The 70,416-nt window shown below is 38.3% G+C and overlaps 7 protein-coding genes, 1 non-coding gene and 2 pseudogenes across 10 annotated transcripts in view; 6 read left to right on the top strand and 4 right to left on the bottom strand.

Annotated features, from left to right (window-relative positions):
• LOC137713249 (beta-amylase 1, chloroplastic) overlaps nt 1-1,158 on the bottom strand; it is a 3,486-nt gene extending 2,328 nt beyond the window's left edge. The window contains exon 1 of the mRNA XM_068452541.2: nt 277-1,158. Within this exon, the coding sequence (XP_068308642.2) occupies nt 277-821 (545 nt within the window). The 5' untranslated portion in view covers nt 822-1,158. The remainder of the gene's footprint in view (nt 1-276) is intronic.
• A 463-nt stretch (nt 1,159-1,621) lies between these two features.
• LOC137712701 (importin subunit beta-1) lies at nt 1,622-6,727 on the bottom strand. The gene is made up of 3 exons (XM_068451835.2): nt 6,497-6,727; nt 2,641-5,066; nt 1,622-2,526 (listed from the first exon to the last, which is right to left on the bottom strand). Exons 2-3 carry the CDS (start codon nt 5,058-5,060, stop codon nt 2,328-2,330), a joined length of 2,619 nt encoding a protein of 872 aa, XP_068307936.2. The 5' UTR covers nt 5,061-5,066; nt 6,497-6,727; the 3' UTR covers nt 1,622-2,327.
• A 5,958-nt stretch (nt 6,728-12,685) lies between these two features.
• LOC137711907 (luminal-binding protein 5) lies at nt 12,686-16,662 on the top strand. Its single transcript, XM_068451062.2, has 8 exons — nt 12,686-12,937; nt 13,919-14,186; nt 14,272-14,486; nt 14,580-14,822; nt 14,908-15,387; nt 15,496-15,650; nt 15,753-15,835; nt 15,930-16,662. Exons 1-8 carry the CDS (start codon nt 12,880-12,882, stop codon nt 16,429-16,431), a joined length of 2,004 nt encoding a protein of 667 aa, XP_068307163.2. The 5' UTR covers nt 12,686-12,879; the 3' UTR covers nt 16,432-16,662.
• Nucleotides 16,663-17,386: 724 nt separating this feature from the next.
• On the bottom strand, nt 17,387-24,010 carry LOC137713241 (glutamine-dependent NAD(+) synthetase). Of its 2 annotated transcripts, none has more exons than XR_015955759.1 (13): nt 23,526-23,969; nt 22,930-23,235; nt 22,179-22,402; nt 21,922-22,025; nt 21,584-21,718; nt 20,488-20,656; nt 19,902-20,037; nt 19,121-19,259; nt 18,803-18,979; nt 18,508-18,675; nt 18,223-18,416; nt 17,898-18,026; nt 17,387-17,797 (listed from the first exon to the last, which is right to left on the bottom strand). XR_015955759.1 is itself a non-coding variant. In XM_068452525.2 (13 exons), exons 1-13 carry the CDS (start codon nt 23,717-23,719, stop codon nt 17,540-17,542), a joined length of 2,235 nt encoding a protein of 744 aa, XP_068308626.2. In that variant the 5' UTR covers nt 23,720-24,010; the 3' UTR covers nt 17,387-17,539. The 2 variants fall into 2 exon arrangements, 1 of the variants encoding a protein (XP_068308626.2); XM_068452525.2 differs by having other exon boundaries at nt 18,223-18,318; nt 23,526-24,010.
• A 3,234-nt stretch (nt 24,011-27,244) lies between these two features.
• LOC148691178 (uncharacterized) lies at nt 27,245-28,174 on the top strand (annotated as a pseudogene).
• A 9,245-nt stretch (nt 28,175-37,419) lies between these two features.
• On the top strand, nt 37,420-44,823 carry LOC137712625 (ABC transporter F family member 3). The gene is made up of 18 exons (XM_068451733.2): nt 37,420-37,895; nt 38,558-38,773; nt 39,005-39,194; nt 39,367-39,575; nt 39,700-39,846; nt 40,189-40,317; nt 40,419-40,520; nt 40,619-40,765; nt 41,166-41,228; nt 41,380-41,426; nt 41,535-41,594; nt 41,746-41,828; nt 42,722-42,816; nt 43,030-43,116; nt 43,691-43,778; nt 44,014-44,099; nt 44,246-44,308; nt 44,416-44,823. The coding sequence occupies exons 1-18, from the start codon at nt 37,695-37,697 to the stop codon at nt 44,536-44,538; spliced, it is 2,136 nt and encodes a 711-aa protein (XP_068307834.2). The 5' UTR covers nt 37,420-37,694; the 3' UTR covers nt 44,539-44,823.
• A 444-nt stretch (nt 44,824-45,267) lies between these two features.
• TRNAG-CCC (transfer RNA glycine (anticodon CCC)) lies at nt 45,268-45,338 on the bottom strand. The gene has a single exon. It is a non-coding gene; the product is annotated as a tRNA-Gly (tRNA).
• Nucleotides 45,339-48,010: 2,672 nt separating this feature from the next.
• Nucleotides 48,011-49,143, top strand: LOC148691177 (uncharacterized). Its single transcript, XM_088683930.1, has 2 exons — nt 48,011-48,947; nt 49,010-49,143. Exons 1-2 carry the CDS (start codon nt 48,011-48,013, stop codon nt 49,141-49,143), a joined length of 1,071 nt encoding a protein of 356 aa, XP_088540056.1.
• A 5,836-nt stretch (nt 49,144-54,979) lies between these two features.
• Nucleotides 54,980-55,483, top strand: LOC148691176 (uncharacterized). Its single transcript, XM_088684848.1, has one exon. The coding sequence runs from the start codon at nt 55,031-55,033 to the stop codon at nt 55,268-55,270; it is 240 nt and encodes a 79-aa protein (XP_088540974.1). The 5' UTR covers nt 54,980-55,030; the 3' UTR covers nt 55,271-55,483.
• Nucleotides 55,484-55,614: 131 nt separating this feature from the next.
• On the top strand, nt 55,615-65,955 carry LOC137712282 (trehalase-like; annotated as a pseudogene). The gene is made up of 10 exons (XR_015955645.1): nt 55,615-56,959; nt 58,679-59,264; nt 63,846-63,965; nt 64,354-64,469; nt 64,549-64,649; nt 64,782-64,889; nt 64,986-65,058; nt 65,146-65,313; nt 65,395-65,571; nt 65,803-65,955. The product of XR_015955645.1 is annotated as a trehalase-like (transcript).
• Nucleotides 65,956-70,416: the final 4,461 nt, after the last annotated feature.

Genomic DNA, 70,416 nt, shown 5'->3' with positions numbered 1-70,416 from the left:
ATATTTCAATTTCAGAATTTGCAGTATACTTCCAATCCTCAAAAACACAATTGGTCAAAAGAAACAATACAATACAAAATTAATACTGTTTAATTACTGGAATTAATAAAATGGAAAATTCAAGCTTTCGATTGCAGGTCCTTATTTAAGATTCCAAACCTCATGCAGATAAAGAAAACGCAGAACCTAAAACTAATTCAACAAAGACCAATTAGTCATATAATTAAAGAATAAATTAAATTAATTGAAACCAGAGAAAACAAATACAAAACTGACCAATGAGTGTCCTCCGGCCCAGCGCCGCACTGATGAAACGCCAAGACGGCCCGAACCTTCAATCCGCAGCGTCGAGCCAGAAAGACGATCTCCAAGTAGCCTTCCCAATTGTAAAGCATGGGTCGATCCCTCTCCACCAGACCCCACCACACCTCCATGACCACGCCTTCCACTCCGGCCACGGCCAGCGCCTTAAACGACTGGACCATGGCCTTGGGCCTCCGGACAGCGCCCAGTGGCCCAACGGAGTCCACAGGCAGCGTGACGAACACTGGATATCCTCTCCGGCAGCGCTGCGGCGAGAATCCGTGGAAGAGCTCGTACTGGAGGTCGCCGTTGTCCGGCGAGACCGAGCCGCCGGCATCGGAAGACTTGGACGAGTTGAGACGAGCGGAGAGGGCGAGCCGGCGAGTTAGGGGGTGAGGTTTGGCTCGGTGAGCGCGGGAGAAAATGGAAGGGATGCGATTAAAGGGGGAGGGAAACTCGGTGCGGGTGCGGCAGAAGGAGGCGGAGAAGGTCGGAACTGGTGGAGATGCGATCGCCATTGATGGAGGCTCGCAATTGTGGTTAGGGTTTCGGGAACCGGAAAAAGGTGGTGGGTGTGGTGGTTTTGTTGGGGGAAATGAATGAGCGAGCGAGAAAGTGTGACGGAAATTGCGTTTGCGGGGGTGAACGCGGGCGTATGCGCACACACACTCCCACAGTCCACTGTCCACAGCCACAGGGCGCGACAAGGTGTGGGGAGAGGGAGAGAGAGAGAGAGACTACCAAATTATCGCATTTCCGGGGAATATGGGCTTTTGTTATTAGGCCCCTTTTGGTCTTTGCCCCCACTCAACAGTTTGGCTACGACTGGGGGACTTGCATAGAACAGATTCATCTTTACAGCGGCATCCGGTCTTCGAACAGTGTCTCGTGTAGTGTATAATCTTTCACAGTATATTATTTTAAAACAGAACGTCACAATAACAATCAATCCTTTTCATTTAAGTTGATCTTTGAAAGCTTAGCAAGCAAGTAGGAAGAATTTTGAGAGAGGACTTTGTAAATTCACTTGCTCACTCTTGAATACATTCACACCGTACAAAATAGCAGTTTCTCCCTTGTCGATAACCGACCGTAATTTTATCCGACTATGTATATTTTCGCATGTTATACCAAATCCATAATTTCTAAACTGCTAATTTAACATAAAATTACTCACTCATCTTGTCCAGCAGTTGAAATTCTATAAACTTTCATCGAATTATGTACAGGCAGCTGCTCAATGTTCAATCACTATGGACACGATATTACCGAATACAAGATCATAAGAAGGCAACAATAAGGCAGCAGAAGACGAAAATTTGAATAAAATGCATGAGATTTAACATTTGACTTGACAAATATTCCTGTGAGTACAACAATACGATTGCCATTTGACTAAAATGTATGCATGAATTTTGCCCAAAATATTCTGCGGACGTCGCCGATCCTACGTAACAAGCAAGTATACAGGACAGGACTACAAAACTCTTATCACGATTTGGCATGCGATGTAACAATGCAAATACTTTAGAACACCAAATTCAGCTGAGGAAAGAAAAAGATATGGGGAGAGAAAATGCAGACACTTGTACAGAACTGCTCAAGGGCCCTGATTTCGGCGACTTCTGAACCAAAAACTATTACCACCATCAACTTCAGACACATGAAACAGCCATTCTCTCGTCCCACAAAAGACAGCAGCGGCGCGGGCATGATGGGGTACTTTTTTTCCTCGGACACCAGTGTACCAGTTTCTCTTTTCTATTTATCTCTTTCTGCTAAGATAGCAGAGACACAGAAGTCATCACCGCCGACTTCGTCCAATGCAATGCAAGCGAAAAATATTTAAAAAATAAGACGAAAAAACCAACTCCCCAATGCTGACTTGGTATACTGACTGACGTTGGCGCAAACGTCTCAGCCCAAATACGGTGATGACGTGACTCTCATGATATGCAATCCCAGACCCAACTCAAGACACCCAAATGCATGTACGAATGAGAATATGCTATGCAGCAGTCGCCTCAAAAGTTAGTTGCCCGACTGATAGCAATCTTGACCCATTCTGCTGATTCCTTAATCGAAGGATCATCTGACATGAGACATTCATTTAGGAACTCTTTGGCTGACATAGATTGCATAATTAGCGGACCAACAGCACTACCCAGCGTATCAGCGAGATCCCCAAGTAGCCCAATGGCAGTCTTTATCACCAGATCATCCCTGAAAAAGCAAACAAAAAAAACATAAATAAATACCATAAACTAATACAAAAAAAAAACAAACAAACAAACAATTGTAAACGAAAGTTATAGTATATGTTCCAGATGATCTTACATGTCTTTCTCTATGTATAAACTATCCAAGAACTGAAGAACATGCGGTGCATACGGCATCAATAATTGGGTCTTTGGGGAGCCCTTAAATCCTTGCAAGATACCAGAGTACGCCTCCATAATTCCATTTCTCAATGTATTTGTGTACTCTACCATATCATCATCCACACCTGATGTATGGGCAGATAGCTCTGCGGCACTCTGAAGCATGGGCATAGCATACATCAAATACTTCTCGAAATTCTCCCCAATTGCCAAAGCTAGGTCACCAAAGCATGAAAAAATTGGGGGCTTCACAGATCGGTGCAATTGGTTGCTGGACAAATCCTTGAGGAGCTGGGTCATAATCCCATCACAATAAGGCAATACCTTATCCTCCAAAGCCCTGCATACATCCCCCACCACACCAACGGTGATGGCGCAAACCTGATAGTCCTCAAAATTCTGGAGACCCATTTCCAAATATTTATAAAACTCAGTCATGTACTTAGCAAAATCTGAGCCTGTTGAATAGACAAGAGCTCCAATGGCAAGCATGGCCTCCTCATGAGCTGTGGCACTTTTACTCGCAAACACTCTCAAGAACAAACCCATCATCTGGTCAGCATACTGCATGAAGACATATTTTGTCGGTTCAGATGACCCAAGCTTCTGTATGATGACCTGCAAGCAACCACAAAGAAGGCCTTGTAATTCATTCTGCTTCTCCCTCTCATCAGCTGAAAGCTTTTCCGCCTCAAGTGTCTGGTGGAGTTCCATCATGATGACAGGAATTAACTGCATCACCAATGGAGCAGTCTCATCAGTGGAACATCTTACTACTTCATTCAGAGCCTCATAAGCTGCAGTTCGCAAGCGGGATTCTCCAGCATCTTCTCGGTGAGTGACATCTAGAAGGGCTCGGGCAATATCCTGGAAAAAGGGAGTCAGAGGAGAGGAAGAAGGTCCTGCATCCTCAAAACCCTGGGCAAGAAAATAGAGTGCACCACAAGCTTTCTCAGCTACATTTGGAACATCTTTCATGCTCTGAAGAAGAACTGTGATAATCTGTTGGCAATTCGCTTGGGTTATTATGGGTGTCTCCAAAGTTGACCCATGAAGAAATTCAAATATTCTTCCAAGAGTCCAACCAGTAGTGTCCTTCACATGGTTATTTGGATCATTCGTCAAAGCATTTAGCATGAAAGTCAGAGCAACATTAACTAGAGGCATGAGCTTTTCAGGGGATGGACCTTCCAAAATAGAACCAAATGCGTATGTGGCTGCCTCCCTCTGCCTCCAATTTGGCTTTGTAATATTCTCCTCAATAAATGGCATTACCAGTGGAACAATATCGTCTCCAACTGTTCGTGCTACCAAGCCCAAGCAAGTTCCACCAGCCATTGCAACATTCCAGGCCACTTCATCCTGATCTTGATCCTCTTCTTGCTTAAGAAGAGTCTCCAATAGTAAAGGAATTAGAGCAGGAAGTGCTTGCTTGATAAAGTAAAAGCATGGAATAGAAGAATCCCCCGTAAAATCACCCCCATATTCTTCTAATATGTCAATCTCCTCATCACAGATTGAACTCCAGAACTCAATGGCTTGAAGTGCAACAGGTTCCTCATCTTCCTTCACAGCCTTAGCAGTGATGCTAAATATATCTTGTATATACGGAGCCAACTTCTCGTAATATGTTGAAGAAATAGAAACCAAACACTCAAAGGCTGCCTGTCGAATCTTCACTTCAGGGGAAAGAGTAGCCTCACATACAACTCTCACTATATAGTCACGCTCCATATCATTTGAGAAATTTGCCTGAGCAAAACCTAAAGCATTATGCAAAGCTCTTGTGGCTGCAAGCCTGACATCATTGTTAGTCTCAGTAGAGTTCATGCCCTGAACTACAGCAGTAAGCATTTTATTCACTTGATCTTGCTCTACAACATCTGGGGATACTTCCTCGCATATGTACCCAAGAGTTTCAAGAGTTGCCTGTCTGGTATGAGCTGGAAGTTGATTATTATTCGATAATAGAGCTTCTATCAGTTCAGGCCACTGTTTAAGTGGCAACTCAATCCCGGCAAGCTTTGCAACAACTTGAGATGCAGTTGACCGAGCATCATGGGCAGGAGAAGAAAGGGTCTTCAACAAACAGGCTTTGATCTGGGCCTTCACAGATGGGTCTAAGGACAACCATCTTTGTCCGAGCTCAAACTTCCTATGTTGTTCTTTGGCATCCAAAGCATTCTTGAGGATCAAGCCCGCTAGTTTACGACTCTCAACAGGCTTCTCATCATTGGCCAATTCTCCAGCAAGAGAGAGCAAGAAACTTGGAAGATTTTGTTCTTGAAACTGTCTGAGGCTATCTTCGGCATGCTTGCGTACATTCCCATCAACTGCTTGTGCATTTATAAGAATTTGGGTAACCTCCATCGCCATTTGAATCTGAAACCAATAATCCAATTAAATTATTAATGATACCAAAACAAATTGTAATCACACATGCATTAACATTCGCACTGAGTCAAACTGAACTTCGTAAAGTTCTATAAATACATCTTATAAATCACAATTTAGGGAGGAGGCAGATGCACTAACCAAGTAGCACTACGCATAATGGAACTCTTTACATAAACCATTTTTGTTATATAAAGGCAAAAAGGCATTTAAGGCCTAATGAAATAAATCTTGAATCAACCAACAAATCATCTCATCTACGATTCAACTAGCAGTTCAAATCATGCAAATACAAATATCAAACACATAGAGGTATCAGGACAACTCATAGGAACAGAGGTTGAAGAGGGAGGGTATCAGGACATTGGGAACACAGAAACTCTGTGATAGAAAAAATCCTAATAATCCAAAATAGATCACAAAGTGTCCCACAGCTTATTTATCAGAACTATTACTACGCGACAGATAATATATGGGACGATAATCATCGATACCCAATTAACTTATGCATCCATTAATCACCTCTACTCACAACAATTAGAAAGAACAACCCCCTTCATTAATTCCTCATAAAACCCTAGTTTTGCCAAGAGAAAAAATAAACACAACTAACAACTTATCAAGCATAACATTTCTCCTTGTTACCTATTCCGAAAATGTTTCCAACTTAGCAGAAATGAAACTAGAAATAACAGTATAAAGTGCAAACTGAGTCGGGAGAACTATCAAAACACTAGAAGCAATTAGATATCCAAAATTATGGACGCATTCACTTTCCCAAACATAATTTAAATTGATCAGTCATAAAACAGTTAAAAAAAATACTAATTCCAAGATCAAAATTAACAGAATAAGCAGAAAACAGTTTCAAATCTTGATTAAAGATATCATATCCGAGCGAGAAAACTGGAATCAGAAAACACAAAAGTGCCAGTAAACATACACAAAAGTGCCAGTAAACATACACAAAAGAAAGGATCGAAATTCGAACACACTAACCCCCTCCACTAATCCTCATAAACCCCTAGTTTCGCTAACCGAAACGAAAACACAACGAACAATTTATCAAGCATATCATTTCTCCTTGCTAACGTTCTGAAATCGCTTTCCAACTAAGCGGAATCGAAACTACTAATAGCAGCATACGGTGGACACTGAGTACGAATACTACCAAAACCCTACAAACAATCGGAAATTCAAAATTATCGGCTCCTCCACTTTCCCAAACAAAATTTGAATTTCAAACACAAAACAGTTACAAAATTACTGGTCCTAACACAAAAAATTAACATAATAAGCAGTAAACTAATCCAAATCTCGGATCAAAGATTTCAGATCAGAGCGAGAAAACTGGAATCGGAAAACGAAGAACTGCCAGTAAATGTTACACAAAATGGAGGATCGAAATTCGAACTTACTCCGAGTTGGTGGGTGGACCCGGTGACAGAGGGAGCGAGTGATCAATCCCAGTCGAAGACCGAGTTGACGGAAGAAGAAGAAGAGCAGAAGCGGCGACTCTGAAAACCCTAGCAGAGTGTGGGAACGAAAGCTAATATGCCGATACTGTAAAAGCTGGGATTTGCAAAAACACCCAGCGATATCTTAATTTTTATATATTTTCTCCAAGGTGTCCACGCGGAGTCTTCGGCGAGTGGGAGCGTGTGGTTAAAGGTGGAAGGGGAATTGGAGATGGTTTGGTGGGCCCACTGGGTTCTGGCGAGGATGGGCTTGGGCTGGCGGTGGTTTGATTGGGCGTGGTTCGTACGGTATTGTAGTCCGTGTGGGATTGGGTGTCGCTGTATTATTTAGCACCGTTATTATTACAGTTGTTTATTTAATTTTGTACGGGATTGATCCGCTGTAAGGCGCTGGTGAGTGTTTGCTTTTTTTTATTTATCTATACTTTTGTGCTTCGTTTTATATTTTATGAAAATTTCTACAAATATCATCTGAACTACTAGGTGTGTGCGCATTTTGCCACTTAAATTAAAAGTTTCCTACAATTACCACTGGACTTCATTTTGGTGCCAATATACCAGCTTTAAATCCAGTTTAAAATTAAATTATCCAGATGTAGTTAAAGAACAAAAGTTAGAATTTCAGTCAAATAAAAGTGTCGATTTTGGTGACTAGAATATCCCCAATGTCTGGTAAAGGAGTTTATGAGGAAAAATGGTCAATTTCTGCATTAAAAGTGAACATCATGTTAAGATAGTGGAGCAAGCTTGTGCTCTTAGCAAAGACCAAGAAACCATAACGGGAAAGTGATGCGTAGAAAGTACGAGTAAATTAAAGTAAGAGTATAAACAAAAGAATAAAAGAGTAGAGTGGGCAATGAGTATGATGAACCATAAATAAATGTATGTAAAGGAAACTAAAATATCTAAATATCCACAATGTAAGTGTACAATGTAACACATCCAAATATGTTAATACAAATATACTAAGAATAATCCCTACACTGATGGGGAAAGATATGCCACCTAGCCTCGATGTTAAGAGGGCGCAAAACAAAATGTGTGAGTTGGCAATAATAAAGATTTCTAAAAATCATTTCTCTTTCGAACATACTAACCGCTCGCTATAAACCCACATAATAAACAAAACCAAATTACATATAAGTATGAAAAACCTAACATTAATGTAGAAGCAGTATTACGATAAATAGGGCAAGTCACTTAAATCCTCAGTATAAAATCAACAAGAGAGATCCAACATGTAGAAATCACAATACCATGACACCGATGAAAATCTATTGTTACAGGAAAGCAGATAAATCACAAATCATCAGTAAAACAAATATGGTATGCTCATTAGAGAATGCAAACACACTAGATCATACAGAAATCAGTAAAACAAATATGTGAAACTGACGCTAAACGTATACATACGAATCCTAATTGTCTAATGTAAACGAGTATAGGTAGGCACCTATAAAGATTCAATATGAACATACATGTGAAGCTGATCTTAACCTCGTACAATACTATAAACACTGTGTAAGTATACATAATGAGTGGATAAATTATATGAAAACATGTCATAGATAACTCTCAAATCACAACTGTCACAAATCATAATATTGCATAAAGTATTAACCAATAGAAAAACATTCCAAAGTAGGGCTCACAAGGTTATAAATCACATCATCGTCAACACATAAATCATTTGCATTATCTAAGTAAAAGCAAAGTATGATTGTTGACCCTCAAAATTACAAAACCTACGTGGCGCGCAGGCCGAGTAACTAGTAAGCTAACTACGTCCTTCGGTTGAATGCGGGGCGTGCCAACTCGTCGGCCGAGCTCGGCCGAGGAGTAAAATTTGTTGATGTCGCTTTGAGCGCGTCGTTGACTTCTCTATCTTGCGATTGCGACCGAGGAAGGAACACTCTCGGTCTCTGGGTTCTACAGCCTGAAGACAAGGCTACTAATTCTGCGGAGTTCACAAATCGTCGGAGCCCGATTCGGTCACTGTGATTATATTCGTAAGAGTATAAGCACGTCGAATCGAGACCAAACTATATGGGCACAGGTACTCGAACGTGATGTATGTCTTGATGGTAAACGTAGTTCGGCCGTCGGAATGCCGAACCCTGAAACCTACTTGCGAGTATCCAATCATAAAATAACTCGGCGTCCTGTACGCCGAACAATGCAATTCGTAACACCTGACTATGCCGAAAAGGCTAGCACGGTGACCTCTGCCAACAAAGGTTCGAGAACCCTTCTCGGCCGAGACTTAGATAGATAACCGGTCAACCTCGACGCAGTGTTGTTTATCCAAACTGAAGGTGCTTCTCGGTCGGCTGATTCTGTGGCAGCAGTGCTGTTTATCCAAACTGAAGATGCTCGCCGGGTGCTTCCACAGTGCTGTTTATCCAAACTGAAGGTGTGTTGGCAGGAAAAGAAAAGGAAAAATCTCAAGGTGTTTGAGAGGTTTTGCGCAGGGCAATTGTATGCTGATTTTGTGTAGGGCTTTTCTGTTGCATGACTTCTTGTATTTATAGTACCCCATTCCTTGAAACCAATTCCGATTTGGATTGGGAGTCCTTGTCCCATCTCGATTCTAACTCGAACAACCTACTCCCACTGGGATTCTGAATTTTCCTTCTTTTCGGGACCCCATTCCTCGCCGGTCGAGAATCCTGGTCGTACTAGGATTTCTTCGACCTTTTCTATTCATCCGGACTACTTGGGATAAGATTTGGCCGATCCTGTCAGCTTACCCAGGAGTTATTATTCGGCCCATAGTATTTATCATCACCTTGGGCCGAGCACATCCTGCCGCTCGGCCCAACAATAATATTTTGGGCCCAAACAATGATATAAAGGAAAGCGATTATTTCTGGATCCCTTCATCCTAATCCATCAAAATAGGGAATTCGTATCATTGAAATTTGATCTAACAGCTGAAGTTATTATAACTTTTAAAGTGAGCCCATGTTTGAAGCGTTGGATCAAATTTCAATGCAAGGATTCCTTGATTTGGTAGATTAGGAGGAAAGGATTCGGGGATAATGCTTTTCTTGATATAAATGCATCACATAAAACCGATTCCGATAACATATATTAATAATATAGTAAGAAGCAAAAGGCCACTCAAGATACACCGTGTAGTCATATTTGCCTTACCTTGCATGCTCTTATAATCCTTAGGATACCACTCTTCAGATTTTCCAACCCAATTCAAAAAAAGGTTGGGTTGACTGATCGAGTTGCCTGGTCCGTACCAGGTTTGGGTCGAATTGACTCAAATCTGGGTTAGGTCGTCGCTGTGCACGCCGGAATCCTCATCGGATTTTATTCTTGGCCATAAAACTTTATAGTGCTGCTACGCTACCGTCCATCGTCCAACTTCCTATCAAAGAACGGGGTTGCTCTTCATTCCACAAGAAAACATTGGTGGTGCTCTCGAAGGTCGATTCCTTGCCGTTTGGTTAGAATCCCCTTGCACGTCCTCAGTGCTCTCGTCGGATTCTAGGTTTTCTCGCCGAAAAAGCTAAAGACTTTTCTAGGTCGAATATGTGGCATTTCTCAATAAATCAACCATGCAATATATGAAAATTCATCTATTCAATGATATTTATTGAATGGTAGTAACCACGAGGCTTACTTTTGCCGTTTCCGGTGAGAGACTTGCTAGGAAAGCTTCTTTGCGTTAGAGCTTTTCGAATCGGCATCTCGAGTTAAGTTTCTAGACAATGAAAACTCAAGAAAGATTCGTGGTGACGAGAAGAATAAAGTGATGGTAGTTTGGTTGTCTGAAATTGCCTGAATAAAGGCAATGGCGCCATTGTTGTTGTCCCCATGGTTGTCGAGGAAGAATGGAAAAGTGAGAGAGAGATAGAGAGAAAGAAAGAAAGAAACAAAGAAGTATGGGAAAGCAGTAATGTTATTCTTACCATGTTTTTATACCACATTTATATACCACTTTATGTGACATCTGATGTGGACAACTACATCATTTAAATTAATCATAATTTAAATTAAATTAAAAACCATTTAATAAACCAATAATTAAAAAAAACTGGAATTAAATGGTGATTGTGGCATACGAGGAGTCTTCTCCTTCCTTCCCCGTTTCTTCTTCCAAGCTAGTTTTTTCACACTATTTTTTTTCACCCTTCATGTTAGTGTGGACTACCACAATCTCCAAAAGAACGCGAAACTTGGCAAGAAGAGCAACAAAAACAACGCAATTGTGCGCAATTGCTGCCACCTAGGTCAAGGATAATCTTCAACAAATTGTGGTCGATGGGGAAGGGGCATGTAGAGAACAAGAGCTAGGAGACATCCATAAGTTCTCATAGTCCAACTTCGAACGTTCCTGGCAATTCAAAGTCAGTTTCAAGACACCAAAGGCATTCCATCTCCTAAATCGAGGTTGCAGGGCTAATCGGAATTGAACGAGTTTGGAAAATTCCACTACAAGTATACGACAAGGTTCATTGAAAAAAATGATACATGTGTACCAATAATCCAAATAGGGGAGCGCATGAACCTTGCTGTATGAGATTTAATTTAGATTGTGGTGGATTTGACTGACCTAAAAAAATGGCGTGGAAGAAAAAAGAAGCAGGATTGAACGGGGAAGGAAGGAGAAGACTCCTCGTATGACACAATCACCATTTTATTCCAGCATTTTTTTAATTATTGGTTTATTAAATGGTTTTTAATTTATATTAAATTATGATTAATTTAAATGATGTGGCTGTCCACATCAGATACTATATAAGATAATATATAAATATGGTATAAATAGCATTACTGGTGGGAAAGTGAGGGAATGCTAAGAAAAGAGAGAGTGGGTAGGTCCAGTGGACCCAAAACCCAAATATAAATAAAATAAGGTAACAAAATTGTCCATAATTCTCATGAACGAATGCCTTGAATACTAAAGTTTCATAGAATCTTTGTTTGTACTTCAAATTTTGTTTTGCTTGCACACACGTGTTCGCATCATTGGGTATTACAAGAATATACTAAGATGGTAGGTCATACGTGTCACGAGCACGAAGGTTAACCACTTCGGAATTAAAATACAGTACGAGTTGTAACATGAGCAATCTGTCCAGAGGGTTTTCAGTGTTATCATAACATGAGTCAGTACACCACCTATCATAATACAAGCGGAGAAGATTTTTTTTTTTTTTTTTTTTGGTCAAGTGTCCCTCCACTTTTATCATGACACGTGATATACTTGCCTATGTTTCAAGTACATTGGAAATTTCTCCAATCTGTCATGCAATTCACGTAAAATTTAACACACAAGTCGTTTATGCACATGCAACATTCAAAATTTTTTAAAGAAAAATAAAACTTTTTCACACTTTTTTTCCTCAATTGTAATTAACCAACCTACGTGGTACGTGATATGAATAAATTTTTTTTTTCTCTCAATTAAGAGAGACTATATTCAAGCATTGTGCAATAAATTCAATTATATTCATATGGCATAAACTAGCTATATAATTTATTTTTGAACATCAAATTGTTACAATGATTTTAAGAATCTAATCTAGTCTTTCTTTTTCACACATGGTTACTGTTTATATGTTGGTTCCAATTTTGATCTATAAATGAAAAAGAAAAATTCACATGCAAAGCATGTGTGAAAGTTCCGAGTATCTTTAATAATAACAGTCTCTTCAACTTTTAAACAAAATGATTCATCAAACCAAACGTAAACCCTGCTTTTACCGAGTAAATGAATCGATCTTAAAAGTTGATTAATCCCGTTACCGCAAAATGACATTTAAATTTAATGCACAAGGTCTACTATAGTATAAGAAAACATATTCCAAACATGAGATTAAATATAACTAAGTTCTCTAAAGAAAACGTAAAACTTTTCAATGAATTTGTCAGAAGAGCAATCAACACCCTTTATACGGCGCGTTTCATATAGCCTAAAGCGATACTTGCTTCTTAAGCTACAGGCACTTCTCACTCTTCACCATACACGTAAACCCTTTCACGAGATCCAACGGACCAGACGATCACACATGAGAGTCGAATATGATTGGCCAAGCTCCGAGGCCTCGCAATCTGATTGGCCCACGTCATTAGAAATGACATGTTTCCACGAATTGCCATCATCAGGTTACAGACGGAGTCGCAGATGCGGACAGCATACGTTTATCTCCCTCTATAAAAGCTCGAGTCCCACGGGCTGTACTCAGAAACACCGAGGACTCCTCCAAAATCGCTGGAGAGGCCACCAGAAGCCATCACTCTTTGCACTTCGATCTCCGACGCAGAGAGAAAACGCACAGAGCTTTCGTAGTTGCGCAGACGCCATGGCTGGCTCTTGGAGAGCTCGCGGATCTCTGATCGTGCTCGCGATCGTCACATTCGGTGAGTGTTTCGGTTTCTGAGTGCTGGATCTGGTTTTTTCATATTTTGTTTGAGGTTATGTAGATTTTTGTTTTTGATCGGGATAATGCGGCGGATCTGACTGTGATTTGATGTTTTTGAGCTCGGAAACGATGAGATTTGTGGATTGAGCTTAAATTTTTTGTGGATTTTTGTTAGTGGATGTTGAATTTTGGTGTGTGTAAGAAATGGTGGATGATAGGTTTATTCATGATTACGTTGAGGTGTCGGAGTAGATCTAGATGGTTTGAGAAAGTTATAAAATTGTTTGTTATTGATTTAATTGTGTAATGATTGAGATCTGTAAGTGGTTAGATTGATATGTGTGGTTGTGTAAATATATCGTTTGTATGTGTGTGTATGAAATTTATTTGCTTGATTTCGTATACGTCAGGTGAAATTGAAACATAAGATAGGAAGAATTAGAATGTTTAGTATTGCTAACAGATATTAGGGTTTAGTAGCTGGTAATTTGATGAATTTTTATTTTTGTTAAGAAATGGAAGTTTCCGAACGTCGAGGAGATTTCGATCTTGCAACCGTTGTGGTACCATTTCTTATGGGCAATGTCATAAAAAGTGTTGGTTGCGTTGCTAAGAAAGTATGCTTAATAAATGATATGATAATAATCTGTGCACAGCTTGTTGCTAGTTTCTGTTAATTGTTGTCATTTGCTAATTGCGTGATGCGTGACATGCCAATGGCCAAAGCCTTGTTTGAAAGGAAATATATTGATATGGTAGTGGAACATTGTCACGTGATATAACTAATCCACGTGTTATAATTTTTGAGGAGCGGGTTTATACATGAGGTTTTGTGATTAATAACCATATCACGTGCGTGGATTGATTATACCACGTGATGAGTTACTACACAATAATTTATTGTTTGAAAGCGATACGTTATTATCATTTACCGTATGTGCTTCATATGTGTACTAACATGGAAAAATTTGCATTACAGGGTGCCTTTTTGCATTTACCATCGCTAAAGAAGAAGCGACCAAGTTGGGAACTGTCATTGGAATTGATCTTGGGACCACTTATTCCTGTGTTGGTGTTTACAAAAATGGTCATGTGGAAATTATAGCCAATGACCAGGGTAACCGTATCACCCCATCATGGGTGGCTTTCAGCGACAGTGAGAGACTGATCGGTGAGGCTGCTAAGAACCAGGCAGCTGTGAACCCTGAAAGGACCGTCTTTGATGTCAAGAGACTTATCGGAAGAAAGTATGTGTTTTCTTTGTATGTTGATGATTTAAAATCATTTAAGCTGGCTGGAAGTTAATACTGACTGGTGCTTATTCTTTGGCAGGTTTGAAGACAAAGAGGTTCAGAAGGACATGAAGCTTGTTCCTTACAAGATTGTTAATAGAGATGGAAAGCCTTATATCCAAGTGAGGATCAAGGATGGTGAAACCAAGGTTTTCAGCCCCGAAGAGGTCAGCGCCATGATTTTGACTAAGATGAAGGAAACGGCTGAAGCATTCCTTGGGAAGAAAATCAAGGATGCCGTCGTTACTGTTCCTGGTGAGTAAAGCTTATATTTAACCTGTTATCTTTCCAAGTATATACGATTGTATTGGTCATAAACCTGACATTTTTTTCCTTTTCAAAACGCAGCATACTTCAATGATGCCCAAAGACAGGCAACCAAGGATGCCGGTGTGATTGCTGGGCTCAATGTTGCTAGGATTATCAATGAACCAACCGCAGCCGCCATCGCATATGGTTTGGACAAGAAGGGTGGCGAAAAGAACATCCTTGTGTTTGACCTTGGTGGTGGAACTTTCGATGTCAGTATTTTGACAATTGATAATGGCGTTTTTGAGGTTCTTTCCACAAATGGAGACACCCATTTGGGAGGTGAGAAAGTCTTGTCTCTTGTTTAACTACTTGCTCATACATTGTCATTGTGTTATGTTGCTGACGTCAGTGTGCTGTTCTGCAGGTGAGGACTTTGACCAGAGGATCATGGAGTACTTCATCAAGTTGATTAAGAAGAAGCACGGAAAGGACATCAGCAAGGACAACAGAGCCCTTGGAAAACTCAGGAGGGAAGCCGAGCGTGCCAAGAGAGCACTCAGTAGCCAGCACCAGGTCCGTGTGGAGATTGAATCCCTTTTCGATGGAGTGGACTTCTCTGAACCCCTCACCAGAGCTAGATTCGAAGAGTTGAACAACGACTTGTTCAGGAAGACCATGGGACCTGTGAAGAAGGCTATGGATGATGCTGGCTTGGAGAAGCGACAGATCGACGAGATTGTGCTTGTTGGTGGAAGTACCAGGATTCCCAAGGTCCAGCAGCTTCTTAAGGACTATTTTGATGGCAAGGAGCCAAACAAGGGTGTGAACCCTGATGAGGCTGTTGCTTATGGTGCTGCTGTACAAGGAAGCATCTTGAGTGGAGAGGGTGGTGAAGAAACCAAAGGTAATACTCCTTTCTCTTCTTGCGCAGATAATTTTGATATATTTGATAAAGCGGTTATTAGCTGAACTGCTGTAGCAACTACTGACAAATGTTTACTATGGTATTCAGATATCCTTCTCCTTGATGTCGCTCCTCTCACCCTCGGTATTGAAACTGTTGGAGGAGTGATGACCAAGCTTATCCCAAGAAACACCGTTATTCCAACCAAGAAATCCCAGGTTTTCACCACTTACCAGGATCAGCAGACAACTGTCTCCATTCAGGTATTGTTCTTTGTCAATTTGATGACAATAAAATGCTTAGTTTAGTTAAGTCTTTGTGCAAATGCATATCGGTTTCTTAATGGATTCTATTTAATTTCTCAGGTCTTCGAGGGTGAAAGGAGTCTCACAAAAGATTGCAGGAACCTCGGTAAATTTGATCTTACCGGAATTCCTCCAGCTCCAAGGTCTGTTTATGCTGGCATTTAATCTTCCCTTATGATTTGCCACACGTTTGTTTCTAAGGATTCTAACAGTATTTTGTTATTCTTTACTGAACAGGGGAACTCCTCAAATCGAAGTCACATTCGAAGTTGATGCTAACGGTATCCTTAACGTGAGGGCAGAAGACAAGGGCACGGGTAAAGCTGAAAAGATCACCATCACAAACGACAAGGGTCGTCTCAGCCAGGAGGAGATTGAGCGCATGGTTAAGGAGGCAGAGGAGTTTGCCGAGGAAGACAAGAAGGTGAAGGAGAGGATCGATGCTCGCAACAGCCTGGAGACCTACGTCTACAACATGAAGAACCAGATCAACGACAAAGACAAACTTGCTGACAAGCTCGAGTCCGATGAGAAGGAAAAGATTGAAACTGCCACAAAGGAAGCCCTCGAATGGTTGGACGACAACCAGACCGCTGAGAAGGAAGACTACGATGAGAAGCTCAAGGAGGTTGAAGCTGTGTGCAACCCCATCATCTCAGCCGTATACCAGAGGTCAGGAGGTGCCCCAGGTGGTGCCGGAGCCTCGGAGGAGGACGATGAGTCGCATGACGAGCTTTAAAAGAGTAGCTTTATTTTAGTTTCATCGACCACAGTTGGAAGCAGTGAGGAGAGGGAGAGTGGTTATAGGGTTAGGGGAAGGAGACTTACTGTAATTTTTCCGATGGGGATAGAAGAAGCCGAGGGAGACCACTCCCTCGGCTTATCTTGTTTTTGAAGTGGAGGTACATTTCAGGTCTTTTTGTTAGAACTGTAATTTCTTTATTTTGATAAAGAAAACAGTGTTCCTAAATTTGGTTGGTCGTCGGTTTTTATTTGCTGGTTAATATCATATGTAGTATATTAAGATATGCATTAATTAATGATTAGTAGGGCTTAAAAAGTGATTAAATGCATGCGTAATCTGCCTTGGCATCACATATGATGAGCCAAGTGCGAGTCACGTACCCGTTGTTTCCAAGTAAATAATGCATTTACTAGTTTTAGACAGGTGAAAATTTTTCATTAATAAATCTACGTTGGTTTTTTGTTTTTTTGCTTTTTTTGAGGTACTAAAAAGAAAAGACTCGTATTGATAATATTAAGAATAGAGATAAATGTTATCAATCATTTAAGTTATAAGTGTTGGATTTTTTATTTTTTTTAATAAATGGTACTATCTAGTCTAAGAGGGTTGCAGAGTGGACTCAGCCTAGCAATACGCTTACCAAAATAATGTGGTTCAACTTCACCTTTAGTGAAAATCGGACGTAAAACCTCATTTACGAGTGTTGGATTATATTTTATAGATTTGGGGAAAAGAAGTGGGTGGGGAAACGGAATATGCCGTGATGAGAGCAAAGAAAACTCCCACTTCTCTTTCAGAAAAATGGAAAATGCTGACCGTTTATGGGAGCCAGGGAAAACTGAGAGGCACGACCTTGAGCTACAAGGCTAGCGGGTTTTAACTCTCAAATAATAAAGCATGTGCAATAATTTCCATCATTTGCGAAATTAACAGTTCTAACCACCGTGAATATCGTGAATCGTTTATTAGACTCAATGAAATAATGTACAGAAACCTTGCACGAGCACGTCGAGCAGTGAAGGTCTCATACAGAGCTGTAAGAAATATAAAATATACGTCTTTTTCGCCTGTTAGTTTATCATTTTTTTTTCTTTTCTTCTCTTCAGAAGAAACAAAAGGAAGAAGAAGATAAACCCTGGAGTCCAACATTTGGATTGCCTGAGCCTGCTGCCACAACTCCCATCCCACCTGCACCATGTGAAATATCAACCAACTTGTCTTGGTCACTTGAATCTCCCAAATGAACCCTGTCACCGTCCAACTCACGTACGAGATCATCAATCTTCCGGAATTGAAATGGCCATCTCGCGTTGTATAGAAATTGGCGAAGGTCAAACCGGTTATCCTCGGGTGAATAACTCTGCATGAAGTGAAATAAAATGAGATACTCCATTTGATGCTTCACAACAGGGACAACATTTTAGACTGAACTTAGTTTCATAAAGTCTTCATATCTATACCTCAGCGTGATATGAAGGTGTTAGCACAGTCATTTTGTGTCGATTGATGGAGTAGTACTTGAAAAAGTGCTTCACTTTCTCTGCCACCTCTCGTGGAGTCAATTTTGTACCCCATCTGTAGCAGAGATTCTGTAACAAGGAATCATATAAGATGAAGGTCGTTGTTAGAGAACAGCAAAAGATATCAATATTTTATATAGTTGACAATGCAACAAGCAATCATGTCCTCTGAGAATTCCATGTAGGAAAATAACCATACGACCATGGAAATGGGCATAGACCAGCCCATACTTCTCGAGTGGTCTCCATAAAGCATTGGACTAACCTTGAACATGGATACGGGACCACAGCGGAAAATTTTGCGCATCCTTCCATAGACCGAGAGTTCCTGATATGTCATTCCCATGTCTACTTCATCCAGCTGTTTTACACAGAACACATTATTAGACTCACCTATCTCGTATGCGTAGGACAGGGGTCAGGACTCAGGAGCATAAAACATTTTCTGCAGGTACTCCCCTATTATATTTAACATGTTTCCAGGAGAAAATGTTACAGTTGAGGAAAAATTACTGATAATGCAATTGGATAAGTAAAGACGAGCTATTACCTGACTGTAATTGGAACGTATAGGTTCCAGTTCAGCAGTGGGTGGAGCTGCTTCAATATCTGCCAAGGAAGCATAACTAAGATGTGTGGCAGCCCATCGCAAAAATGCTCGAAGGTCCTGCTTGCTAATGCTTCCGATAGGATTTATATCTGCTGCGCTAGAGTCATACTATGCAGGAAAAATAAGAGTACTCAGATATAAACTAGTAGGCAGATTAAGAGCATTAAGATACGACAAAATGGCAACAAGTACTAGAATTTATTAACATACACCACAAGAAAAAAATATACAATACCTTGGTGAAATAACCACGCAATGCTTCATCCACATTGGAGCTACCCAAAACAAGATAAAACCCAGGTTTATTATGAACCCAAGGTAGGAGTGATGCAAACATAAAAGCCAGCACCATCCTTATTCTAGCTTGAATGTTTTGCAAACCTAAGTTCTCAACGTTAGATCCACCATCTACCTATCAAAATAAAACAAGATTGAGGAATCAATTTAAAGCACAATTATTTACAGTTTTTATGCAACTGTGGTGATCCCAATTACCATAATATAGACATGCAAACATAACCAATGGAGGAATTTGAAGCCAGACAATTTTTACCTTGTATTTTGGTCGTTTTCCCGTTACTGTTTGAAATAATGACAGAAGTGCGGAAACAACACCATCTATAGGAACGTCAAGATGCCATGAGCCGATTTCATCAGCTAGAACTTTCGCTCGTGACTTTGTTGCTTCAGAGCTGCAAGGAACAAGCTACTTTAGTATCATAAAGGAGCACATATCTGCAAGATATTGGACTATTGAGAAAACTACTGCAAGTCTATAATGGAAACTTCACTAAGGGCTTGTTTTGATGTGCTTTTAAAATGATTGAAAGCGCTTTTAGAGAAAATGTTTTTAGGTTCCAAAAGCACTTTAAGTGCTTTTGACAAGAAGCACCAGTTATGTGCTTCTTCCTGGAAGCACTCTAAGTGCTTTTCCAGGATTTACTAACAATTTTACTAAGGATTGTTTCCAAAAATATTTTTACCAAAAGTGCTTTCAATCATTTTAAAAGCACATCTAAATGAGCTCTAATTAAACTACTTTCACATTCGGTTCAGGAATCTCAGGCGTTACTAAAATCCAAAGAAAGAAAAAATTACGATGCCCTCCCCAATTTATTGTATTTCATTTTTCATATCAACTGATGACACTCGATATGCAATGGAGACCACAAAACATTAAATGTTAATCTTGGTGTAGCATCCAATAGAAGATCTTGATGCTCCTACCTGTAAACTAGCTAATGCACTGGGATCTGCAACATAAGCAAATTAGCCGCAAGCAGAATAGCACATGGCTCACACAAGGAAATAGTGTATGTGTAAACTGAACCCACCTGTTTTCAGATCCCATGAAAACAGTATAAAATATGCGTTTTGCGAATTCTTTGCTGTCAGTAGGATACTGTCCATCCTTGTATTGTCCAATCCGTATTGCGTCAGCCTTGACTTGTTCATCCCCGTTTGCAATTTCTGCATACAAGTGCATCAGGATTCAGAAATGGATGATACACATTCAGAGGACAACATTTTCCCAGTAGGATAAGATGCCTTTCCCACCTCTGCGTTTAAAGTTCAGACTACTAGTATAAGTTCAAAGGAGAGACTGCCTGATACCTCTATGTTCATCTTAACTTAAGATACTGGTTTTACGACTAAGTAGTAAGCTAAGACTACTCAAATTTAGTTGAAAATATTATGGTTCAAACTTCAAAATGTGGCATATGTTATTTCTACGACAGTAGTATTTGCAAGGCAAAGGATCAATGCAGGTACTGTTTATCGTATGCCTGTAAGAAATGGTTACAGACCCCATCCACCCATCGAGTATCCTTCTACATTAAAATGCAGTGTGTTGCCAAAAAGTTGACGGCAGAAAAAAAATGAAATTATTGTACACAAATATCGGATTAAAAAACTAACCTTTTACAACAAGCTGGCACATGCAACCAACTATAGCAGCTACTGAGGAGCTATCTGCTCCACCAGAAAGAGGAAGCAAAAACCCAGAAGCTCCACTTCTTCTTAAATAGTCCCATAACCAGCAACCAGGACCAAAGGCTATTTCCTCCTCAGGAGAGTGATACTTAATCTGCAAATCATAAATTATATTCAATTGTATTAAAAAAAACCACATTTAACAAATTCTGTCAAGGTATCACAGCTTATCCACATAACTAAAATTTCAAGTGAATTTAAATGTTAAATTGAAGTCTTACAAAGTAATCATGTTAATATTTTGTTATATTGTAACATTTGGTCAGAAATATACAAGGATGTAAACTATAAATATTTTTAGGCAAATTCTTGAAAAACCAACACTGAGAAACCAAAGCCTACTTGGCCAGCAGGCCCAAGTAGCCCTGGAATGTTCTGAATGCTTCTACATCAACTCCACTGGCTTGGAAAGAACTCATCCTTGAGTCCAAAACTGGATTCTCCTATGCCTAACAAAGAGTGATTTTGAATAACGGATCATTCTGGAACATTTTATGTTTATTCTCAAGCTTCAGATCCACCGGGTTGGAAATAATTCGTTCTCGAATCTTTTGGTGATAACTGCTGAAACAAAATAAATCATCCGCATAACTTTTGCCTTGGCACTGAATCTTCCCACTCCTAAAATATTTAGACTATCTCAAACTGCTCGACCAATTCCAATCATCTCCTACAGTCAATCTCTCAACCAACAACGTTTTAATCCAAATTTCATTTGATTGGCAGGATCAATGAAATTCCGCACAACAGACAAATGAAAACCATCGAATCCAAGAAAATCAACATGCTCAGAATTAACACTGTCTAAAGACTCTAAACCATTCCTCCAGTTTTGAAAATCAACATGCTCATCTTCAACAAAGTCTACAAGAATTTCTGGAACCACCTTATATGCAGATTCTTGTCTCAACAACTCCATAGTATTATCTGCACTACCCCTTTGACAAAATACATAAATAAATAGATAAATAAATCACTACCCCAACTACTTGAGTTGGTCATTGCTAGAACTTGATCTAACCTTCAGAGGACTAGAAAGGCACGTTTTCAGATTAAAAGACTGACAAAGGCTGTATCGTGCCTCCACAAAAGGAACCCTGGTTTTGCAGCTCGCTTGCTCTTGGAAGCTACTTATAGATCCTCTAAGACTAGCAACCTGCCATTAAGGAAAACGAAAAGTAAGGTAAAGTCATCGTAGGAAATTCCAGGAATCTGTATTAGTAGAAGAAATCCAAATTCAACAATGAGCAACCATGTATTCGTTATTTCGTGGAATAAAAGACACTGGAATTCAATGGAGCTTTTAAATGGAAACTTCAGACACTACCCCACATACAATCGGTGAAAAGAATAACATACCGCATCTAAATCAATTTGGGCAATCACAACCTCAACATCCTTCAAAGAAAATTGTGAGCCTTGAGCAACTAGATCTCCATTTATGACAACACTAGCACATCCATCTGCCACAAATTAACCATAGTTCAACAACCAGACACTGTCCATTTACAAGTTTTTTTCCTTGAGCACATACAGTGCTGATACAAATATTTTCTAAGCAAAATGCATAGCCACACTGAAGAAAAATATCCACCAATTAATGTATTCTCACGTACCATAGTAAAGGCGACCACCATCACAACCCTGGTGATTGCTGTACATGTATACCCCTCCACGAGTGTGAGTAGCACCTATAAAAGCACGAAGGCGAATATCAAGCTTTCTAAGTTGGTGATGACTTCCATTTGCATTCATAAAAACTTCAACCCCATTCAATGCAAGCTCGGCATGAGGAGGAATAGGAGTAAAAAGTTCTTCGCAAACTTCAGCGGCAACAGCTCTAATAAGGGAACAATGCTTATGATTTAGAATTTCCACAATTAGATTATGACTGAAAGAGAATACTATGCTGAAATAAAATTACAACTCCTGCAACACTAAGGCTGGCCTCGGAGCCATCTGATTTGGGGCACATTTTAGATAAAGCAGTGATAGGATCAACCAACAACAACTTCCCGCACAAGACACACCTTACAATGTGTTACGAACTTATGAATTATGATGAAATGAATACTAAAACATAGGCAACTGCAAAGTTCTAAAAGAACTTAATAATCATGAATTGTGTAGTTTACTCAATTTGTCTTATGAAATATCATGAAGGCAATTTTCAAGGGAGTTGCGGCACTCACTCTTTATATTTGCGGCACTAACAGTTACCAAACTGACGCGGGGAAACTCTCTAATAATTTATTCTCACCTAACCAATCCTACGTTTCATTAGATTTGCTACAAAAGCAACATATTTGCACACAGTCACAATACAACTGACCAACTGAAAATAAAGCAAGTAATATTGGCACTTACGTGTCTAGAAACTGTATGTACCCATAACCAAAAGGCGCAGATTCCTGCGACAAAGTTTCAGCAATTTCATTTGGCAACTGAAAGTCCACAAGTTGGTCTCTTTGTTTCCATGCCGTAAACCAACGAAGTTCCCTGTAATTTCCATCATTCGCAAGCCACATCTTTGGGCGTATCATGATAATCTTTCTGTTCATACAAATAATCTGACAATTGTAACGCTCCGACCCTTTGATCACAGGCATACCAAAGCTGCATAATATGCCATCAGTCCAATCCCCAACTAACAGCTCTTTCAAGCATTCCCATCTGCAAAAAAACACATTTCTTAATCACCACAAAATATTACCATTTACAATAACTTAAAAGTTAAAACCTTCACTATAAATTTATCTTTAAATAAACATTTACCACTTAATTCATCCACAAATAAGACCAAAAATTCTGATTTTTCTATCATTTAAGCTTAATTCTTACGCAAAATGCAAAACCCAATTTCAAACTAAGTTAACTAAACTAAATACGGGCTAATTTTATTCTAACTTATCACTTAACAAAGATTTAACCAATCATTTGAAACGTAGAGAGTGAGAACTTACGCATGATTAACAGTGTCGAGCTCGAGGAAATGGTCTTCGCAGCCATATCCAGTAATCTCAAGCTCGGGACCAAGCCGAATGACGGCGCCGGCATCCTTAGCCCGAACTATGGACTCCTTGATGTTCTTCAAATTGCAGTCGAAGTCCATTGCCCATTGGTTCAGATTGCAGGTTGCGACCTTCAGCAGCCTCATCTCGAATACCTTCAATTTCCAGCGAATTGAATTCTAGGGTTGCTAAATGGCGTTGTTGGATGAGAGAATCGGAGAGCGCGGAATGGATCGTAAGCTTCGCCGATGGGAGTAGCGAGCAGAGACGGAGAATTCGTGGCCTTGTGCTTCCTGGATCCTTGGACGGGTCAACCCGGTCTAGTTATTCCGGTTTTGACACGTTTGAAATTTCGGGTTTCGGAGCAGATGCGGAACCGTGAAGCGCACGCGTGTCAAATAATGTTGCATGGGGTTTGGATAATTTAAAGTTTCAGCAAGCGGTGGTTTCGTTATTAAATCAGTGCATACAGAGTTTTACAACTTCAAAGTTTCAGGGTTTTTAAAATGGTTAGAAACTATATTTTTTTAAATTAATTCTTAATAAAAAGTTCAAGTGGATACTACAATGTCATTTTAATTGTTTTCTGCAAGAAGTAAATATCTGGTTTATCTGATTTCTTTAAAAAAACACTTACACTCCGTTTGAATACGGTAAAATAAAACAAAATTTCACTTAAACTAGGGAATTTAGGATGGGAGAGCAGTTTTCCCTCGTTTGGGAACCTTGCAGTGTGAGAAACAACACTTCTACGGGGAAAAAAGGTGGAAATTGGGGATGAAGATTTCCGAGTTTAATTTCCGTCTAAAGATGTGTAATTTCACAATTCCAACAATGATGAGAATCTCGAATTCATCTGCAGGGAAACTTTGCGAGCGCCAAACTAGGATGTATACCGCCAAATTTCACACTAAAAGGGTTGCATCTTCACTCTGTTAACTCTCCAATCTTAAAAGGAATTTTCGCTCGTGCAATCATCTTCTTCCTTTCTTCTTCTAGGTCAGTGTCTTTACTCTCTTCTTTCTTGAATTATTTTCAGCTTTTTGGGTATACTCATTATAGAATTGTGAATTTTGCTGATAGTTTTATGTTTGGTGCGCTTATTATGTTTTTTTTCTCAGATTGAATTGTTTATTGGGTATGTAATAACCTTATTTGGAAAAGGTGGAAGGCTTTTGGTGATGGTGGTTTGGTGGGATGGGAATGGGGGTGGGGGAGGGAATACACTCTTTCTAAACTACTTAAAAACACTCTATTGGTTCTTCCCCTGAATTGTTTCCTTCACTTCAATGGAAGAAAAGAAAACATAGTCTAGCAGTCCTCCATTTTTAGCTTTTTATGGCCTTTGGTGTTAGTTCATTGTTACATATATTGTGCTTTTGAAGGTTAACTGTAAAAAACAAAAATACAGATGCCAGGATGATTGAAGTCGTGACTTTCATTACTGCATTTAGCAGCATAAATAAGTGTTGGATTACAATAGTCCTAGGGATTCAGAGATCCGATCACATTAACAATAGCCAAGATTGATTAGATGTTGTGCCTTTGGTGTTAGTTCATTTGTTTTTTGGTTGCATCGTCTCCTTCTTGCCTCAAAAACCTTGTGTGTTTACATTTATATATACAACTTTTGGTTAAACAGAAAGTCGCATATCCCATAAATATTTGTTGCACATCACAATATATCTTTGTTCATACATTCAAACAGGTATGGAAATACTCATATTGTAGACATGCTAACGAGGTTAAAGTGAAAGCGTGCAATAAATGAAGAGGAAAATAGGAAAAAAAAGGAAAATTATTGTCGGTACAATTATATATGTTATTGTCATGGTCATGCATTGGTATAGTACAAGTGTTCTTCTCAAAGAATCTTCAAATGATTGGGATACAATTATATATGTTATTGTCATGGTCATGCATTGGTATAGTATGAGTGTTCTTCTCAAAGAACCTTCAAATGATTAGGATCAAGAAAGACAATCTTTCCTTGGCCAATTGTTTGATGGAAAAGATTCAACGTGCATTGAACAATTACGAGTTAGCAAGAGTGCATTTAAGCAGTTATGTGAAATTTTACCAGGGATTGGTGGATTAGTTCGCACTAGAAATGTGTCCATTGAAGAATCTGTTGCAATTTTTTTTTTAATATACTTGCCCACAACTTGAAGTTTAAAGTCGTCAGTTTTCATTATTATTTCTCCAAGGAAACAATTAGTCGGCAATTTCACAATGCGTTGCATGCAATGATGAAAATAAGTTAAGAATATGTGAAATATTAGCCATGTGTTATTGCCAATTCTGAAAGAGAGAAGTGGTGGTGGTTTGAGGTAATCAATCAACAACTATACCAAAAAAATATGCCTTAGTTTGATATCTTCATTAGCTTTTTAGACTTATCTTTTGTTTTCTTTTGTATGACATTTTTATTTAGATTTGTGTGGAGCACTTGATGGAACTCTCATACCAGTAACAATAACGGTTAAGGAAAGACAAAGATATCAATATAGAAAGGGTGATATATCCAGTAATACGTTAGGAGTGTGTGGTCCAAATTTAAGATTTTTTTATGTGTTACCTGGATGGAAAGGCTCTACATCTGATGCTTGTGTTTTGCATGATGCTTTACATAGGAGTAACCGGTTTCATGTTCCAAATGGTAATGTATGATACCAATTAGCTCTATATTAGAAAGAAAAAAACTTTAAAATATATCTAAATTTGTTCTCTAAATTTTTTGTTGTAGATAAATATTATCTTGTGGACGTTGGCTATACTAATGAACCGGGGTTTTTAGCACCTTACCGTGGAACTAGTTATCACTTGAAAGAATGGGTTGGAAACCGTCGACCTGAAAACTACTATATAATTTGCGTCATTCAAGGGCAAGGAATGTTACTGAGAGGGCATTTAGATTGTTAAAAAAGAGATGGAGCATATTACGCACACCATCCTTTTTCGACATTAAAACACAAGTTAGGATTATAAATGCGTGTTGTATCTAACATAATTTTATTAGAATTGAGCAAGCTACTAATCTAGTTTTAGAAGCTCAAGGTTTACAATTTTTAGCATTTGTCAACTCAGAGTTGTTAAATCGTTCAACAAGAGAGTAAAATGAAAATAACTCTGATGTGATTACATCTGTTCAAGCTACTGTTGAATGGACAATGTTTTGTGATACATTGGCATTGCAGATGCTCCACGATTATCAAGCTCAGAGAGCTGCCAATAATTCCTAATGAAAAATTAGTTGCTTTTAGTTTGTGTTGTCATGGTGAATGTGGATTTCATATGAATACTATGGCTTTATGTGTTTCTTGAACATGTTATGTTTGATTTATAATGTTGTTTTTTTAAAAGATAATGTGCGTGCAGCTATGTCCATTATGTTACCATTTAATGTATGTCTATTTCAAGCAATTATACTCAAGTTTTTGTAAATTAGTTCTATATAATTATGAATGTATAAATATGAGCTGATACTCAAACTGTTACTATGAATGTGTCTATGACTGACTTAACGTCTCAATACTATATTTTTTATGTTAGGAGCAATGGAAGGATTTGATAGAAAACCAGTATGCAAACAAAAACCAAGGAGAAAGAATGAGAACCAAGAAAATGAAAATGAAGGAGAGGAAAATAATTATTTTAGATGGAATGTAGATATGGAACGTGCTTTGGCTGACATTCTTCGCGAAGAACGAAGATTGGGAAACAAAAGGAGATGGTGGTTGGAAGACAACTGCTTATAAATCTGCTGCAACCATATTATCTGCTCAATTTGATATTCATATAACTGTTGATAACATTCGAAATTGTGTGAAATCTTGAAATTTTTTTTATGCAATAGTGAGTGATATATCAAGTCAAAGTGGATTTAATTGGGATGCAACCAAAAAGATGATAAGTGTAGATGAAAACCCTTCCTAGCAAGCGTACGTGAAGGTAACAAGTTCATTAATTTTCTTTTGTGTGTGTTGAATTCTTTTAATTGTTCTTATACTTATGGTTTGCTTTTTGATCTTTTATGTTTTGATTGGTAGTCATATGGTGGTGCTAAAAGTTTTCGTTGGAAGTTCATTCCAAACTGGAATGATATAGTGGATTTATGTGACAAAGATAAAACCACGGGTGAGGGTGCTGAAATATGTGTAGAAGATATTGAGATTATGACTCCTCTGCATAATGAACATGATCATATAGATTTGGCTGGTGATGCACAAGGTTTAGAAGATATTGAAATTATTAATGAGATTTCACCTAGTTTAGCCAATGGTCAAAAGACTCAAAGCAAGAGAAAGCCAAAAAGTTTTGTTGATGTGCCTCATACATAAAGAAAATCAACCACCCCTAAAGATATGATTGCAAATTCACTTGCCAAGATGGCTTCATAATTTCAAGACTATATTTCTGTAGACACAAAGAAACTTGATCCAACAGAGGTATATGATGAAGTAAATGCAATACTAGATCTCAGCAAAGAAGAACAAATCAAAGCATATGCTTGGTTGATAAAAAATGACAAGCAATTTGTAATGTTGAAGACACTCCCAATTAAGAAGAAAAAGAATATGGTATTATTGCTTACTTCATGAGGCGCATAAGATTGTTTTAATTATGTTTCTCATCCATTATGTTTCTTATTTTAGTGTTTTTCAGTACGACATTTAGAATAAAAGTCATGCATGTCACAAATGTTCGTTGACATATGCAAGTGTGCTTTACATGGATTTTCCCACTTCAATCAACTCTTATCATATTATGCAGACCTTTGAGAAGTTCTTAATTGTTGGAAAATTTAGATTGTTTTTCTTTAGTGCTTGTTTGGCAGCTCCAATTTTTGGTTTGATGACCTTTATCATTGATGACTTTGTTACCATTTAACATTTTTCTTTTTTCAAATTTGTATTCTTCTATGAAATACAAATTCTAGGGAATATCCAAACAATGAAATTTGTAATTCCCTTCATTTTGCAATTTCCATGTATCCAACATCAAAACAATGAAATTTCAATTGATGGGGTTTCAATTACTGGTAATTGTAATTCCCATCATTTAGAATTTTATGAAAATTTAGAAATTCTCCATCCAAACGTAGTGTTAGAGTACTTTTGGAACCCCGAACCAATTTCACCAAAAACACTTCCAGTCATTTTAAAAAAAAATAAGGTTAATCTTAGTTTACCACCCTGAAGTTTCTTGATTTTCAACATTTGGTACATGAAGTTTTTTTCGTCCCAGTCTGGTACCTAAAGTCATAATTCTGGGACACTTTCATATATCTGTTAACTTTTCCATCATAACCTTTGTTAATTGATAACGTGGTGCCCACGTGGCCAATGATTGGGTGCCACGTGTCAATATGGGCCTATATAGATAATTTAAAATTTTAAAAAATAAAAAATAAAAAAATATTTTGGACCCACCGTCTCAAATATGCAATTTGCTTTGCCAAACCTAAATCCCTTAAAACTGCAATTTGGTTGAAGCTTCATCTTCCCCGCAATTTTGCAATTCCAATTTGCCCTCATCCATAAGCCCTTTCTCACCCCCTTCCCAATCCTTTTTTCCAGTACCCACAGTTTATTCCTTCATCACTAACACCATCGCGAGATCACCTCCATCATCCACTTCCGTCACTCGTCACTCGTCACAGTCGTCAATTTCTGATCCCTACCTTCACATAAAGCCTCGCTTACGACCTATTTGCCTAACACTTCATCATCGGTTCTATCTACCAATGATTATACTCTTTGTCTTCGCAACTCCTTCCACGGCAAAGCCCAGCAAACCCTAATTTGATTAACCTTCAAATCAACTGGTGCAAGAGACTACACAGCGGTGGTGGGCAGAAGATTGCTGTTGCGTTTTGCTAGGCTTGAAGATGGTGTTGGGCTGCTGGAGCAAAAGGAGGTGGTAGAGGCGGTTTGGACTTCGATTATTCATCTTCAACTTGATTTAATCAGCCATGGTTACTGGTTGAGAACGGTAAAAGGAGAAATTTATCCTTTGTTGCTGTCAGTGGTACTTGGCTACCATGGTTGGATTGTAGCGAGTTGCATATGAGAGAATGGAGGTTAGGTGCAGGTTGCAGTGGAAGGAGGGTGGGGTGGGGTGGGATGGGGAGGTGAGGTAGGAGATGGTGGGTCCAAAATTATTTTTTTTTTATTTTTTTTAATTTTAAAATATTCACATGGGCTCATATTGACACATGATGCCCAATCATTGTCCACGTAGGCGCCACATCATCAGTTAACGGAGGTTCTAACGGAAAAGTTAACATATGCATGAAGTTTTTTTCACTATATATATTCAATATATTAGTATCACACTCATTTTTTCCGACTCACTGTTAGAGTTTGAGTCCTATATGCGTTAAATATAAATATGATGTAATGAACAAAAATGACGAAGAGGAGAAAAATGAAAGGGGTTTTCAGTATCTAAAAAAGATCCTTTATTTCAATGCACCATGACATGTCACCTATACAAATACCAAAGTTTTTACCATTATTTACATGCCTGCCATCTTAAATGTTAGAACTGTAACCTTAAATTTGTTGTTCTCAAATTCGTAACAATCTAGAGATTGAGAGAGATCGGAGGAGTCGTTTTTATCCGGTGGCCAGTTGACATTAAAATGGCTTGAATTGCACCTATAATCAATGAAAATTTTCAAATTTTCTAACAGGTTGTCTACTATCACAAAATAGTATTTCAGCTATTGTAACCTTTACTTCATGAAAATCTGTTTGAAGCTATGATTGTTTGGCTTCCTCGATTTGCTGCTGTTGTCGGGACCCACGAATCACTTGTAAGCTACTATTCGTGCTTTTCTTTTGTCATAATCATAAGCTATATGGTGTGGAAAATGTGTTTAGCTCTCATAATCAACACACTAGCTTATACTTGTATAGCTTGTTGGCATTTGTGATGAGTCCATATTATACTATATATTGTACCTTAATCTTAGCAATAATTTATTGGTTACTATATGTGAATTTTGATTCTTTGAATTATATTTCTAATGTAGGACATTCGACTTCCTCTTGAGTAATCAAACAAATGAATTTTAGAGCGATTCTAATTGAAGGATGTTCGTGAGTGTTTCAAGATGATTTTATCAAAATTCCAGATTTTTCTATCAAGTCATTTGATTGTGGCAATGAAATAAAGGCCCAGCCGCAACTTTCTCATATTGCCGCTTTTGGACGTTTTGGGTATGTTGGAGGTCAAGATGACATATTTTAAGAACATCCCTTTTGAGGATTTGTAGGGGACATCTTCAGCTTTCAAAAGAGATATTTTGGGACCAAATTGGAGTTGATTTGGTTGGTCAAAAGTCTGATTTTCTGAGAAGTTTGAATTTTAGTTCAAATATGAAACCTTTTATTTTATGTTTTAATATTTTATTATGTTTCCTAGTTTTATGCTAAAACCTATTCTACGAGGGTTTTAATTTGGAGTAGTATAAATAAGGCTTTTTAGCCGTTAGGGTTTTGGGGGGAGAACGCACGCATTATTTTGGAGAACTTCAGACTTTTTACCTATAAGGTGTTTTCAATCATTTTTCTAGTTAATGATATTTTGTTTAGTTTTTATTATGATTGTTCGTAATTAAGTTCTTTTGCTAGGGTAAAGCCACAAGCCTTAGCATGAATATGTGATTTTATTAATTTGCTTATGAATGGATGCATGCTTGCTTTGAATTATTAATCACCATGATTAAACTATCTAATTGTTTTAGTGATTCGCGACCATTAGGTTTTTAGACAAGTAATTTGATGCAATTTCTGTTGGAACATCACCCATTGAGGAAGGCTTCTTGTGATTAGTAATTGAAAGTTCACTTAAGGTGAACATCATGCTCTTAAAGGTTGCATGGTTTTTCAGAGGGTTTTCACAAAACTTAATGAGTTTTTGATAGGAGCATATTCATGCGACTTAAATGGCTTGTTCTCGTGCATTTACGTTATGTTTCTCTAGTTATTTTAGTCCTTTATGCTTCTTTTGTGTGTTTTCAGGTTCTAAGGGCTTAGGGAGCAAGAAAGTGCATTTTGAGGCTATTTGGAGCATTTTTGGGCATGGATTGGATAGCTTATCCATAGAGCCAAGAGGATGGACGAATTTGAAGGCCTTGTATGCTCTTTGGGACATAAAACAAAGGGCCTAGCCCAATCAAACAAACCTTTGAGCCATGCAAAACCTCTAGCCCAATCAAACAAGGCATTCACTCCCCATTCCATTCACAACACAACACACAACACAAACACACATCCATAGCTGTGCATATCCTTCCATTTCTGTGCAGTTTTTCTCCTCCATTGCAGCCACTATCCAACCACTTCCCATCCCTCCAAAACACTTCACATAATCCCCAAAGCTCACCTTAGACCTTGTGCTACAACAACGAGGAAGAGAAGAGTGCCTAAACGTTCATACAATTCAAGTTTGAGTTGTTGGAATGTTTAGGTGTTTCTTTGATTTCAATGTTTAAATTCAATTTTCTTTGTTTTGTAATGGAAGAGAAGAGTGCCTAAACGTTCATACAATTCAAGTTTGAGTTGTTGGAATGTTTAGGTGTTTCTTTGATTTCAAAGTTATGAGGAACTAAACCCCCCTTTAGCTAGGGGGTGATTCAAAATACATGTTTATGCTTGCAATATGAATTGATTACTTTTGGTTGGAATTTCATAAGTTGTGGATTCAATTTGTTTAACCGTTTGAATGAATATGACGCTAGAATATAAGTGAGTTTCAGCTAATAGTTACGAACTTATATTCACAAGTAGTGGAGGTTGCTTATAAACAATTGCGTTAAACGAATTCTTGGCATAAGTTTCATGCGTATTCCATAGTAACGAATGCCTCGTCAACAGTTATAATTTTCATTGAACTTAATGATCTTTGTTGAATGTCTCTATCATGCGTATTCCATAGTTAGGGACTTTGATTAAGAATAATTTGGTTGTAATGCGTATTCCATTCAATCCAACGAATCTAGGGAAATCTGAAAGTTAATTTAAGCGGACCTAATTAACTTGGAGCATTGAGTTTCATAATTTATCGAAAGACCAACCGAAAATCAATCTTGTATGCAAGTGTAACATGTGTGGAGAAGAACCCCTTAGCTATTCCATCATCCATATTTTCATCACATTCATCTTTACTATCTGTTTTAAATTATAATCTGTCCGTTTAATTTAATCTCGTCCAACCACAATCACCCCCCTTATTTTGTTAAGTCTTAATCATTTGATTTGTCTTATTTTATGTTTTTGAGTATTTGGAGTCTTTTAAACTTGTTTTGAGTCTTTTAGTTTGTCTTAGTGTTTTAAAAGTTAGTTTTATTTATTTGAGTCAAGTATTTAGCATCCCTAGTTAATCCCCGGTTAGAACGATCCCTACTTACATCATTACTACAATTGTCACAAATAGGGTTTAGTTTGTGTGCGTATAATTATCGCAACAGTTTTGCATGTTTATATTTGATTTGGACATCACAGACGGGTTGCATGTTAGATATACATTTTCGCTTGAACATCACGAGGAAAATATGTATGAGGAAAGCCTATCCTTCAAATCATGTATGTAGAAATTCATAAGTAATTGGTAGAATTGAATAGGATTGTTAATGGTGACGGCAGAACCCTAGAGTTTAAATTATTTTCCAAAACATTTTTTTTTTGTTTTGTTTACTTTGCCAATTATTTAATTGTTTTTATTTAAATTCATTTTTATTATTTTAAATTCCAAAATTAACCTTTTTGAAACCTTGTTCTAAATAATTAGCTAAGGATTAGTTTAAATACAAATTATTCATTCAATCCTTGTGAAAAATGACCTTACTTGAGAACAAAAAGTTAGTGTTGAAGTCATACCAAATCATACATCTGAGAACAAAGCACCTAGTAGCATGAGAAGTTCTATATCAAGCAAGATAGGTCCAAGTGATTTCCCCAATTGGACATAATACCATCCCAAAGTTTTGACAACAATGCAAATGAAGAAGCTCAACCTTTGATAATGGTCAACAACATGGAGAATTTGCAAAGGGAGAATGAAAAACTGAAAATGGAGTTGTCCAAATTGAATATCAGGTGTGAGGTTGCTGAAGTAACTGCTGATTTACTGTCCAAATCAGTCAACATTGTTGAAAGTTCCCTTGAAAAGTTACAGATTGAAAAAAATGTACTTGAAGCTGAGAACCACACGTTGAGAAAGGAAATTGCAGGACTACGTAATGGTGATCTTGAAATTGGAATGCCACCACAACGATCCATGGTAAAAGCACTAAAAAATAAAAAAACGAAATAAGGTGGTCTTCGAAGATTTTGAATGTGAACCTTTGGTAAAAAGGATACCAATGAACCGTTCAAAAGGGAAGTGTGATGGGTGTTCACCTGTGATAAAAAACATTGGCTTTATTATTGAAGATGGAGGTGTTGGTTATAACCAAGCCAATTTAATAAAAAAGAGGAAGCATGAACCGGTTGAATACTACAACAACAAAACAGAACCAGAATGAAAATATTCAAACCATGGTTGAGGACCGCAAAAGGAAAGACCAATGGCTACACTGAACCCCTCACTTGACATATTGAGTAATAATGTTGGAAAATGCCTAGATGGAAAAGACATGGAGAAACTTGACAAATATCTTAGAAGCACTACGTCTAGGTGAGTCCACATTTATCTTAATTGTTTTAATGCCATGTTGCATGCACTTTATGTTTGATGGAATATATTATGTCAAAAAATATTTACATGTTTGTTCATATGGTTCACCCAAAGTGAGCCGTTATGGGATGGTGATATGGCTGCTGTGTTCAAACAAGATGTTGAGTTCTTGCTAAAAGAATTAGGACTGCACCTATGTTAGTTTATATATATTAAAAGGAGTTAGTACCTTCAAAGTAACCAATTACTTGTTGGCCTTTATAACTAGTTGAATTGATTTTCAATATAACAAATGTACGCAGGCTATCGATGCATTTTCTGAGATACTTTCAATCCACTAGTGACTAGATCCAACAAGGAAAATGAAATGGTTGTTTATGCCCATACATTGTTGGGTAAGAGTATGAGTCATATTTATTAATGGTTGAAAGTAAAAACTAACATGGTTTTAGTAGTCAGTACCAAGGATACAATGCATATTTTCTTAATTTTCTACTTTAAGTTTGGTCGTTCTAGTGGCTGTTTAGGTTTACTCAATTAGGTCAAATTCACTAGTTTGAATTTGCATAAAATTGGTATCTTCTGTTTTTGACTTTCATATTTTTTTTATGAATCTCATACCATTAATATAGCTTTCTCTTTATTGATTGTAGGAATACATTATACGTGGTGAAATCCAACAATTGGAACAAATGTTAATAGATATGTTGATACCAAATCTTGGAATGAGTGATTTCGTTTTCATTCCTTTGAGGCACCAAACTGTTTGACATTCACTATGATGGTCCCTACAACAAAGAAACACAAATGGCATCATTACAATCCATTGATGATTGGGGACAAATTAAACGACAAGTGCTACGAAGATGCTCAAAATATGGTAGGTAACAACTGAAAAATGCACATACTTGACACCTTCAAAAAACGCATTAGACCAATTTTCTTTTGAAAGACTATCCAAGAAAGTTCTCATTACGGATCCACCTTCATCCTTTAGAACCCTTAGGTGCATATCAAAGGCTTCTGAGGTAGGTGCATAAGCACACTTGCAAAACAAATGCACAATATAGTCCCTGAAAATTTTGCCACAACTAGAAGGATATTTATTGAAGACATTTCTTTTCAAATGTTCCAAACAAAAAGCAAGATGAAAATGCGGAAAAACTGTAACCACAGACTCAAGCAACCCCTTATTCCTATTTGCAACAAAAGTAATTGTCCGTTCCTGCGGTGTCAACATATAGGAAACCACAAAGAATATGGAACTATGATGTTTTGTTGCGTGTTTATTTTTTGATTCTGTGTACCTTACTTACAATAATGGGAACACTACATGAATTGTCTAAGGTTTGTGTGAGTGAGTGTTCGAGGCCATAGCTTATTAGTTGTTCTTATGATACATTTACTTGTATGTAGTTTAATATTCTAGTAGATAGGTGCTGAGTTTCTTCTACTCATGCGTCATAGGTCTGAAACTCCCCATCTTCAAAATTATTGTAATAGTTTCCAATCTTCCACTCTCCTTAATAATAATAAATTAAAATAAAACATAAAAAATGTTTACTTGGAATGAATATTTATTAGAAATTTAGAATTATTTCAGTTCCTAAATTCATATGTGTTAGTAAAAACATGAATATTGGAATTATTCTAATTTCGACTGGTGTTTACTAATGCACAAAATAAAGAAAATCTTGTTCTTACATTATAATCAGTAATTTAATACTTGAAAATATCATTCTCACATTATAATCGGTAATTAGTACTTGAAAATTGACTTGCTCTTTCCTGTATGAATGTTATAAAAAACAAAGTTATGTGTTTAGATGAAATTTTGAAAAATCACATACCTCACTTTGATGCAGGATGTCTCATTGCTCATTTGCATGCACTGCTCGTTTTTTACTTTTTCTTACTGGTTTTGAAACCCTTACGTCTCATTCTTCATTTTCTCACTCGTAGATCATTGACAACCTCCGTTTGTGAAACATTGAAAAAATGACCAAATGTCTAAAATCTGAGATTTGATGAGTTTGAACAGATGTAGATGATTGGTGTGAACATATGATGTAGTTTGAAGGCTTTTTATGGAGAATTAAGAGGATATTAGAAGATCAGATAAGGACATGTGACACAAGGGAATTTGTTGACAACTTATTAAAAATCTAAGGGAAGATGTTTAATAGCTAATGACACGTGACCCGACGAGAGTGGTTGATTGATAACCGAAGCCAATAATGATACATGAAGGATCAACAAAGCACGTTGGGTCATACAAATATAAGTTTATAATTTTTAAACCCAACAACCAAGGAGGGCAACTAAATTCTCACTTTAGTGTACAAATTTTTTCTACCAGCACTTTAGCGGAGGATTAGACCTTCAAATTTATAGAGTGAATAAACTGATTCAATTTCAACAGTATATATGCAATATGAAAAAATTAAGACCTTGTTTTAAAACGAATCTTAAACTTGAAAAGTGTGAAATATAATTTGCCTTAAATTATGCGAAAAACTGATGTTCTTCATACTATACAAGAAAAGAATCGAGCTCTACCATAAAAGAATTAGCTTTAATATACAAATGATATTCTACACTAAAGGGAGGAGAAATGTTTGAACCAGAACACAATGAGTTAAAAAGTAAAACCTTACCACCATGAATCTTACAAAAAATACATTGCTCAAAAAGTATCACGGGAAATAAAAAACTAAGAAAGAAGTAGGCCTCAACAAAAAAACCTCATAGGATAAAAATTCCGACAGGAAAAAAAAAAAAAAACCCACTGATGCTTCTTCTGTTTGCAATTCACATTGTTGTTTTTTTTATCTAACTATTAACAGAATCCTCTTTGTCAATCAAAAGAGGATGAAAATACTATTTAGTCTTTTATAGCAGAGAAAAATAATGGGCAATAATGTAATTTACAAAACCAAACTTTGTTGTTTTTTTATTGAAGCATCATCTACCGATTATAGGTGATTTTAGCATATATCTAATATTAAAAAATAAAAAATAAAATAAAAAACATCTCTTCTCACTCCCACTCCAACGCTCCCTCTCTCCCTCACTCCTTCCTATTTTAAAAACAAAACTAAAAAATATTCATGCACACAAAGTGTGTGGGCATATGCTAGTGAAAGTACAGAAAAACAATACCCAACGTTGCAAACGGGCCAATCCAATCTAATCCCATTTGTTAGCCCTTCATCTCCTGCCCGAATATATTGGGCCGAGCCGACGCCCACCAATTTTGTACATACCTATTCTCGGCCACAACGCCGTCGTATCAAGTACTCTCCATCCTCCTCTCTGCAAAGATAGTAAAGGCTTGCCGAGCTTCTCCATCGTTTTTTCATCATCTCCCAAAACCTTCGCGCAGGGAACCGAACGGATTTTCGTTCTTCTGGATTTGAATTCGGGTTCGGAGCAATGACGGTGGCGAGCTCAGTGGTCCACGAAGTGCTGGGCCGGCGGGCCGAGGACGTCGACGAGCCCATAATCGAGTACATCGTTAACGTCCTCGCCGACGAGGACTTCGATTTCGGCGACGACGGTGAAGGCGCCTTCGACGCTCTCGGCGAGCTCCTCGTCGGAGCCGGCTGTGTTAGCGACTTCGCTGAGTGCCGCTCGGTGAGTGTTTTATCTTTCTATAATTTGATTTGGTCTGTTTGGCTGCTCAGAAAATGCTGGAAAGTGGAAAGGAAAGAAACACTGGTAGCTGTAAAACGTTTATCTGGATCTGTTTGATCATAAAGGAATTATTTTTTGGGAATTGTTGGCTTTATGTTGTTAGCTCAGAGAAAAGACTTATGATTGGGTTGCTTGTGGAAATTAACAATGCTAGTTATGGTGATTCCAGTATATGTGGTTTTGCAAGCTTGATTTTTGTATTGTTCTTGAAATTTTTGGAGGTTTGATGTAGGTTTGTGTTATGATATCCAAAAAGTTTGCATTTTTTCGATTAATTTGATGTGGTCCATTTGGCCGCTCAGAAAATGCTTGGAAGGAAAGTTTTTTAAACTGGTTTTGTAGGAGTAGAGTACTGGATTATTTACTGTCGGAGCTTTATAGAGTTTGTTTTGAATCTGTGGATCGTAAAAAAATGTTTTTTTATTTTATTTTATGGAATTATAGGCCTTTTGTTCTTATTTAAGTGAAAATTTATTGTTACGCATTGTGGAGGCGAGGCTTGCTTGTGGAAATTAACAATGCTAGTTATGTTAGTTCTTGGAAACGTGGTTTTGCAATCTTTTGTTTTGTATTGTTCTTGACACTTGTGGAGGTTGACGTAGGTTTGTAGTATAATATCCGAGAAGTTCGGGAAACATGGGTTGGTTAAAGCTAAACCGACTGTGCGGAGCCTATCAGCACCAGTAAGAATGGATGATGGGATGGATGAGAAGGTAGCTCCAAAGAAGAAGGTTGAGGTGATTGATGGCCCTCTGTTAACTGAACGTGACCGAGCTAAGATAGAGAGGAAAAAGAGGAAGGATGATCGCCAAAGAGAGGTAATGTTTCTGGTAGATATTTAGCATGTGAGTTGTACTATTATATCCTAATGTTTACGTGAGATTTTTTTGTGATATTGAGGAGCAAGATTACTGGTCCATGTTGAGTTTGGATATGCTTAGATTGAGATAATATCCAAGCTAGGTTCTTGTCCGTGCTGAGGATTTAAATATTTGAAAAATTGGTTTAGTTTTTTGTAATTTTTATATATTCTCCTTTTCAATGAACAGCAACAATATCAAATACATTTAGCTGAAATGGAAGCAGTCAGGGCAGGAATGCCTGTTGTATCCGTAAATCATGAAAGTGCTGGTGGCCCAAATGTCAGGGATATCCGTCTGGAAAACTTCAATGTTTCTGTGGGTGGCCGTGATCTAATTGTGGATGGTTCAGTAACACTTTCTTTTGGAAGGCATTATGGTGAGTTTGCTTTTCAATGTTTTATGATCCTCTTTCTTTGGTTTCGAAATTGAGAGGGCCATCTGTTAGAGTTTCCAAAATGATTTTATGGTACTTGTAGCTTCTTATATCTAGGGCTGTTGAACAATGCTGTAGTTGTAAACCTTTATTGATCTTTCCACAATTTATGCAGGCCTTGTTGGAAGAAATGGTACGGGGAAAACAACGTTTCTTAGGCACTTGGCTATGCATGCCATTGACGGCATTCCTAGGAACTTCCAAATATTGCATGTGGAGCAAGAAGTGGTGGGTGATGATACAACAGCCTTGCAGTGTGTTCTTAACACTGATGTTGAAAGAACAAAGCTTTTGGAAGAAGAAGCTCGTCTTCTTGCCCAACAGGTTGGATGCAGAATTGTTCTTAATTAGAAGGGAGCTGCTGATGTGGAAACATTTAGCTTTTCTGTTTATGTTTTTTTATGGGTATGCTCTTTCACTGTGCTTAATAAATTACTTTAACCTGAAGAGAGCACTGGAGTTTGAGGACTCAACGGAAAAGAGTAATGGGGAAGTTGAGAAAGATGCCATTGGGCAGAGGCTTCAGGAGATATACAAAAGGCTCGAGTTCATTGATGCTGATTCGGCAGAGTCACGGGCAGCTTCCATTCTTGCGGTCAGTTCTCCATTTATTGCTGCATCAGTCGCGTACAATTGTCTTCTTGACTTAAAGCCTGATTTTAAACATCTTAGGGCTGACTTCAACTCTCCAAAACTAGAATAACTAGCGACAGAAAGAAGTGGGAAAAGAATCTCATTCTAGGTTGAATTTCTTTGCTGGTATGCTGAACTTATTATTAAGGGTATAAATCACCAAGCCACAAATACTAAGTAATAATTGAAACAAAAAATCCTGCCTGCTGGTAGTGAATGGTGCCATTCAGGTACATTATGGAGAAATGCTTGTCCTCTTGTTATTTTATTTGAATTGCCATCATACTGACAAGGAATTTTACAGGGTCTTAGTTTCTCTCCGGAGATGCAGCGAAAACCAACTAAAGCATTTTCAGGAGGATGGCGGATGCGAATAGCTCTTGCTCGTGCCCTGTTTATAGAGCCTGATTTGTTACTGCTTGATGAACCCACGGTCTGTTGTTCATACCCTTTAGGCTCTTCATATTATTCTGTCAATTTGGTGCATGTTTTTAATTTTTCCCCACTCATGTTTATTTTCTTTTCTATTTTCAGAACCATCTTGATCTTCATGCAGTCCTCTGGCTAGAGGCTTACCTGGTGAAGTGGCCAAAAACATGCATAGTTGTTTCTCATGCTAGAGAATTCTTGAACACGGTAAGTTTTGTGGTTTATTTTCACATTTGGTCATGTCAACTGCATAATTAGTATGGTTTCTTTAACACATTACGCATTCTATGTTCTGTTTTTCTCAGGTAGTCACTGATATACTACATCTTCATGGGCAAAAATTGAATGCTTACAAGGGAGACTACGATACATATGAGAGGACGCGAATAGAACTAGTCAAGAACCAACAGAAGGCTTTTGAGGCCAATGAGCGTTCAAGAACACATATGCAGGTCTTTCATCATACCATAATGACAAAATGATGCTATTATGCTTTTGTCTTGTTATCGTGATATCTACGGCAGTTTGACAACTTTATTAACATGTTGCCCATATTACTTTGTTTTGTTCCCTCATTCTTATTGCTTTGGAATAGGTATTTACGGTAGTCTTTGTTTATTTCGACCAGTGATTACTAATTTGATCTTCATGGTCAACATCTTTTTTCGACTTGTATTTTTCTTTTCCGGAATTTTCTGCATGCAGCATTCTGTTTAAAACATATGGATGAAATTATGTCTTTCAGATGTTCAATCACTCTCTTCTTTTGTTTTCCTTTCAGCTCTTTTTAACATGTGTTCTGAATTATAGTAACTTATGTTTGACATTCAATTTTTTTCCTATGATCTACAGTCGTTTATTGATAAGTTCCGCTACAATGCCAAGAGAGCGGCGCTTGTTCAGTCAAGAATTAAGGTGATTTCATTGTTTTCTTGCATGCTAACATTTCTGGAAACTGTTACCTCTATATTGTTTATTTATCAAATTCTTCGTGTTCAAACTGGGTTGCTGTATTGATCTTAATGTGTTACAAATAACTGGTCTATCTTCTTTTACTGTTTTTTAGGCTTTGGACCGGTTGGGACATGTGGATGAGATTGTAAATGACCCTGAGTATGCACTGATTTGTCTTCATGGTTTATAGGGATAAGAGCATATAGAAACAATATTTCTACTTTTCTTTCTAGTTTTTTGTAATGCCTCTGGCCTTTTCATGTGCAGCTATAAGTTTGAGTTCCCAACTCCAGACGACAGACCTGGTCCTCCAATAATAAGTTTCAGGTTTGTCAGCTCATGGAGCGCAATTTCGTCGCCCTCCTTGGGTTCAGCGAGTCACTTCAGATCCATTTCTTATATTTTTTTTTTGACTTTCAGCTGTTTTCATTCCTAGATCAAGAGCTTATTGTATCTTTCTGGTGGTATGTCTTTGCAGTGATGCATCATTTGGTTATCCTGGGGGACCCATCTTGTTTAGGAATTTAAATTTTGGAATTGACCTTGACAGCCGCATCGCAAGTAAGGATGCTAATTAAATCTTGTCTATCATTGAAAATGATCCATATCTTGCTTGAGTGGCTTACATATTATGTGTTCTACAATTGAGAGTATTTTTCGTTATTTTGTTTCTAGTGGAAAATGACTGTTCATTCAATATTTCAATTTTGAGGCCTCATTTTCTTGGGAAATATAGATTCTTCTTTTCTGTATGATCACCAACGAAATACTGCATCTAGAAGCCCATTTAATCTGCAACTTAGCCAAAAATGGAATTTATCTGGTATATTGGTTGTTAGGATTTGGCTCGTCATTTGTAATAGTCTTATTTTGTTCGGGATTGTATTTAGGAAAGCTAAAGGTGCACATATTCTGGTCCTACAAGGATTAGGAAAGAATAAGTTTTCTTGTACAATTAGATTAGGAATTCGTGAAGCAGAAATGGAGTAGGAATGCAAGTGTACTTCCTATCCCAAATAGAATAGGAGTCCTAATCAGTAAATACTAAATAGGTGTGTAAGCTGCAACCTATACTTATAAATAGGGTGTGGCAAGGGGCGTAAACACAAGGGAGAAAAAAGAGACAGCTAAGAGAAGTCAGAGGGATTAGTTCTAGGGTTTACAAAAGCAATGTACACTCCAAAGAAGATGTAGAAAATCATAACTGGACGTAGGCAAAACTTCTGCTGAACCAGTATAAAGCTTGTGTGTTTTTAGCTATTCTCTATTTGCTAAGTTTAGTCCATTGCCGGATACATAAACTGGACGTAGGCAAAAGTTCTGCTGAACCGGTATAAATCTTGTGTGTTTCTAGCCATTCTCTATTTGCTAAATTTAGTCTATTGCCAGATACACCAAAGAACAGTTTCACAGGGAAGTCAAAATTCTTACATTGTTTGCTTTACTTTATGCAGTGGTCGGGCCAAATGGTATTGGTAAATCAACAATACTCAAACTAATTGCAGGGGAGCTACAACCAACCTCTGGGACAGTTTTTCGTTCAGCTAAGGTCTCTTGCATGTTTCTTGGGTTTACTTTTACTGGATAACAATTTTGAATTGATTGTATTAATTTCAGACTTCAACTAACATGTCACTAGGCTGTCCTCCAATTTATCTAAGTTATAGATATTATTGTTTATATATGCAAATGTTGGTATTGTGTTCCTTACCTTCATTATGTGTCTACTCTTTGACCATTGCATCTCTTTCACTGCTCACAGGTTCGGATTGCTGTATTCAGTCAGCACCATGTTGATGGACTAGATTTATCTTCTAATCCCCTATTGTATATGATGCGCTGCTTCCCAGTGAGTTATTGATAGTACCATTTTTCTTCCCTTTTTTTTTATGTATATGGAAAAATTTTTCATTTTTCTGTTCATGTTTCTAAGGGTTTATTAGTTAGTTGTTGAACTAATGTATACACAAGTGTACGTGATAGGATCCTGCAATTGAACCCCTCTGAATCCATTTCCATATCTGGATGTATAATTTTCTTTAAAATCTAGGATATAGTCAGGGGATCTGATCTATTTTATTTGCAACCTAAACGGGATATTTTGGCGCTTTCCCTCTCCAATTTTATGTCATTGAAAAAGACATGGAATTGATACCAAAATTGTTACAATGGAAACAAGTTTCCATTTTTTGACCATGGAAACAAATTTCCATTTTCGTTTACGGCAACAAGTTTCCATTCAATTTCGTAACTTCACTACTGGAACAGATTTAATTTTGGGTGGGGTGAGATCTCTTAGGAATCAATCATTCACAGTGGATTAATCTCATTTGGGCAAATAATCTTGTTAGTCAGATTTGGCATGCTTTTTCTATTTTTTGTTAAAATTGATCACATGAAGTAATGAAGAATCTTTTTTGCAGGGAGTGCCCGAACAAAAGCTCCGGTCTCACTTGGGTTCTTTCGGTGTCAGTGGAAATCTTGCACTTCAGCCTATGTACACATTGTCTGGTATTTTCTCAATTCCATATTGTGAATAGTTTAAAGAGATCAATTGATTTCTAGAACTATTATTTTACTTGAACCTCTTAAAGATTGGCCTTGGCATCGTTTGCCAAGTCGAATGACTAGCCGGCATACTTTAGCAGCCAATGCTAGCTTCGAGTTTTACTCAAAGAGTCAATTCCAGTGTTGCTCTATGGCTTCGAACATGATTCTCTAAATATTTAAAATGGGGGTATATTAGGTGGTCAGAAGAGCAGAGTTGCATTCGCCAAGATAACTTTCAAGAAACCGCACATAATACTACTTGATGAGCCCTCCAATCATCTGGTAAGTCACAATCCTTCTCATTATTTTATTGCTTGAAAGAAGTAACAATATTTTGGATTACGAAATTGCTGGTATAAAATGAACCGAAGAACACTGCCTTGGCTGGTTGCGCGTTTATTCACATTGCAATGGTTGTTGACATGTAGGACTTGGATGCTGTGGAGGCACTAATTCAAGGTCTTGTTCTCTTCCAAGGAGGCATTCTCATGGTATTTCATCCCTAATATCTTCATAATTTCCATTTGCAACGAGAGCTTATAGACGAGAATTATTTGATGAACTAGTATGACTCATCAGCGTGTTTTCTTTCTTACAGGTTAGTCACGACGAGCATCTGATCTCTGGAAGTGTGGACGAGCTATGGGTGGTATCAGAAGGTAGGATACAACCATTCCATGGCAGTTTTGAGGACTACAAGAAGATACTGCAGTCCTCGTAGATAACAGTTATGAGCATTTCATCCATCTCATGGCCGATGGCTACGGTGGACTGCCGGAAGAACATGGAATCTGGAGCGATTAGTGTTTTTCCCTCCAATCAAGTGGTTGAGCAATATAATCGGATTGATATGCACTTACCGGCCTTTTCTTTATAAATTTAAAACTAATCTTTATGTGACGATTTTTCCATTGATACGCTTAACTTCAGGTTTATAATGAAGTGTGAATGAACAACAATGCAGAGTATCTATTGGAATGAGCAACAAGATTCATATGTGCTATAACTCTTGAATTACATTGTTTGCCATTTTTGCTTGGACGAAGCTACTTCAATCTACGGCCAGGGAGATATGAACTCGATTACAACGAAATGGGTGGGGTAACGAGCGTAAGCAAATCACACAGAAGGTTAAGCCCATTGAATTGATATTAGTACAAAAGTTCCTGTGTTCCGATGTCAGGAAGAAGGGTGCAACTTTTTTTTTGTTTTTCTTTTGAATAAACGATATTATTTACATTAATAGGAATGAGATTGTCTTAGCCTCACAATATGATTGAATAATGTGGTTTGAATTTAACTTTGGCAAGAATCAACCTAAAACCTTACTTACAAATAAAAGAAATACTAGTAGATTGTAGTACTAAGTGGCAAAAAAACAGTGCAACTTAATAAAGTAAAACACTTGGCTATTAAAAAATTGGTGGTTTATAAGATAAACAAAAATAAATGCGCATCCAGGGAATCGAACCCTGGTCAGTACCGTGGGAGGGTACTATGATACCACTACACCAGATGCGCATGTGGTTAATTTCGTGAAACTATATTTTATACAAAGAAAAATTTTTTGTACAATTTCCATTATTAATCAAGTCATATGGGGAGAGATTTATTTATTTATTTATTTATTTATTTATTTTTTTTTTTTGGGTACTCGTTCAAAAGAGCCATCTAGAATCAGAAATCATACTCCTAAAATTTTAGAGAAATTTTTTTTTAAGGCAGGTGGTATTAGTCCTTCCACAATAGGTCGAAAAAGTGAGTGTGATATCAATATATTGAGCTCATATAGAAATCGCTCTTTTGCAGTGGTTCAAAAAATTTGAGTATGATATCAATATACTGAACTTGTGACATCCCGTCCCGAAATTATTTAAGACGTGCATGTGAAATGACCCTTTTGCCCCTAGTTCGTTTCCGCTATGTTGTTTGGTGGTTTTGGGTGGTGTGGCATGTGTTGGGCCACACACACATACACTGTCTCTCTGTCTTTCTCCTTGTCTCTCTCCCGTGCTCTCTTTCCCTTCCCATTTTCCCCATAGACGTACGGACACACACACAACTCACTCAAACCTTCACAGATCGAAGGAACCAAGTACATTTTCGAGCTCGTGAGGCTCGTGCGAGTGCAACCATGTCATTTTCAGGTGAGAACTCTAACATTTTCACGTCGATTCGAAGTGGTCCGATTTGAGTACTATTCATGCAAACGTATTTTAGTAAGTTTTTGGGATTTTGAAGCTCGTAGCTAGCTTAGTGGAGTCCCCAAGAGAATCGGAGTAGCTCGTTGGACGAATTTGGACGTCGGAATCGTAGTTTTTGAAGTTGGCCGGATTTTAAGCTTGGTGACACGTATGATTTAGTAGTTTTTAGCCCTTAAAAATTGTATGGACGTGTTCTACTAGTCTAGAGCTTCATTTTGGTTTAAAAATCGTGAAAAATGGTTGAGAAACGTGAGAGAAAACACGGTTTGAAGATTTTTCCAATTTCCGGCGCCAGCGACGTCGCCGGAGAAGGAGACGGAATATTCCTGACGCCGTTAACGGAATCTGTCAAAACTGACGGAATATTCCTAACGGCGTCAGTTGACGCCGTCAGCGTGCCAGGCACGTGCCTACGCGTGGCCGGCGCGTGTGGCCGTGCCTTGGCCGGCGCGTGGGGGTGCGTGGGAAAATTTTTCTAAAAATTTGGGTGTGATCCTGAGGTTGTGTAGAGCACGTTGGTATATTCATTTGTCCAATTTGAGCAATGTATGAGAAGTTATTATGAGAAGTTGGTTATGTGCTTTAAAATTAACGTTTTTATAGTTATTTCGCATATAGGTGATACGTATCCCGAGGACGAGCGTGGTCACTCGAGGCAGGGGGCTACGACCCTTCCACTTACCAGTGAGTGGGCTTTTTGTTTTCCGTATATACCTATATACTATATTTTCCCAGAAATTGAATAAATGTTTATTAGTTTATGCCATGCATTATTTTATTATTGGTTGTGCATCGTTAGTTGCATTATTAATCGTATACATATTTATATGCATATATGGTGCTGTGGACGCACAGGTAAGTGCCAGGTAAGCGTTATTCATGTTTATATTCAGTAGTGGTTTGAGATGCTTAGAGAGCTCATAACCTGCACCTCCGGTGTTAGTGCTCCAGCCCAGAGTAGGGCACAGTCCTTCACGTGATGTTCACCTCCCGCACCACACGCTCAGCTTGGATCCAAGTTAGGTGCACAGTCCTGTCGTACAGACCACTTTAGGTGGTTCCGACTCGTAGGTGACCCGCGATTATTCGCCCAGCTTTCACGTGATCGTAGCACTAGAGCGTATATATGTATTACACCCAGGCCTGTCGTACAAACCACTTTAGGTGGTTTCGACTCGTGGGCAGGTTCAGTTATTGAGTTTGAGATTTGAGCTCTATATGCAGCCGTACAAGTCACATTAGGTGACTCCGGCTGCCAGATTATATGTTATGATCATGATTTATACCTGAGCACTTGCATTTTATTATGAGGCTTTGACATGGCATATCCTTGAGCATGATTGGCATATATACTATGCGTATATTTATTTTCTGGGAAGTATACAGGTTTTACGGCGAGGGGTTAGAAAGTATTCTTATAAATGGTTTTCAAAAGCTTTGTTTTTGCCCACTCATACTTTTGTTTTGCGCCCCTCCAGGTTCTAGTGGTCTAGCAGGTTTCAGTGGTTTCCTAGAGGGCTTTTCCGGCATTTCTGACAGACACTCACCATTGTAGGACCACCTTCGGGTGTACTATTGTCGTATCTTTTCTTTGGACTGCTGTAGACTTGCTCTGAATTTGTGTCTCACTTACGCTAGCACTTGTTTTTAATACTTTGTATGCTAGTTTTTAATTATTCGTACTTTTTATATGACTATTTTATTAACTTCCGCACGTGCACATAGCTACGTCACCTCCGTGTGATGGCCAGCACGCCCTGATCTCGGTCGGGGTGTGTCAGTTTGGTATCAGAGCCTAGGTTTGGCAGTCTTGTGTTTTTGTGAGTATTTTAATGGTTTTGGTGTCTTCTGTCAGAATTATGCCGCCTCGTCGGGAACCATGTCGCTCTTCTGAATCTAGCTTCCCCGATGTTGCTCAGTTGGGGGAAGTTTTTTGCTACAGCCCTTCAGTCAGTGTTGCGCCTTCCCCAGAGGACTCCTCTGGAGACTATGTATAATCTGAAATTGGATAACTTTGAAGGTAATGAGGGTCACGAGAGAACAGAGCGATGGTTAGAGCACATTGAGAAGACTTTCCGTGTGTTGCACAATCAGGGGAACCTTCCTGTTGAGAGGTGGGTCGAGACGACCTCATGGTTTCTGGGTACGGAGTCTGCAGCCTGGTGGGAACAGGAGCTTCGTCGTTTGACTCCAGCCGAGAAGACTGATTGGGATGTTTTCAAGGAGTTGTTCAAGAGGAGATTTGTGCCCCCTGAGTACATTGATCGTAAGAAGCAGGAGTTCACCGAACTGAGACAGCGGAAGATGACAGCTAATGAGTACTATCGCAAGTTTACTGATTTGTCTCGTTACCATCCTGACGTTGCTGGTAATCCGGCGGAGATGCTTCGTCGTTTCCGCCTAGGTACTAAGAAGAAGTGGCGTTCGATGGCGACCACTACCCACCGTGAGACCTACCAGGATTTCTACGAGATATTGCTGAGGATTGAGGATTCTGAGAACATGTCTAGCGAGAGTGAGGAAGAAGAAAAAGATGGTGATCAGAAGAAGGATGACAAGGGTAAAGGTCAAGCGTCGCTCGGGCCTCGTAAGACTCAGAACTTCAAGAGGGGTGGAGCTAGTTCGAGTTCTTCTAGTGGTGGTTTCAGTGCCTCTGGACAGAGACGAGGAGGTAGGTTTGCTGGAGGCGCTCGAGGCCAAAGACAGGGTGATGGTGGTCGAGGCAGAGCCCCAGTTTGCCGCAGGTGTAACAATCGGCATTTCGGCGAGTGTAGGCGTGGCAGCAGTGGTTGCTTCACGTGTGGGCAGATGGGACATCGGGCTACGAATTGTCCCCAGAGTCAGCAGCAGAAGCCGCAGCAGACTTTCATGTCACCACCTGCACCGATCCAGCAGATTCAGGGTCCGAGTAGTTATGGTCAGGCAGGTCGAGGTGGTGCCTACCACTACCAGGGTGATGTTGTTCCTTATGCCCCGGGACAATATCAGTATCCCCAGGACCCCTATTCCTAGGGTGGTTATCCTCCATATTCTGGCGGCTATATGCTGTATCCTCCAGCACCGGTAGGCGGTTCTCAGTGGTATCAGGGAGGACAGTTCCAGCAGGGAGAGATTGCCACTAGTAGTGCAGGGTCTTCGAGAAAGTCAGGTCAGCCAGTCAGGGGCGTGGTGCTCAGGGTCACGGTGTTCAGGCGAGCAGAGGTCGCGGAGGACGACAGCAGGGCCAGGGGCGTCTTCACAATATTTCTCTGCAGGATGCTCAGAACAACCCGGATTTGATTATGGGTACGTTAAACATTCTTGGTTATTTTACTAGAGTCTTAATTGATTGTGGAGCTACACATTCGGTGATTTCTCATACATTTGCTCAAGTGGCGCAACCTCGCCCCACACCTCTAGGGTACGATTTAGAGTTCGCTATGCCTAGAGGAGAGAGATGTGTTGTAGATCGTGTGTACCCAGGATGTCCAGTGATTGTAGAGGATGTTGTTTTGTCAGCTGATCTTATCCCGTTAGATATTGTCGACTTTGATGTGATTTTGGGCACGGATTGGTTACATTTCTATCGTGCCAATATTGATTGTTACGGGAAAGTAGTTACATTTCATCGTCCTGGACTACCTGTGGTTACTTTTGTGGGTGAGCAGAGTGGGGTGAGACATGGCGTTATTTCAGCTTTGCGAGCGAAAAGGTTGTTGTCTAAGGGTTGTCAGGGGTACCTAGCTCATGTGGTGTTAGATGAGGCCGTTCCTAGCAGAGTTGAGGATGTGAGAGTGGTCAGACACTTTCCCGATGTTTTCCCTGAGGATTTACCTGGTTTACCACCAGATCGAGACATGGAGTTTACTATTGAGTTGCTTCCAGGTACTAATCCTATTTCTTTGACTCCTTATCGTATGGCTCCCGCTGAGTTACGGAATTGAAGATTCAGTTACAGGAATTGGTGGATAAGGGGTTCATTCAGCCTAGTACTTCGCCTTGGGGCGCTCCGGTATTGTTTGTGAGAAAGAAAGACGGAACTTTGAGGCTGTGTATCTACTACAAGCAATTGAATCGGGTGACGATTAAAAACCGTTATCCGTTGCCACGTATTGATGACTTGTTTGACCAGCTTCGAGGTGCTTACGTTTTCTCCAAGATTGACTTGAGGTCTGGTTATTATCAGCTGAAGATCAGTAGGGATGATGTCCCTAAGACGGTGTTCAGGACTCGTTACGGTCATTACGAGTTTCTGGTTATGCCATTTGGGTTGACGAATGCACCAGCTGCTTTTATGGATTTAATGAACCGGGTGTTCCAGCCATATTTGGATAGATTTGTTATTGTCTTCATTGACGATATTCTGGTGTATTCTAAGTCGAAAGCAGAGCATGTTCGACATCTTACTTTGGTGTTGAAGAGGTTGAGAGAACACCAATTGTATGCTAAGTTTAGCAAGTGCCAGTTTTGGTTAGACCAAGTTGTGTTTTTGGGGCACATCATTTCTGCTCAGGGTATTTTGGTGGACCCTCAGAAGGTTGCAGCTGTAAAGAGTTGGGAGCAACCGCGAACCGTCACCGAGGTGAGAAGTTTCCTTGGTTTGGCGGGGTATTATCGAAGATTCGTTAAGGATTTTTCGGTGATTGCCTTGCCACTGACGAGGTTAACGAGGAAGGATGTTAAATTTGAGTGGGATGACAAGTGCGAGCAGAGTTTCCAGCAGTTGAAGCATTGTATCACTCATGCACCTGTTTTGGCACTCCCAGCCGATAGTGGTGATTTCGAGGTTTATAGCGATGCTTCCTTGAATGGTCTAGGATGTGTGTTGATGCAGCATGGTAGGGTGATTGCTTATGCTTTACGGCAGTTGAAACCCCATGAGTTGAATTACCCTACACATGATTTGGAGTTGGCTGCTATCGTCTTTGCGCTGAAGTTGTGGAGACACTATCTTTATGGAGAGAAATGTAGGATCTTTACAGATCACAAGAGTCTTCAGTATCTTTTTACTCATAAGGAGCTACTAAAATGTATCATACCATTCAATCATTTTATTATTGGCCGGGTATGAAGAAGGAGATAGCCGAATATGTGAGCAGGTGTGCTGTTTGTCAGCAGGTTAAAGCGGAGAGGAAGAAGCCGTTTGGGTTGTTGCAGCCATTTCCCGTTCCAGAGTGGAAATGGGAAAATATCACTATGGATTTTGTGTACAAGCTTCCGCGTACACATAATGGATTTGACGACATTTGGGTGATCGTTGATCGGCTTACTAAGTTGGCACATTTTATTCCTATGAGGGAGAAGTATTCTTTGGGTCGCTTAGCGGAGTTGTTTATTTTGAAGATTGTGAAGTATCATGGTGTCCCTGTGAGTATTGTTTCGGATCGTGATCCACGATTTACATCGAAGTTTTGGGTGGCTTTTCAGGAAGCTTTGGGCACGAGATTACTTTACAGTACATCGTATCATCCACAGACGGACGGACAGTCAGAGAGAACTATTCAGACTTTGGAGGATATGTTGCGAGCTTCGGTGCTACAGTTTGGCGATGCTTGGCACCAGCGGTTGGATTTGATGGAATTTGCCTACAACAACAGCTTTCATTCGAGTATCTGCATGGCTCCATTTAAGGCATTGTATGGTAGATCCTGTCGCACACCGTTGTGTTGGTCAGAGGTTGGAGAACGAGTTTTAATGGGTCCAGAGATTGTTGAGGAGACTACTCAGAATGTTCAGGTGATTAAGTTTAACCTGAAAGCAGCCCAGGACAGGCAGAAGAGTTTGGCAGATCGGCATGCTACGAACAGAGTGTACGAGGTTGGCGATTGGGTATTTCTGAAGCTTTCACCGTGGAGAGGAGTTGTGCGGTTTGGAAAAAAAGGGAAGTTGAGTCCCAGGTACATCGGACCATACATGGTCACGGAGCGAGTTGGTGAGGTAGCTTACAGGTTGGAGTTGCATTCGGAGTTAGCTAGAGTGCATAACGTTTTTCACGTGTCTATGCTCCGACATTATGTTGCTGATCCGTCTCACGTGATACCTCCTCAACCGTTAGAGATTAATCCAGATTTGACGTATGACGAGGAACCGGTGACGATCATCGATTGGAAAGAGAAGGTTCTGAGGAGTAAGACGGTGAACTTAGTGAAAGTTTTGTGGAGGAATCATTCAGTTGGAGAAGCCACGTGGGAGACAGAAGATAGGATGAGGGATTTGTACCCTCAGTTGTTCTTTGACCACTAGGGGTCATTATTTGGTTATTTTGAATTTCGGGACGAAATTCTATTAAGGTGGGTAGGTTGTGACATCCCGTCCCGAAATTATTTAAGACGTGCATGTGAAATGACCCTTTTGCCCCTAGTTCGTTTCCGCTATGTTGTTTGGTGGTTTTGGGTGGTGTGGCATGTGTTGGGCCACACACACATACACTGTCTCTCTGTCTTTCTCCTTGTCTCTCTCCCGTGCTCTTTTTCCCTTCCCATTTTCCCCATAGACGTACGGACACACACACAACTCACTCAAACCTTCACAGATTGAAGGAACCAAGTACATTTTCGAGCTCGTGAGGCTCGTGCGAGTGCAACCATGTCATTTTCAGGTGAGAACTCTAACGTTTTCACGTCGATTCGAAGTGGTCCGATTTGAGTATTATTCATGCAAACGTATTTTAGTAAGTTTTTGGGATTTTGAAGCTCGTAGCTAGCTTGGTGGAGTCCCCAAGGGCCTCGGAGTAACTCGTTGGACGAATTTGGACGTCGGAATCGTAGTTTTTGAAGTTGGCCGGATTTTAAGCTTGGTGACAGGTATGATTTAGTAGTTTTTAGACCTTAAAAATTGTATGGACGTGTTCTACTAGTCTAGGGCATCATTTTGGTTTAAAAATCGTGAAAAATGGTTAAGAAACGTGAGAGAAAACACGGTTTGAAAATTTTTCCAGTTTCCGGCGCCGGCGATGTCGCCGGAGAAGGAGACGAAATATTCCGTCAAGTCTGACGGAATATTCCTGACGCCGTTAACGGAATCTGTCAAAACTGACGGAATATTCCTAACGGCGTCAGTTGACGCCGTCAGCGTGCCAGGCACGTGCCTGCGCGTGGCCGGCGCGTGGGGGTGCGTGCGGCGGTGGAAAATTTTTCTAAAAATTTGGGTGTGATCCTGAGGTTGTGTAGAGCACGTTGGTATATTTATTTGTTCAATTTGAGCAATGTATGAGAAGTTATTACGAGAAGTTGGTTATGTGCTTTAAAATTAACGTTTTTATAGTTATTTCGCATATAGGTGATACGTATCCCGAGGACGAGCATGGTCACTCGAGGCAGGGGGGCTACGACTCTTCCACTTACCAGTGAGTGGGCTTTTTGTTTTCCGTATATACCTATATACTATATTTTCCCAGAAATTGAATAAATGTTTATTATGCCATGCATTATTTTATTATTGTTGTGCATCGTTAGTTGCATTATTAATCGTATACATATTTATATGCATATATGGTGCTGTGGACGCACAGGTAAGTGCAAGGTAAGCGTTATTCATGTTTATATTCAGTAGTGGTTTGAGATGCTTAGAGAGCTCATAACATGCACCCCCGGTGTTAGTGCTCCCGCCCAGAGTAGGGCACAGTCCTTCACATGATGTTCACCTCCCGCACCACACGCTCAGCTTGGATCCAAGTTAGGTGCACAGTCCTGTCGTACAGACCACTTTAGGTGGTTCCGACTCGTAGGTGACCCGCGATTATTCGCCCAGCCTTCACGTGATCGTAGCACTAGAGCGTATATATGTATTACACCCAGGCCTGTCGTACAGACCACTTTAGGTGGTTCCGACTCGTGGGCAGGTTCAGTTATTGAGTTTGAGATTTGAGCTCTATATGCAGCCGTACAGGTCACGTTAGGTGACTCCGGCTGCCAGATTATATGTTATGATCATGATTTATACCTGAGCACTTGCATTTCATTATGAGGCTTTGACATGGCATATCCTTGAGCATGATTGGCATATATACTATGCGTATATTTATTTTCTGGGAAGTATACAGGTTTTACGGCGAGGGGTTAGAAAATATTCTTATAAATGGTTTTCGAAAGCTTTGTTTTTGCCCACTCACACTTTTGTTTTGCGCCCCTCCAGGTTCTAGTGGTCTAGCAGGTTCGGTGGTTTCCCATAGGGCTTTTCCGGCATTTCTGACAGACACTCACCATTGTAGGACCACCTTCGGGTGTACTATTGTCGTATCTTTTCTTTGGACTGCTGTAGACTTGCTCTGAATTTGTGTCTCACTTACGCTAGCACTTGTTTTTAATACTTTGTATGCTAGTTTTTAATTATTCGTACTTTTTATATGACTATTTTATTAGCTTCCGCACGTGCACATGGCTACGTCACCTCCGTGTGATGGCCAGCACGCCCTGATCTCGGTCGGGTGTGTCAGAACTCGTGAGATTAATATATTAAACTCATATAAGTTCAATATATTAAACTTATGAGCATGATACTTATAAACTAGTAAGTTGTAAAGTATGTTTGACAATTATTGAACTCGCACTAGTGTAGTATTAGTATTATCAGTATCAAACTCATGCTGCCTTATTCGTATATATAAATATCACACTCACTTAAATTATTGTTAAAGAAATTTTGTGCCGAAACCACCCTCATTTTCTTCTCATTCTAAAAATAACTCTTACAACTTCACCTCCCCAACCCAAACGGACACATTCATGCAGGCTAAAATTCTTTCTCCTCCTCAATCCAACCAATTTCCACCAAAGGACCTTCGATTTGTAAACATGTCATTATTGCATTGGATTGACGACAATTAAAAACTACTCACTCGCGTGTGGACGACTTTTTCTCTATTTAATTACGTGTTTTATCAGGATATGGGAACAATTAAATTTCAGATTATATTGGGCCTTACACTCTTTATAGCCCACTTCAAATTAAACCGCGTCCCAACCGTACATAGAGTCAAACCTGTCAATCCCAAATTTTCAATTTTTGAGAAAAAAAAGGTGAACAAAAGCAATGGAAAACGAGAGCAGTATCATATCCCGGGAGAAGCTTGACCAGGTGGCGAGCTGGCTCAGCGCCGCCGTGTGCACCGCCTTCTTCTCCTCCCTCGAGCGCTTCTCTTGCGTCAATCTCTCCACTACCGACCCCGATGACGAGGACGAGGACGAGGACGAGGCCAAGGACCGCCCTCTCACCCTCACCAATTACAACAACAACGAACCTTCAAACGACGTCGCTAGTCTCCCCGTCTGATCTCTCCCTCTCTCCCTCTCTCTTTCTATCTGCGGTATTCTCACACTAGATCTTCGTTTGTATTGTAATTAGGGTTCATCGAAACCAGCTTGCTGTTCTGAATTTCATGCGGGCGTCTCAATGCCTAATGAATGTGAATGGGGAATGTATGAGCTGTATAATGCGGATTGCAGTCGAGCATATTGTTGATTAATAAACTTGTTTTTTCTTTAATCCGGTATCTTGAGATGATTAATTGATGCTTTGTTTTACTGGCATTGTAATTCCGTTGGTTGAATCATGCATAAAGTTGTAGAAACTGAAAGATTGAATCTTTGGCATTAGGTAGCAAATTAGGGATTTATGTCTGACCCTAATCGTCAATTGGTCGGATTCGACGTTTTAATCAAGCTGATTTACAATTATGGTTTTATTGCTTTGATTATCTCCTTGTTGGATACAAATTTTTCAGAATGTGCTTGATAAGTTATGCATTCAGGGAAGCATGTTCAGTATTTAGGGTTGCATCCTCAATATATTACACATTAAGGAAGGCATGCTTAATAAACTACACATTCAGGGTAGCATGGAGAATATATCATATTGGCGAAATCGGACGCGGTCCCCCTCTCTTCCGGATGTTAATCTATAAGACGCTACTGTTGGTTTTGTTCAGAGGTTGATCACTTGTTCGATTTGAACACTGACGTGTTCTTATTTGTCATTGATTGTGCTGGTAACCGGAGCTGTACGAGTGAAAGAGTTTCCACATATTTATATAGAAATTGGAGCTTAAGACCCTGGATTTTATGTTGCCTTTCTTGATCTCAACCCTTTAATTCCTATTGGGGTAATGTTAGATAACTTAGATGGTAGAAGTAACTTGGAAATACTTGAGAATTGATTGCTTCTAATTGTCTTTGGGAGTGTGTTTCCATATCTGGCTTCAAATTTCATCTATCACTCCCCTATCACACCTTGTAATGAAACTTCTCTGGAACTTTTATCTGCGATGTTGACGTATACTGTTTCTATATGTTTTCATGTCTGTGTCTTGAATGTGCAGGATGGTGCATGTTATAGCCTCAATGTTCCTCTGCAAAGATACTGCTGTCTCAAAATTTGAAGAAACTATTTATAGTCACTTGAAATAATCAATAGTACAAGCATTACAACTTTATCTTTACAATTTGATGTTTCATCTTCACATCTCTCTCTCTCTTTCTCTCTTGCACACACATACACACACACACACACACAAAACAAACATTTCTAATCAACTACTGCAAACACTGGAACAAAAATACCAAGTAAAAAATGGATGGTGAAACTTTTAGTCTGCATGTTCCTTCCAACATACTAGCATCAACACACACCTTTTGATAATGTACAACCTTGCTCTCTTCTCCTTCAACGTTCTCTTGGGCGCCTGAGCTTTAGTTTGCTTTTCCAGGGAAGAAGCAGACTTCTCCATGAACCCTACTTCTCTCACTGCTACTGGATTTCCTCCCAATTCTGTATAACCCCTTTGTGCCGTGTGCACTCAGGTTATAAGGAAGGGGGGAAAAGGAGAGGAATCTTTTCTCTTGTGTGAGTTACTATTGGCTGACGTTTCAGCTTCAGTCCTCCAGTCAACCTAGGGAGGTGCTGCTTTTCTGCTCCGGAAGCCTGGTCTTCTGCTGCCGCCTGGTCCAAAATCCAGATTTCCAGGTTGGTTGTCTGCTAAACCTTCCATTATTTTTACTGCCCTCTCCGCTTCCAGGATTTATTGCTTGCAAAAAAAAAAGGACCATGGACCACCCTTTTTGGGAAATTTTTTGGATGGGTGGGGGGATTTAGTTCGTGAAGTTAATTATTTTTGGGACTGCTAGATAATTGGGTTGGTGAGGTGTCCTTATGACATCTTTCAGCCTCATAAGTGAAGATTGTACGTCCTTTTGACCAACCATGGATCCTTTCAAAGTTGAAACCACTTTTTCGATCAGGGTGGGGGGTTAGATTGTGTGTCATGACTCAGCGTTACGAATCTTTGAGTAAATGCACTGCGGTTATAGTGAGGCCTAGAGAACCAACAAGTTTTAGTGGTCTTCCACGGACGGGAATGCATCGTGCATCGTAGTGGTGAATCTATTACACGTAGGTCCTTTTTTTTATGCGATTGAAAAATTATTTTTCTGGGATGATTTAGTGGTCTTGTGAAGGAGGTTATGAATTGATATATATTGTTCACAACCATAATCAGACCGAGTTTGAAGTTTCCTTTGTAAACCATTGGAATTTTTTTTTTTTATCTCGTCAGTCTGCTTTTGGACTGGGTTAAAATTCCAAGGAAACCTTGCAAACCAAACCCGGTTTGGTCGGTTTCGGTTTTAATGTTTTAAAGTAAAAAACCAATCAAACCGGTCCTGAACCGGGTGAGAACTCTGTAAATAGGCTCATGGTCGATTTCGCCTGGGCCGAGCGGACCGTGCCATATTCTGCTGTCTGTATGCCTCATTTCAAAGGGACATCAGAGGGAGGTGCTTAACCAGCAGCCACCCACACACCCTTTCCTTTTGTCTTTTTCTGTCCCCTAAATTTTCTCTTTTTCTTCTTCTCTTACTTTATTTTTCTTGTTTTTTCAACAAATATATAATTTACTCTGAAAGAATGATATAGGATTTAGATAATTTAATTCTCGCTTTTATTATTCCCTTTAAAAATGAATTGGCAATGAAAATTGGACGACACGTCGTATGTAAGGAAAATCGATGGGGTGCCTTTCTAAATGGATTTCATGAGTAAAAAACTCAAAAGAAAACAATGTCTCTCTCTTTTGGGGGTTCTTTGGAGGTTGCATCTTGCTCGCTATTCTCATCGGTCGGTAACTAGAAGTTGGGAAAATGCCAAAATAAAGAAAAATAAATAATAAAAAGAAGAAGAGATAAATCAATGTAAAAGGGCGGATTGGTGGTGGTTTCACATGATTGCCCTAATCCCGATGGTCGGCGGTCAGCCTTACGCTATTTCAAAGGACATCATATTTCATCTTTTGCAAAGAACGTATCTTTATCGTGTAAGAAAAATATTTACATTAACCACCGTTTAATAGTAATTCAAATATATCAAATCATGTATATATTAGTTGGTATTTATAAATCATGTATATGTTAGTTGGTGTTTATAATCGCTTTGTTTTATACATTTTGATACATAAACGATCTGATTTGAATAATCTTTTTTTATAGAAATGATCTTTTGATGAATATTAAAAAATTGCTTGATGGAGATGTTATTCACACAATCTTTTTTAATTTTTATTCTCACAATTTTGGAATTTTAAAACTTTTAAAATATTATAAAAACAATGTGAATGACCGCTGAATATATGAATGAAGGTTTCGAAAGATGATTAAAATTTATTATTTACCATGACTTTGGGTCGTTTAGGTTTTGACTCTGGTTCCCATTAATGTACTACGACCACAACAGTGACCAAAGCCTCGACCATGACTGTTAATAAAGCACACACTCCCTGCGTTTCAGATTCCGGTCCCCTAAACCCCACCACCCAGTTGGTCGCCTTCCTCGAGAAACTCCAAGAAACCGCCCTAACCACCTTCGGAAAAAAAAATTCGACCCGAAAAACTACGTCGATTTGTCGCTGAAGCTCGAATTGCCGGCGACTCAGAAGGCTTTTGATCGGCTGCCACGGTCAGCAGGTGGGTCCGTGTCGGCCAAAGATTTGAAGGAGTATGTGGATGAATACTTCGAGGGTGCAGGGGAGGATGTGGTGGTTGCAGAGCCGGAGGAGTTCGTTCCGGGGCCGGATCGGAGGGGTTCCTGCCGATGGTGAAGCACCCGGAAGTGAGGGTTTGGGCTCTGGAGGTGCATTCCCTTTGGAAGAACTTGAGCGGGAAGGTCTCTGGTGGGGTCCACAAGTTGCACACTCTGTGCTTCCTCTGCCTGAGCAGTTTGTGATTCCTGGTTCAAGGTTTAGGGAGGTTTATTACTGGGATTCTTACTGGGTGATTAGGCAAGTCATTAGTGTTAATCTCTCTCCTTTTTTTGGTTTTTTTTGGATTGAAAACTTAAAACTTTAACAGTTGTGGCCAAAACACTGATAACACAGTGCTACGTCTTCTTTTTTCAACTTTTGAGGAAGCAAAGTTGGATTGATAATGTTCTTTGAATCATTGTGCACGGATCTTGATAAGGCTCAGATAGGAGCAATCATGCTACCTATCTTTTATGAATAATACGGAGGCTAAATTTGTAAATTAAATTTACAAAATAAATGATGTCTTTTCAATAAGAAACTAGCACGTTTATCAACGTTTAAGTAATAATCCACGAGTAATGCTTGGGAGATTAAATTTTTTAAACTAAATGAGGTATCAACAATAAGAAGCAAATACGTTAATCAACATTTAATTAATAATCTAATCATCTACAATCACATTATTGAGTTTGTAAATTTTGATCTATTTAGCATTACTCATAATCCACTCATCAACTCGCACGTTATTTAATTTACAAAATTTAATCTCTCTATCATTTATTTTATTCTAGCTTGGTCATGTACTATTTACGGCATGCATGGAGCTTCTTTTTAAGTAGCTAAAAACGCTTATGTCAATTAAAACTGTTTTTGACAAATGTTTGGCAAGGAAAATCTTAAAACCATTTATGAGTCGTAGAAACATTTTTTGAAAAGTACATTTTCAAGGAGCGATTGAGTTTTATTTATGAAAACTTTAACACGTTCCTAGTAAAAACACTTTTGACCAATGTACTTATGATCAAAAGCACTTTTATACACAACCTAAAACGGGCTTTACTAATTAATATAGTTGGTTGACAGTGCATGTCGCATGGCTGTCCATGTGTTGCATTATTTCTGCTATTTGAAAATCTTCATCCTAGTTCCAGATTTTCGAAGGTGGCGTTAATCTTCATCCTATTTAGTACTTGAGCCAAAAATGCAATCGATTTTCTTGCGTAAGACTCCTTGTTAGAATGAAAATAATATAAAAATGAATTTACCTTTATTTTTCATCTTTTCATCTACACGAGAGAGATAAAATTAAGAGCTAATTACGGAAGACACATTTGAAGTTTGGAATTACTACCTTAAGGTATAAAAATTTAAATCGGTAACAATTTACGTCACACTAGCTCAAACTATTTAGGTATTTCATTAACTGTCTACGAGAGATCTTTCAGTGTACCTGAAATAAGGGATGTAACACTACATATTATTATTATATAATTGGAGGAATGTTTTTTTTTTTTTTTTTTTTGTTTTTTTTTTCAAATGTTCTTCTAATTGTATATGATATGTGATGTTTCGTCTCGTGTTCCGCACACATTGAAAAATCTTAAAACTTGATCAGACTATTTTTTTTTTCTCCCAACCACATAGGCAGTTGACAAAGACAAGGGGTGGAAAAAATTCCCGAAAATCCCGAACCGAACCGAAAAAATCCCGATCCCAAACCAAAAATTTCCCAAACCGAAATTCCCGAAATTTTCGGGATGCTATCCCGAACCAATCCCAAAATTTCGGTATGGGATTCGGAATTGGCTTCTCGATATTTCGGGAATCCCATACCAAACCGAAAATATATAATATTAATTATTATATATATATATATATATTTATACATATATATATATTATTCTTTTATAATTGATGCTAGTAGTTTCTAATTCATGCTCAGCAACCTAGAATGCCCTACATCTTGCATATTTTTCATGTTCTGTTTGATATTCATGTGGATTTTATTATTGTTGCTGCCATGGCTGATGATTTCAGAAGGCTTAATTCTTTTGTCTCTCAACAGATTGCAAAAAGAGTTTAATTAATTTGAATTTTGACTATGATAAAAAGAGTCAAGCATGTCAGTGTTCAATTAAATGGTAGTGTGAATGAAATGAAATTCCTAGTTCATGAATGTGTTCTTGAATTATATATTTGAAGAACAATTCATAATTTCATATTTCAATTTGGGATTCCCGATTTGTCCCAAAATCCCGAAAATATTTCGGGATTCACGAAATTTGGGATTCCCGAAAATTTGGTTTGGGATTGGTCTTCAAATTCCCGTCCCGAAAAATTTCGATTTGGGATTCGGGATACTAGTTTCGGTATGGTATCCCATACCGAACCACCCCTAACAAAGACCATGCAGTTTGAGCTAATGTGGCTTCAACTGTTTACAATCAAGGATTTGATGCCCTCTTGAAAATGACCCTAAATCTCATAGCTGTATATATAATTAGCTTTAAAATCATCACTTGATTTAGCCTCTGTTTGGTATTGCTTTTTTTTTTTTTTTTTTTTTTTTTTTCACTAAAACTGCTTCATTTTAAAGTTAAGCAGTAAAAAAATATTTGGTACAAGTAAAATATTCTGTTTATTTTAAAAGCTGCTTTAATAAAAAGCAGAGTTGGGTATTTAATAAATATTTGGATGAAGTGTCACTTTAGTTCCTGAATTATCACCTCATTGAAAATTAGGTCATTGAATTATTTTTTCGGTAAAATAAGTCTCTAAATTCATAAAAAATTGTTATTTTCATCCTTACTATTATATTCAAAGCTATTTTATTCAATTTTTCGTTAATTTTTCGTCAAATTTTCAAGTATTCTTCTAATTGTATATGATATGTGATGTTTCATTCCGTGTTTTGCACACATTAAAAAATCTCTCACACTTAAATGCGGGGCCGACTTTTAAATCTTGATCGGACTAATTTTTTTTTCTCCCAACCACAAAGGCGGTTGACAAAGACCATGCAGTTTGAGCTAAAGTGGCTTCAACTGTTTACAATCAAGGATTTGATGCCCTCTTGAAAATGACCCTAAATCTCATAGCTGTATATATAATTAGCTTTAAAATCATCACTTGATTTAGCCTATGTTTGTATTGCCTTTTTTTTTTTTTTTCCTGACTAAAACTGTTTTACTTTAAAGTTAAGCAGTAAAAAAGTGTTTGGTAAAAGTAAAATATCTTACTTATTTTAAAAACAACGAGCTCAGACAACAACTTTCAAAAGCAACATGTAGGTTGCTTTTAAAAGCTGTTTTAATAAAAAGCAGAGTTGGGTATTTAATAAATATTTGGGTGAAGTGCCAATTTAGCCCCTGAATTTTTTTTTTTTTGGTAATAAGTCCCTAATTTCATTAAAAATTGCTATTTTCATTCCTACTATTATATTCAAAGCTATTTTATTCAATTTTTCGTCAACTTAAGTCAATTGACACACTTTAGAGTGTAATACCATCATTTTCCCGTCTATAAGCCCTTAACATTTCATATAGGTTGCAAATTTAATGTCTAATTTACCTCAAAAGTTAACTTACACTATTTTTTTTATTTATGAAAAACTACCAATTTATCCTCCAAAGGATCCATACACTATTCTTTATGAAAAACTACCAATCTACACTCCAATGTGTATCACATGCAAGTAACGTGATTAAATTGATGGAAAATTGAATATACTAGCTTCGAATATAATATTAGGGATGTAATTGGCAGATTTTTATAATTCAAGGATTGATTTTTCTGAAAAAATAGTTTAGGGATCTAATTTTCATTGAGATGATAATTCAAGGATTAAATTGGCAGTTCACCCTAAATATTTTCAATTGTTGTATACCTTCATTAAAAAATTTTAAGTGACATTATTTAGCTTTCCACACACATTTTATACTTTAGATAAAAAAGTAAACGCTACTATTGTCACCACCATTATTACCTCCACCGCCACCATTGCTGGCACCACCACTACCACCACTGCCACCATTGTTACCACCATCGCCATTGCCGCCACCACAACCATCCATCATTACCACAACCGTCATGACTGCTACCACAACCATAACTACCACTACGACCATCATTGCCGCCATCGTCACCACTACCACTACAACCACAACCGCCACTATTAGTGCTATCATCGCCCTACCACCATTGTTACCTCTCCACCCCAACCAACACATCCCACTATTAGCATCACCACCACACCTCCACTGCAACCACCCCCACTCCTACTATTATGTCCATTTGTTATTGTATACAATTATATCACTTTTACATTAAATTTTACCAAACGCTTTTACGGTGCTTTTTATATTCACAACACTTTTAAAATTCAATTAGCCAAATGCTCATCAGCTTTATTTCACAGCTGATTAATCTTAAAGTACAACATAAGCAATTTTTTTTTTTTTTTTTTTTTTAAAAAGCACAACAATTCCAAACTCGCCCTTAATGAATGAAGCCTTGTATGCATGGTGGGTTTGGGTCTTTTGCAGGGTCTTTTATTGGGATAAGCTGTATTGCAATTACAATAACAGTTGTTGAGAGAATTGACGAAAAGTACCTAGATTTGAGGAACATTAATGATGATAGGAATTAGGGACGAAAGTGCAAACTCCGAGTATATTTCAAAGACGAATTTTTCAATGCATGTAGATTTAGTGCCATCATGGATGGAGTATCTATTTCTTTTTGGCAAATACTGGATGGAGTATCTATTTCTTTTTGGCAAATACTGGATGGAGTATTGTTTGATGGGGCTGGGATAATTGCATACTTGTTGTGCAGGGGCTTGCTAGCAAGTAAAATGTATGATACATCGAAAAATATTTTGACCAATCTCCTTTTCATGATAGAGGAATATGGATATGTCCTTAATGGTGCAAGGATCTATTACACTAACAGAAGGTAATGCTTCATTCACTTCTCATTTTTTCTAGCTTTATTGTTTTTCACTTCGTATAACTTCTGCTGCAAGCAAGATTTTTTTTTTTTGGTCAAATGATAGATTTTATTAAATTCTAATAGAAACGTTTACATCTTTTGCAAGAATATTAAAAAGAAATTCAGGACCATAAGCATCCCACAGGAACGAACCACCACGCAAGGTAGCATAGGAAGCCACTGCATGGGCAGCGAGGTTGCCACTCCGCTGAACATACATAAATTTCACCTCCCTAATCTGAGATGCCAAATTCTGAATATAAAAAATGAAGTATTCCAAGTTTGCGTCAATTGAGCATTCCCCATTTATCATGTTGATCAGCAAGATTGATCATGGGTTAAAAATTTGCAGCCAACCACCACTTCTGAGTGCAATGGTTCATGAAATATACAAGTGGACTGGCGATGTGGAGTTGGTTCGGAAGGCCCTCCCTGCACTCAACAAAGAACATGAGTTTTTGAATTCAGGTATCATGAGAAACTTTTTCAATGAAAGGTATCTACAGTTGGTTTTAAATAGTTTTAATTTGGTTTTCTGGTTCTTTAGGTATTCATAAGGTAATTGTTCAGGATTCTAAATCTCAGAATCACACTTTGAGTCGATACTATGCAATGTGGAACACACCGAGGCCTGAATCTTCAACAATTGTATGCCCTCGCTACGTGCTTTATTTGAAAAACATTTTTGTTGTTTATATCAGTGGTGGGAAAAGAAAAAAAAAAAAAAGAAGAGCAAGAAAAAGAAACTATTATCCCATTTTAAAATCTTACGCCTATCAGGACAAGGAATTGGCTTCCAATATCTCGAACGCTAGTGAGAAATAGCAATTTTACCGGGAAGTGGCATCAACTGCGAGCTGGATGGGATTTTAGTACAAGATGGATGATGTAATGTAGTTTGTATATTCATATCCTTCTAGGAATGAGTCAACTTTTAAAATTTAGGATGCCTTAACTTGTGAGGATTTTGTTTTCTTGTTGCAGGATCCATTCGGCTTTTACAACTTTGGCTACCACATGGATTTTACCGGTTGATCTGAATGCATTCTTACCAAGGGTATGTCTCTCGACTCTTAACAAAAGAAGCCCCTGTAAATTATATGTTCTGCAAACAATAAAATATCTATTTTATCTGTTAATGTAGGTGGAACATGACATCTTTGTCCATGCAAAAGTCACAGGAGACTACAACGTGTCCGAGCACTTCCTGAAAGCTTCTAAAGCAAGGCATAAGGCCATAAAAGCTGTTTTCTGGGATGCAAAGAAGGGACAATGGCTAGATTACTGGCTCAACAGAAACACATGCAATGCGGTATACAGTCGTGGAACTCTTTGATTTTCTGACAGTTATAATGGTGGTTGTCCTAATTTCTTCTTATTGATAAGCTTTCAGGAATATCAAAGATGGGAAGGTTGTAACCAGAATCAGAATGTGTATGCTTCAAACTTCGTTCCTTTGTGGCTTGAGCCATTTTACTTAGGCTTGTGCTTCCGAAATTCCATCATGCTGAACCCAAAATTCTTAACCCTAAACATGACAATATTCCACTATCCGTCACTGAAAGAAATTGTGATACTTCTAATACTTCATTTTATATTGAGACAACACTTTTTAAACATTTCAAGAAGAGACGAGTTAATACATGTCAAAAATGACATTATTGGTTTTTTATTCACTAAAGTGTAAGTTAAAATACCCTTTAAACTGGTAAAGCCTTTTATCTCTTTTGCTCCCTTCTCTTCCTCCGCCACCACTGTTTCTGCTAGACTACACCTCATTAATGGTGATGATGTGGCGTAGAGTTTCTGGCCGTTCATACCTTCTCCGCAGTTCCGGTATTCGTTTTCAGTCCGTCATTGGCTCACATCTCCTGGCTCTCTTCAACCTTCAACGCTTTTTCCCTTCAACCTTCATGAACTTAGAAGCCAATTTGCAGCTTCTCCCCCTTCGTGAGCATTTCTTTCCTTACACCAAAAAAATGGACCTGACGGCTGACGTATTCAAGTCATTGAGTTATAATTTTGAAAATTTGAGGGTCTTATTCCATTGGATTTTGAAGATGATCCTACGTGATGCCTTGTTGATGATAAGCATGGGTGGTTTCTAGGAAAACCCAGCATTAAAATTAAATTTTAAAAAATTGGCATAAGAACTGATCATTCTTAGTGGGTTTACAATGAATGTACAGATTCGTTGGACGTCCCTATTCTGCAAAAATTGGCTCGGAATCAAGTGCCCCTTTTTTTAATTTCCAAAGTTTTTTCTTTTATAGCTGAAATTTTGTGAAAGATGTTTGATTAGATATGCTTATGCGAAATTCAATTATGCATATTATACTCGGTGGATTGAGATTGTGTGCGCAGATGAAGTGTGTAATAATACCTCCAATTTGATGTAAAACACTTGTTGTATTTATATCATCATCAAAAAAGTAAGTTCATTTAAGCCTGGTACTATTTGCTTTGCTTCTCCAATTGTTCTATATCAATTTTTAGAAGAGGCGGCTTTCATGCTTATGTCGAGTTCATGTCTTTTGTAGACTCTGTTGGTAAATAAATTTGATGAAATAGCTATGAGATAGAGTGAAGTCACAATGGACGCCCCCTTCGATTTCATGGCCTCTCTCATCCATCACATGACTGCATCTGATCAAGCAATGCATGATATGTGGTTCATGTGTGGCTTCTTAATTAGGGATAGAATTCACTTAACTGAGTTGTTGGCAGCAAATGTACAAATAGTGTTTGTTGAATTGATTATTTTGGGTTGTAGTTACTGAACTTCTATGTGTTTAGGTATCTTCCCACTCATTTGACAATTATGAATGAAAATATTGAATGTTTTAGGTTTATCTTCTTCCCCTTTTCTCTTTACTTCTCCTTGATTCTACAAAAATGATCGAGGACAAGTTGAACTGATTCTGCAAAAAAGGTTGAGGACTGATTGAACTGATTTTGCAAAAAATGGTCGAAGACGGGTTTGAACTGATTATGCAAAAATAGTTGAAGATGGGTTGAGCTGATTATGCAAAAGTAGTGATCAATGACTAATTGAACTTATTCTGCAAAAATAGTTGAAGATGGGTTGAACTGATTCTACAAAAATGGTCAAGGAGGTTGAACTAATTCTGCAAATTGGTCAAGGACAGGTTGAATTGATTTTGCAAAAATGATTGATGACAGGTTAAACTGATTATGCAAAAATGGTCATGGACTGACTGAACTGATTCTGTAGAAATGATCGAGGATGGGTTCAACTGATTTTGCAAAAATGGTCGATCACGGGGGTTGATCTGATTCTGCAAAAATGGTCATGGTCAAGGATGAGTTGAATTAATTTTGTCGGAGTTGTGGGGGCTAGGTTCTACTAACAGTCCTAAAGCCTTAGGGGTATAATTGGTATTTTAAAACATTATTTCCGTGTTTTTGGTCTGAACTTTAGTTGTTTTTATGTTTTTGTCTCTTATTGACATGTTTAAAAACTAGTGGAGTTCCTTGAAATATGGTGAAAGTTTTTGTTTCTATGTATAAAGCTCCCATTTTTTTCCTATAAGATTTGTATCATTGAAACGTATGTGAAAAATATGTGCATTAACAAGAGTAATATAAATGTGACAAATACAATACGCCTGATTTTTTTAAATGTGGATTCTTTTTTTATAATTTTTCTCTTGCCAATGTATTTTCCCTATAATTGAGAAATATACAAAACGGAAATATTTGTCAGCAAATTTACGCACCTACGTCGATTTCCCGAATTTACTAACCAAGCTTACTACTGATTTACACTAAAAAAAAGAGAGGTTAAATCCGAAATGCAAGGGATTGAAGAAGATGACTCTAACCACCACGGCACCATTCACCACTTGCCATTAAATTACAAATTAGACAACATATTTTAACAAAGATCCTCTAAGTTACCACATTACTAATGATTTTATTTCTTTTCAATAAAAAATATATGATACCACACCTCGATAAAATCCAATTGCTTATTGGGGAATCTGTTTTATCTCATCCGAGTCAGAGCATGTACGTGTGATGACTTGTGTTGGCATTGGCTTTTTGTTCTTGTTATAAAGTCACTATCCTCCCCTAAAAACCAACACGAACTGCTAATTACAACTTACAACGCAACAGCCAAACCTACTCTTACTTAAACAAAGATCTCTCCATCATTTAGAGGATTTATATCCCTTAAACTGACCCACCACCCACTACATACATAAGATTAGGACCTAATCAATCAACTAATTAAATATTTTTCCATTTAAATGGGTTGAGGCATTGAGTCACTAAAGATTAATGCCAATTATATGTCACGTATTAGTTGGAGTATGATCAAACAGCTACGCAAATTATTGATTAACTAATTAATCAACTTCGACCAGCTTTGGGAAATTATTGTACAATCAATTAAAAGCTCCCAATCAGTGCCTCTTCTATGGCAAATCTAACCTTTCTGTCCTAATCACAAAAATAATATTAAGAAGCTGAGTGGAAGCTGAACAACCCAAGAGTGCATCATGCAATACAAATCATTAATATGACCCGGATACCCAACCATATTATAACCCGAATCTATATTAAACCCACATAACACGTAATGTAGCCCATGAATCCTAAAATTAGGTATTTATCATTAGAAAAGCCTTTGACATTTTCTTAGGTTTTATAAAATTCGACTGACACTTGCTAAGATGACTCTCTCAAAAGTGAGACTCTCTCAAAAGTGAGACTCTCTCTATAGATTCTTTGTCATCTCACTGTCTAATGTCAATTCCCGTGCTAACATCATAAAAATTGTGCAAAAATATGAAGTGATAGAGAATACATGGAGAATCTTACTTATATATATCTAACCTATCAAAATAACATTTTTTTAGTGTATATGTATGTGCCAAAATGGTGTGACGGTGCAATGATGTAACCTTAGTTCATAAGAAACTCATTAACATTAATATCTATTAAACTAAGGATTTTACTAACTAATGTGTGATTGAGTTAAAGGGATGATTGATCTCATCAAATGGAGAATCGTTTACAGAAAAATTAAGATTGGAAGCCCTGAACCCTAACTTTAAGGGAAGAGGGACCCTGCAAGATTCTGCCGGTATACACAAAGGAGATAGTGGCAATCATTGAATCATGGTAGTATTCAAATGGCTATAAATCCATATATGCTTTTGATGATACAAAATGGGTTATTCTATATTTGAATTGGGAAATGAGTGAGTGGAAAGTATACAATGACCAAAGGCTCCAAGATTTTGCATATTATATAAACAAGTTTAAACAATATTGTCATGGGATCTGGTCATTTCTTAATCACTTCAATTTGATTAGTCAAAAAGAGTTGGCGAACTAACAAAACACCCAAATCCAATGTTTTAATCACTTTATTAGGGTTGCTGAGAAGGTTACGAGGCTTCATTGGAGTGAAAAAGACGAGCTTGCAAAACGGGACCATAATCCCAATACTTAATAGATAATTTATTTATTTATTTCTTGTCTCTAGCTAGTAATTATATTTAATGAAAGTGCTCTAATAAGCAGCATTTGAACTTAAAGGTAAAGCTATCTTGCCACTGATTTAAAACCTTTTATTACTCCAAAATGATTTTGATTCATTTTAAAATTGCACGTCAAGAGATCACACCTAGCTAGCCGGTGCATGCCTTCAATCCACAATTCATTTCTTATTAATTTTTTTTCACTCGATATTCGGGAAATGAGAGATTGAATACGAATCTCGAGTGTAATGGTGAATGTTCTTAATAATTTGAGTTATAATTTATCAAACTCCATGCAACTCAAGAATTTAAAGTTAATTTTTTTTTTTTTTGGCTTCCTGTTGTTCAACGAAGGCCTAATAAGAATTAAATTAATTAATTGTACCCTTTTCTTTTTCTGGTTTTAGGGTTGGGGCCAATGGGCAACCTAGATGTGAAAGGCTGCCTAAATGTTTCCCCCTTTAGAGATAGCAGGGCATGATAAATACCCAGCAAGATGAATGAGATGCCAGCAGCATGTTAGGATAGGATAAGAACACTTTTTTCATGGCCTCTAAAATTTACAGATAATGTCTAAAGTAAAAAGAACCGTATAAATGATATATTGACATCTATTAATATATATGGATTGGGGGCCGGCGAACTGGATATGTAGGGTTAGGACCTCATGAGCACCATGTTAATTTCTAACCTAATGCATTCTGTACTGAATCAAGGATAAAAAAAAACAACAAAACCGCTTTACTATAAGAGCTTATGTATATAATAGGGTTCTATCCTTCCAATGTGATGCATTTAGATTGCATGACAATTCGATCGTCGCAGTTTCGTACTAGAAATCTTCCTCAGCCTAAACCCTAAACCACTATATATGATTGCATATACAATATCAGTGCATATAT

Source organism: Pyrus communis, chromosome 14, assembly GCF_041283825.1.
Source record: "Pyrus communis isolate YQ-2024b chromosome 14, ASM4128382v1, whole genome shotgun sequence".
Lineage (NCBI taxonomy): Eukaryota > Viridiplantae > Streptophyta > Magnoliopsida > Rosales > Rosaceae > Pyrus > Pyrus communis.
This window is presented reverse-complemented; position numbering and strand designations above follow the sequence as displayed.

Excerpts from the sequence above, each read along its gene's own strand:
- LOC137712701 (XM_068451835.2), bottom strand. The coding sequence starts at position 5,060 with ATGGCGATGGAGGTTACCCAAATTCTTATAAATGCACAAGCAGTTGAT. Across the intron at positions 2,527-2,640 it reads TTATACATAGAGAAAGACAT|GGATGATCTGGTGATAAAGA; the intron begins GTAAGATCATCT and ends TTGCTTTTTCAG.
- LOC137711907 (XM_068451062.2), top strand. The coding sequence starts at position 12,880 with ATGGCTGGCTCTTGGAGAGCTCGCGGATCTCTGATCGTGCTCGCGATC. Across the intron at positions 14,823-14,907 it reads TGGAGACACCCATTTGGGAG|GTGAGGACTTTGACCAGAGG; the intron begins GTGAGAAAGTCT and ends GCTGTTCTGCAG. Across the intron at positions 15,836-15,929 it reads GGAATTCCTCCAGCTCCAAG|GGGAACTCCTCAAATCGAAG; the intron begins GTCTGTTTATGC and ends TTTACTGAACAG.
- LOC137713241 (XM_068452525.2), bottom strand. The coding sequence starts at position 23,719 with ATGAGGCTGCTGAAGGTCGCAACCTGCAATCTGAACCAATGGGCAATG. Across the intron at positions 19,260-19,901 it reads TTCATGGGATCTGAAAACAG|CTCTGAAGCAACAAAGTCAC; the intron begins GTGGGTTCAGTT and ends TGTTCCTTGCAG. Across the intron at positions 18,676-18,802 it reads TGCGTGGTTATTTCACCAAG|TATGACTCTAGCGCAGCAGA; the intron begins GTATTGTATATT and ends TTTCCTGCATAG.
- LOC137712625 (XM_068451733.2), top strand. The coding sequence starts at position 37,695 with ATGACGGTGGCGAGCTCAGTGGTCCACGAAGTGCTGGGCCGGCGGGCC. Across the intron at positions 38,774-39,004 it reads AGGATGATCGCCAAAGAGAG|CAACAATATCAAATACATTT; the intron begins GTAATGTTTCTG and ends TTCAATGAACAG. Across the intron at positions 40,766-41,165 it reads GTTCAAGAACACATATGCAG|TCGTTTATTGATAAGTTCCG; the intron begins GTCTTTCATCAT and ends TATGATCTACAG.
- LOC148691177 (XM_088683930.1), top strand. The coding sequence starts at position 48,011 with ATGTATAATCTGAAATTGGATAACTTTGAAGGTAATGAGGGTCACGAG. Across the intron at positions 48,948-49,009 it reads GAGTAGTTATGGTCAGGCAG|TATCCCCAGGACCCCTATTC; the intron begins GTCGAGGTGGTG and ends GGACAATATCAG.
- LOC148691176 (XM_088684848.1), top strand. The coding sequence starts at position 55,031 with ATGGAAAACGAGAGCAGTATCATATCCCGGGAGAAGCTTGACCAGGTG.